Source organism: Pteropus vampyrus, unplaced genomic scaffold (genome assembly GCF_000151845.1).
Source record: "Pteropus vampyrus isolate Shadow unplaced genomic scaffold, Pvam_2.0 Scaffold16, whole genome shotgun sequence".
Lineage (NCBI taxonomy): Eukaryota > Metazoa > Chordata > Mammalia > Chiroptera > Pteropodidae > Pteropus > Pteropus vampyrus.
Genome location: NW_011888797.1, coordinates 5,716,600 through 5,772,834, shown reverse-complemented (window position 1 = coordinate 5,772,834; position 56,235 = coordinate 5,716,600). Strand labels below are relative to the sequence as shown.

Below are 56,235 nucleotides of genomic sequence, written 5' to 3'. Positions count from 1 at the left end.
AAAAAAAAAAACAATAGCTAAAATCTTTAAAATGGCTTTCAAACCTGGTCAGAAATCTGGCCCTGACAGCTTCCCCAGCATCACCTCCCAGTGCTCTCCACCCTGCCTATACCACAGAACTAAGTCAAACAAAACTCTACTCATTTTTCAGGTCTCCATTCTTTCCCTTAGCATAACGCTTTCAAGATTTATCTATGTTGTACTATGTACCAGCATTTATTTTTACCGCCAAATAATATTCCATCGTATACCATATTTTATTTCTCCATCCATCAGCTGATACTCATTTGGGTTGTTTCCACTTTGGGCTATTAGAAACAATGCTACTATGAATATCTGTGTACAAGTTTTTGCGTGGACATGGTTTCATTTCTCTTGAGTAAATACCTATGAATAGAACTGCTGGGTCATAAGGTAACTCTATGTTTAACCAAATGAGGAACTGCCAGCTGTTTTCCAAAGCGGCCGCAACTTTTCACATTCCCACCAGTACGGCATGACGGTTCCAATCTCTCCACATCTTTATCAATACTTGCTATCATCTTCCTTTTTGACAATAGCATCCTAGTGGGTACCAAGAGGTGTCTCACAGTGTTACTCCCTGCCTCTTAGCATAAGCTCTTTAAAACTGATGCCCAGCACTAACCCTATATTCAGCAGTTCCAGACGATCCAATCATCTGTTCCAGCCAAACAGGCCATTGTTTCCTGTGGACCCCATGGAGGCTGCTCTTGGGCACCTTTACCAAGCCATGCTCTCTGCACCCCACCTTTCAGCTGAGTTCAGTCCTCTCAAGATGCACTTTGTCTCACCTCATCGGGAGGCCATCTCCGACCACGTGTGGCATCACTCTTTTGCCAACAGCACTTGGTTTGTATTATTTGCGTGCCATGCTACTATGTATACTACTTTCTATCTCTAAAATTAGATTACCACTCCCCCAATCCACACCTCATAGGCAGGATTCCTTGTATTTCCAAAACCTAATTGTTCATAGTCAGAAAATGTTGGTGATAAAAATATAATCTTAAAAAAGGGCTTATTTCTTGACTTCACGGAAAAAATAACTAATGATTATTAAATGTTCATTACCTTTAAAAATGCTGGAAGTAGCCTCCATTTTTCCTGTGAATCAAAACAATAAGAGTGTCAGAACTCTGTGCTAGCAACCACAATATTTTTCTAAGTTATTTTAATGCACCAAAAATTACTCACTTTAAAACAGTTAGCAAAAGAAAGTAAATCAAAGCTAAAAGAACAATTTTTACCCGGTAACCACTTTTATAGAAATCACATAGATGAGTGTGTATGTGCATACATGCATACAAATATACATAAATCTCCCTGATTTCTTAGACTATCAATCTCTTCTTGATGACTCAAGATTCCAAGTGCTTTTTCATCTTTATTTTATTCCCATGACACTTCCTGAGTTAGCGGGTTTGCCAGTTTGAGAAAGGAGAAGTAATTTTTAGAGTCTGGTAGGGAAACCAGTTCTGTCGAGTTCTTTCGCTCCAGTTCTTTCTTGTCGACTAGCACATGGTCAGAGCTCATTTCACAGCGGCAGAGGACAGCGCACATGGTGCTCGCCCCCTACACCAAACTGTTGCGAACTGCTACACGTCTTGTGTTCCCAGGCCTGCTAATACTACTTGTACCTTCCTGAGGTTGTAAGTAGTCTACTACAATATGACTCTTGAAGAGTCTAATCTGTTCATGGGAAATCTGACAAATGGGTAGAACTAGGCCTAAAGTAAGAATATAGTTTCTGAATAAGGGCCTAAGAATCATGTAAGACCTTGCAGCAACTGTAAAATTTTTGACTTTCACTATGAGTGACGTGAGTAGCACTGGAAGGTTCTGAGCAAAAGAGTGACATGATAATTTAAAATTGAGTTTAAATTTTAAGGTTGAACTGCTGGATTGAGAACAGACAGAGTTAGAAGCAGGGAGATCACTTAGGAGTTTATTACAATACTGCAGGCTGATAACAGTACAGGTAGTAAGAAACTGTTAGCTAGGAGACACAATGTGAAGTTCAAGCCAACAGGATTTGATAACAGATTAGATAGAAACTCTGAGAGAAAGAGGAGTCAAGATGACACCTTAGAGTTACCATTTATAGAGATGAGGAAGTGGGACGCTGTCAGGTTAAGTGCGGAGGGGCTATCAGGAGTTTGGCTGGAGGTATGCTAAGTTTGAGATATCCATTAGACATTCGGGTGGAGATGTCAAATAAACAATAAACATGAGTCTTGAACTTGTGAAGAGAATGGCCTGATGATATAAGCTGGGGAGAGGTCTGCAAATAGATAGTAATTATAGCCATGGAATGGGTGAGACCACCTAAGGAATGTTGATGGAGAAGAGTTCCAAGAAGGGAGATCAAAAGCACTCTGACATTTAGAGATGAAGAGCAGAAGGCAGATCTAGCAAAAGAGACTAGGAAGGAGTGGCCAGGGCAGACAACCGAGAGAAAGTAAAAACGTTTTTCAAGAAAAAAGGGAGGTGAGGGTAAGGGATATACGAGAAATCTCTGTACCTTCCTCCATATTTTGCTGTGAACCTAAAAAGTTTTAAGGAATTATTATGTCTTAGAAAGAGAGGGAGGGAGTCAGGCAAAACTAATCTATGATGACAGAAATCAAAAGATGGGGATAGACAGAAAAGGGAACTTTCTGGAGTGATAGAAATGATTCTATATCTTATATTGGGTGGTGGTGATTTGCGAATATATCAAAACTAATGTAATGGAACTTAGTACTCTTGCATTTTATTGCACATAAATCTATCTACAGAGGGGACTGAGAGAAAGATTGGAAGGAATAGAAATATCTTGGAGGAGGCAGGTAGTGAGGGGCCAGGAGGAGAAGCTGGAATAGTTTATTAATGCCAGACTGAGGAAGACCTTGAAAACACAGTAAACACTTTAGATTTTGCCCTAAGAGCAAAGAAGTTTAACCAACGGAGTAACATGATCATACGTGTATGTTTAAACTGATGGCTCTGACTACAGAACAAAAATAGATCGGCATGAGACAACTTAGGAGCCTAGGAAGTAAGAGATGACAGTAATTCAGACTTGGGAGAACAGTGTGAATGAAGTTTCAGATCTGAGTATATTTAGTAGGTAGGCCCCTTAAGATGGGATGGTGGATTGGATGCAGATGGCCAGGAAAACTGTCATTCCTGAATCAGAAGACTGGAATTGTGGTTTTGGTTCCTTCATAACTGTGCAAATTCAGGCAAGAACGATAAATCCTTTAGGTTTATTCTTTCAGCTCTCTGGAGAAGCCATGCAGTCACCAGTTAAGGATGAAGATGAAGGCTCTGGAGTTAGCCTGCCAGAGTCTAAATTCCAGCCCTCTGACACTGAGTTAGTTAACCACGCTGGGCCTCAAAAGTCTTCACTGGCAATATGTGGTGAAAATAGTACTCATTTCAGAGAATTAAATGACATAATGCATGTTATGCTTACACAGAGCCTGGCACATAGTAAATGCTCAGTAAATGCTGGCTCTTAATATTTTAACTTTTCAAAAGTTAAAATGCAGTATTGCCTGACGATCAGCAGGCATTCACAGCCTGATTCTAATGCACTGACAACAGTATCTCGGTCTCGATCTGCCAACTGATTATAAAGAGGTTCTTACAATCCAGTAGGTTCACTGTCAGTCACTTTCCTGTTTAAACCCTTCATGAGCATCTCATTGTTCCTTCATATATTTACAAAACCTTTCATAATCAGGACCCCCACCTATTCTTCTTTCATCTCTGCTCCCTTCCTCACTCTAGTACTAAATTTTAGTTCCTCAAAAATATCAGATGGTCTTGCCTACCGGGTTTCAAGTGTCCTGCTCCCTCTACCTGAAATCTCTCCCGTGACTCTTTTCAAGCCTCATTTCTCCAGTTCTCCTTTCATGCCAATGAAGATTCTGAGGCCCAGAGAAGTGTGCATTTCTAGGAAGTAAAACTATGTCAACAACTGAAGTTCATCAGGCAGCTCACCAATAACGCAGTGATCCCTAACACCTGGTAATCGGTTGAGGCTACTTCCCAGAAAACAACCAGGCAAAAAAATGAGTAAATTTTTACGGCGTTTAAAATAAGCCTGCAGTTCAAACTTGAATTCCGGGTTAAAAGGCAAGATTAATGGTCTGCGGTTGTTGGGACGATTTGGTTTTACCACTACAGCCAGCTGTGCGACCTCACGAAAGTAGCCTAAATTCTCTGAGCCTCAGTGCCCGCTTTAAGACCGCGGAGATGCACTATGTCCCCCCAACACGAGAAAGGGTCCAAGCCCAGAGCTACTCGCGAGGCTGTTCCGCCCTCGTGGATGCTGACAGATCGCCAGAGATACGAGCTTTTCACGCGCACGCGGCTGGGGGACAGGGAAAGAACATCCCTAGCCGAGACGCGAGCATGCGCAGGAGCCGCGGCCCGCCCTTCACCGTGGCGACAGCTCGTGGGGCACCGCCTCCAGGGTACGCATCCTGGCCCCTTCCGCTCCCCGGGTGCCCAACCCTCACCTCTACCGTCGGGATCGGCGCAGCCAGCTGCTCCGCGGTCAGGTTTCCAAACTCTTCCGCCAGCACGTCCATGCTGCTCACGAAGAAGGAAGAAGCAAACCGAACTAGCACGCCCGCCTTCGCTGTCGCTGCGAAACGCAGCACCCCTAGAGAGCGATGCGCGGAGGCGTAAATGGTCCCCGCGCGCAGGTTAATTGAACGTGCGACAGAAAGGTTCCGCTTGCTCCGGACCTGAACCTGCGGTGGAACCCGGATGTGGCGGAGGCGAATCTGAGAAACTGCGCCCCCTGGTGTCTCATGGAAGTCTCGCCCGGGTAATCCTAAACCCCGGAGACGAAGTTCATTTCCAGTTATCCGGTAATTGAGACCAATAGAGCATATTGGTTGCAATTTAAAAATAATTCAAAGAAAATATTAAATGGATAATATGCGCAACTTGAGCCGCTGAGGCAGATAACTCATTCAATTTAGTCCAAAACTGCAGGTTGTATAGTATGGAAAAATAGGAAACTTACCAGATGCCTAGTAGTAGGGGATTTGGTTTAAAAAAAATTATGGTACATGCATGTGATAGAATATTATTCAAGTAGTAAAATGACTATTAAGTGAGGAGGTATTAACTCCCTACAGAGTAGAACATAACAGGACAGCAATTAAAACAGTGTTGTATTCTAAAGGGACTGGATGTTAGATCTAGGAATAAATATCAGTACGTGAAGAAATTTGATATGAAAAGGTAACATTTTAAATCAGTAGAAGATGGATTATCCAATAAATGCTGTTGGAAAAGCTGATAAGCCATTTATAAAAAAATACATTGTAACTGCTATATTTAAATGCTAATGAACTTTAGAAGATGTAAGTGAATATTTTCACAACAGTATGGTGTTGAAGGCAACACCATTCATAGATTTCATAATATAATTCTAATTGTAGTTTTATGATTCAATGAAAATTTTTAAATTTTCTGAGCAGATATTTTAAAATTACCAAGGATAGACTTTAAAAAATAAAAAAAAAGATGGCAGAAGACAAAGGCTTGGTCTCCGTAATTTAAAATGAACTCACAAAGCAATAGGAAAAAATTCCACTGGGAAAAACAAAGCAAAAGATACCAACAGTTATTTAATGGGTATGGAGTTTCAATTTGGGAAGATGCAAAAGTTCTGGAGATGGATGGTGGTGATGGTTGCACAACAGTGTGAATGTGCTTAAGACCACTGAAAGGTATCCTTAAAAATGGTGAAAATGGCAAATTTTATGTATGCATGACCACAGTAAATTATAGAAATATACATTTGCCATTTTCTCATCATGAATGTATAGGCTTTGCACCAGGTTAGCCTAATTTCGTAATTCACTACCTCAAATAAATTTCAGTGCCTGTATCTTCTAAGTATAGTGCTGATGTGTGAAAGTAGGAGATAGGAAAGAAGAATCACCTCCAGCTCTTGGAGGCCTTATAGTTTACACAGAGAGATACACTTCTGTATCATCCTTGTGAATTACCAGAGGCCAACCTATTGAGCATCTAGCCTGGATGGGGCTGTAAAGTGATTTTTTGGCAGAGATCTCAAGATTGGCTCAGATGTGTTGGCTTTCTGTTCCAAAGTCCTCCTGGCTTTCTGCTATCAAAGTGGTTCTCCAACTTTAGACTGCATCATCTAGAGAGCTTGTTAAAACAACCTCCACTTTCTGATTTGGTAGGTTTGTTATGGGGCCTGCAAGTGTGCATTTCTAATAAGTTCCCAGGTGATCACACTTTGAGAATCACTCTCTAACATAAGACTTATCTCTTAATACCATAACCTCTTTATATGTCTTAGCTCTCCATCAGACTGGAAGCTTCTAGAACAAGGACCGTCTTATCTGTCTTCAAATTCCCATGTTCTAACCCACTGTTTGTTCCTGAATGAATTTGTGTTGCAAAAATAATTTGGAAGAAAAACATGCAGTGAGTGATAATAAATTTGGTATTATATTTCACATTTTTTTAAATCCTAATTTAAAAAATTTTTTTTTTAATTTGTCTTGGAAAGAGGAGGATGTGGTAGCCATGGTGCCTGATTCCTACGTGGCAGTAGTTGGCTAATGCCAAGTGGTATTGGCCTTTAGAGCACAACTGCCACAATCCTACCTTCATTACACCTGTGGGGCCCCCAACGTATCAGCCCTTGCACCCCCAGGTCAAATCCATGAATTCTTTTCTGATCTCCTAAGGGGCTGAATTTTTAAAGCCAAAAAGCCAAAAACAGTCTCCTGGTTTCTCTGTCTTCTGCTGTCACATCCTTTTTCTGAAGTACTGGTACAAAGAGACTGATGGTTTGAATTGGCAGCTGGGCAATTAGGGCAGGGAAATCTCAGAGGGGAAAATGGTTGATATCTTGGACTGCTATCCCATCACTTATAATATGAAATGTTTTGGTAGCCAGATGAGACGGTGACTAATGCCATGGGGAGTGGGGAGAACAGGGGGCACTGGTTAAAGGAGAATAAAAGAAAGAAAAGCAGGAGTGTCTAAGCTGGGCCCTGAAATAGTAGAGCCTCAGTTTCCTGCGTGTTTACTCTTTGCCAGACTTTAGAATCCCAGTTTATATGCATTCTCTGATTTAATGATGAACCCCTGGGGGATAAGTATGATTATCCCCACTTGACAGGCAAGGAGACTAAGGCTCATAGGGGTTAAGAAATTTGCCAGGCAGCGTTGGAATTTAAATTCATAATTATCTGATGCCAGAACCCTTGCTTTTAATCACTCTTATAACACCACACTGAAAGGGGGGCGGGGGAGGGAGGGTGGCAGAAGACGTTTCAAGCAGAGGAGAATAGTCTGAGCAACGGCATGAGGGCTTTAGATGACATAATACCATGTTCTGGAGAGCGTGGTTCTCCCATAGGACTGTCAGGGGAAGTGTCTATAAATTACACTAGAAAAACCCACCGGGGCTGACCATGATTAGCCTTTATGTCATGTTAAAATTACACCTTCTTATGAGAGGCTTCAACACGAAGACACTAGAAACAAAAGAAAAAGATTATCTTCTCTTCAAAACCTTCATGCATTCAGGCTGGGCAAAAATATGTATGATCCTGTCTTCTATACTCAAATAAATTCATAATAGAACTAGGGAAGGCCAGAACAATGTTGGAGAAAGTATAAGCGCTCTTCAGTCTGAAAAGGCAAGGGCAAAGGGGCAGTCCTTGAGGTCTCTTATTTCACAGACAGCAAGGTGAGGAGGAATGTGATTGGAAATCTTTAATCAGAGAACATTCTGCATTTTGAGTAAGACTGGTCAGTCCAAAAACCTCTAGCTGCCTGCCATGCCCACAGGCCTTTCTCTGAAAAGCCTTGCTTTGTATCATGGGACATTATCATCCTGCCAAAAGCAGTAGGGCCAGCAGACTGCCAGAGACAAGTCATCTAAGGGAGCCAAGGTGGCTTGTCATGAGACCCCTACTCAGTGAGGGACAGTGGGAGATAGGCATGTCCATACTGAGTAGTGGCAGAGAGACCCAATTATATTCTCTCTCCTGGGACGTTTTTAGTTGAGATGAACCAGAAGGGAGGGCAGCAGCACAAAGCAGAAACGGAGAAGTAAACACCACATCAGCTCTTGATAGCAGCATGACAATGAGAAATACTTTTCATGGGATCACCTAGGGAAACCAGTGCAATGAATAGTTCAGAGCACACATTCCAGGGTTTGACTCCTTGGGTTCAAATGCGCTTACCAGCTCTGTGACCTTGGATGAACTAACTCCTTAGCCTGAGTCTCATTTTGCACACATGGAAAAAATGGTAGAGCCTGCCTGCCAGCGTGTCGTGCAGTTATATGATAGCATTTCTATAAAGTGTCTCGGATAGTCCTTGCCATATGGTCAGTGGTTGGTGGTTATTTGTATTTTATTATATTCTGAAAGAAAAAAATTACATCCAGGGTTTCCACCAGGTCTGTAAGTGCAGCTGCTGGAACAGATTGCTGGGTTTCATTTCTTTTTCATAAAGCCTTAACACTAAATCTCTAGGTCCCTTTCCTTTGAAATCAGAAAGAGGCTAACGCAGTAAGCTTAGAAATGAAAAGATAAAGCTTCCCTTCAAAAATAGAGAACAAGAGGGCACACGTTGATAGTACAAACATACTCTCTGAAAGGTTAGATTAAATTGTGGAGAATAAAGTTATAATTGATCAAAAGGAAATCAGAACATGTTGAGTTTTGTCACTATCCTTTGAAGTCGACATCAAGGACAATAACTGCAGCCTTCTACATAGCCTTGAGTTTCTCTGTCAATGACAATATTGGGCTTAATGAACCATGGTTCTGATGAGATATGACAATTTTTGTTCTTGTGTACTTAAATACTTAATCATCCCATCTCACAATACTAAAACCTCTTGAAGCTTGAAAGAGATTTAGGACTAATAAATTACAATTATTATAATGTATTCTGGCTCCATTATGCTTTAGAATCTGCAGACAGTTTCAAGTACATTACCTCACTTGACTCTCACAGTATTTCTGTGAGGTAGCCAGGTTAGTAGGGTAGGTAGGTAGGGTAGGAAACCTCTGGGAAATTCAGGGAGATTAAAAGACTGGCTGAGTTCATATAACTATTAAGTAGTAAAAGTGAATTCAAACTCAAGTCTTATGACTTGCAGTCCCATGTTACTTTTACTAAAAGAGTGGAATATTTTGCAACTTAACATCCTCAGAAGTACAACAGGCTGAACTTTAGTTTCAAGAAGGGGTGAAATCAGAAGTAAAAATATGTTGCACAAAAGGTGGACTCCCCAAGCCCATGGCATACTTGGCCAATCAGACACAGAATTCTCTTCTGCTAATCCTGGATCTGGCTTCAAAATCCTCTCAACACAGGGCTCTGAGGAGCTGCTACTAAAATCAGAGCAGACACATGATTTTAAACTTATTTTTATGAAAAGAAGGTTCGTGGGGGCATATTCAAGGACATTGAATGATTATCAATATTTGTGTCAGCCTCTCTCTCCTGGGTACATTCTCCTGACTTGCAGTTAGATGAAGGAAGCCACAGGATTTGCTTCTGGAATAGACCATGAGCAGAGGTGGGCAATCCTTTTCTTTCCCTATCTACTGAGCGAATGGAGAAAACTGAAGATGTAGGGGACAGCTGAGTCACAAGATAGCTGAATGGAGTAGTGCCACCCTCACTAACCCACTCCCTGCTTTGAACTGTAATTTGAGATATAAGGCTATACTGAGGCCCCTGTGACTTGGGCACTATTTGTTCAGCTGTTCATCTATACATACTAAGGAAGGTCGACTTCACGTGGCTATGCCGTTCCTTGAATCATCTTTCAGTGTCATTCTCAGGCAGGGCTTGACTTGGTTGGTCTCCTCACACATTCCCTACATTCAAATTGTAAAGCCCTCATGAAAGTACAATATAAGAGATTTGTTTTTCTGCTCCTCGGCATACCCTTCCCTTTGGGAGAAAGCCCCAGGGGAGTTTTAAGAGTCAACTACTCGTACCTCATTTTACCTCCTCCAAATTAGAGCCTGGGCACTTGACCTAGATTCTTCCAACTGAATTTTGCTATCCGGGGCTCTAAATCTTGAGCAAATGAGGCAAAGAAGCAAGGACAGTCGAGAAATCAGTCTTTGAATCCACACACTGAATCCAGCATGGCTGGAGTTGGCATTGCCTTGGCTCCTACCCATTTTTCGAGCCTGATTCCCCAGATCAAGTAGATTCTGTGAGGCACTTAATATCTACTCAATAAACTCCTTTCTGCTTCAGTTAGCCAGAGTCCATTTCTACTATTTGTGCCATATGTTCACGTGTGAGTGCCTGTATGCATATGCGCACAACACAGGAATATTCCAGCACCAACAGCAAGTGTTCTTTGCCAGGGCAATCTTTCCAAAAGGATAATTTGTTCATAACATTCTCCTATTTCAAAAAAGTCAATGATTTTTTTTTTTTCTCTCAGGACAAAAACGACACATTTTAGCATGACACCCCAGAACCGTTTTATCTTTCTGGTTTCACCTCTCATCACTTTCTTCTTGTGCCTGGGTCTGTTCTTACCGTGCACTTGGCCTGTCTCTGTCCTGGCCTCTTGGCAAGTTCCTGCCTATCCTTCAAGTTCAAGCTTAAGAATGATCTCCATGAAAGCGTTTGATGATTTTTCTTCTAGCACTATGTGTACTTGTTGTACAGCCCTTATTGCACTTTCTTGTAATTGTTCACAAATTTGTCCTTCTTACTAGGTAATAAACTTCTTGAGGACAGTGTCTGTCTAGTCATCTATCTGTCACAATACCTAAGATACTTCTCAGCACATAGTAGATGTCAAGAGGTGTTTGTTGACTGACTGAATGAACGTGACCTGATGTCTTCAAGGCTCTGACGATCAGCAGAAGAATCATTCTAGAACGAGCACAACAAAGACTGTGCAGTATCCCAGCCCCAAGCTACCTGAAGGTGGTTTAGAAGACAGAGACACTAGCTATGTTGAAATAATGTTTAATGTTTAAAATTTAACAGTGCACACAATACATGTTTAAGCAGTAGAAGAATGAAAATGTGTGTATGATGTTGAATAAAATTGGCATTACAAAACAAGACCATGTTAAGAAAACCTTAAAAGTAGAAGTAAACATTTAGGTAAAAACCAAATAAACAGCATGCTAAGGGATATGATTTTAAAATCCTAATAAATGTAGTTGCGTAAATCTAGACTTGAGACATTGAGATGTACTTTGCCACTTAAAAAAAAGCAAAAAAGCAGAATGCCCTTCATTTTAAGTGCATTTTAAAAAAGGTTTGCACATTGTTTTCCTGCTGGCAAATGCAGTATAATCAAGTATGTAAGAATACCAGCTGGATTCCAATCTGAGAATTAAAAAGTGCACCTGGTCTTCCTGTTAAGTACACAGTTCACCCCAGAAAGCGACAAAAAAAATCACACTACACATTAATGTCAGACCCTCCCTGCTGCCCATGCCCCAAAGTGAACATAGTTGAAAACTAAGAGAAAATGAAAACAAAAATCTTCAGCACCTTATGGTTTCTAAGCGTAGGAAAGCATGGGCAGCATGGGCAGCATGGAAGCACAGGAAGAGGGAAGAAATGGGTGAAGACCAATAATGTGCTCTCAGTGAGTTTCCATGTATACACAGCTACTTAAATGGACCGAATGGCTTTATGTATATGGATTTATGTATTGGTCATTGTGAGGGGGGAAAAAATTGACTTTCAAAATTTCTTCAAATTTTGGCAGAGCTCTCCAAAATGTGAAGATTGAAGATAATTTATTCACGCAATCATCTCCTAGAACTTTGTCAGATAAAGGAGTAGCGCCATAATGGTGGAGGTCGTGGTGAGGAAAAGGGGAGAGGGAGAAGGGGGAAGTCCCTCTGACTTCCTGCCCACTCTTCCCCACCAGCTTACGAAGGTTCCATGAGTCTTTAGAAAACAAAACAATCAAAACTGTTTTATGCAAAGAGAGCACTTTCTGGACTGAGTCTGCCCAAACTGTGGTGCCTCCCTTAACACTTCGGAAGTCTGTAATTCCAGATCAGGCAGATTTCTCTAAAATCCAATGACAGCTACTGCCAGCTGAGCGAGGTTTGCTTTAATGCTCAAGAATGTCAAACGGTAACGATACTTAGCAGAGCACCGTGGTCATAGAGGGATAAGGATTTAATCAGTACAGAAGGCATTTTTTAGCAAGTTAAAATATTTTTTAAAAATCCAAATTTAAACTATTTGTTTTTGATTTTCACGGAGAATGGGGATCTCCTAGGCATCTCCGTCTTATTAGCTTCCCTTCTTACAAGTAAACCAAACCATTCCTGCTTTTTGTAAAAATATTAAAATCTTATATAAACCTTACCAATGGCCTGAGAAATGCAAAGACATTCACTAAGAGATTTGTGCAAAAATTGTTTCTCTCAGAAAGCAGGATAAATTACAAGAATGGACCAATCTCCAGAATAAAATTTTAGAAGAGATTTGTTTCTACTTTCACTAAATGAACAAGGGAAGTTTTATCTAAAATTTGCATATAGCTTTAAAATAGATTTAATAAGTTTAAATTCTATGCAAATACTGACAATTGGAATTATAAAATGTGAATTGGTACATTTGTGGAATTTTAGGATTCATTATGTAAGTTCCTATTACACATTAACAAAATTTCATTGTACATTTAAAATACAATTTTACTTACTTCATATCATACATTCAGAACATCAGTCTCCTTAGTTATTCTCGTAACTTTCAACCCTTTAAGTTGTACCAAGATTGAAAATCAGTAGGTTTGAGAGTGACAAGTGAGAAAATACAACTCTTTAAGGGTTGACTAAGCCAGATATAAATGCTTAATAAAACATAAGTATTATATAGGTAATATAATTAATTACATATTACTTTCTGTTCATGAAAAACATCTCTTCTGAACTTGAAAATGATGCATGAAAAAGGTCTATAGGATGGATGTGCGTGTCTTCTGCAATGCTAATATTACTGGGTTACACAGATTCGGGTTAACACTGCATGACGGACGGGACTGAGAATGTGCCACATCTGTAATGCCTTCGATGGAAACAGACTTGGTACCTAAGTGCTGGATTTCCAATCTTTTATCCAATGTCAGTCACTTTAGTTAGCAGAAGATGAAGCCTCTGCCTTCCCTGTGGCTTCCTCACCGAAGAGCAGCTTTCGAAGTATATTTGCATAAAATGGTCCATACACTTGTTTGTTGAGATTCACGATGTTTGCATATTGACAGCCTAGCACTTCCAGCTCCTGCTGAATGACAGCAAGGCCTCCAGGCATGGGAGGCATGCATTTTTGAGGGCTAGGAAGACAAAGTAGATTCTTCATGTATAGCTGGATTCGTTTATCTGGGGGGAAAATAAGATATCTTTATCTGTCCCATTATTGAAGCCTATAATTTTTTTTTAAATGAGAACAGTAATTATGGTACATGGATTACAATAATATTCCCAATTCTTTACCCTCCCTGTATCCAAGGTAGCCCTTTACAAGGTAGCTTTGCAGCTCTTCCATCAAAGGCTGGACTCTGTTTCCCCATGTCTTGAATTGGGGCTGGCCTTATGACTTGCTTTGGCCAGTATAGAATGCAGCAGATGCACCAGTATGTTCCATGCCAAGGCCTCGAGAGGCATGGTTTGCATCTGCCCTTTCTACCTAACATGTGAACAAGCCTGGGCTTGATGAAAGACGCCCAGCCCTTCTGTCTCAGGCCATTGTATATCAACCTGTAGCCAACCGACCCCCGAACACTTGAGGGAGCCCAGCCAAGATCAGCAGCGCTACCGACCCAAGCCACGGCTGACCACAAAAGCATGTGTGAGCCCAGCAAGACCAGTTGCCCACAGACTTCTGAGTAATGCTATTTTTTTTTTGAAGCTATATGTTTGAAGGTGACTTGTTTTGCAGTAACAGCTAACTGATAAAAAATGTAGAGCATTTTGGGGGTAAGGCAGGGGATCTTTTACAAAAACACAATACTTATGTCCATAATTTTAGTTATGTACACTAAAGCTGAGTTTGTAAACTGGCACTGCCAGTTTGGCCCACACTGTGTTTTTTAAAAAATAAAACCATTTAAAATCAGGGAAATTCACACAGAAATCCAAATTTCTGGTTCCTCTTGAAAACACTAGCCATCTGGCAAACTTAGGGACCCGAATGACCACCTGGCAAGGGCGCCCACACTTCCAGGTTTTCCCAGGATGGTTGAAATTTACACCTATTGTCTTGACCTAATTCAAAGGAATGCTCTCAAAAGTGTCCTGGTTTGGACAATAAATTACATATTCACTCCACACGTGCCAACAATCTGGAGGCACTGAGGAAGGGCCATCTCGACTGGCATTTCAGTTTGCTGTCTTCTTGCCCTTACTGCTTCATTGCTTCATCGTGTTTGAGACTACTGCACGAAAGCATGCAAATGCATAAATAAATTAAGCCACAGAAGTATTACACAAATGGTATCAGACAAACCAGACCTGCTACAGCCCATACTGTTCCAAGGATTGTCTTTGGCCTTGGAAACAGAAAAATAAGAAGGTTTACTGAGGAGAATAAACTCTATCAAATACAGACAACTATGACATTAATGAAACTCTTATTTCCAAACACTTCTTCCAAAAGTCACACGTTCCTGCCAGATGTGACCTAGAACTCGAAAGTTCCCAATATTCCATGTCCATGTCTTAGCCACAATTGTTTCCTCTTACTAGAATGTTCTTCCATCTCACCACCTCTCTGCCCCAAGACAGAGCATCCTTCAATGCCAAGCCTAAAGTTTCCTCCTTCTGGGGTTTTCCCCAACATCTGTCAGACTATCGTACCACATTATTGTTACTTGAGAATGTGTCTCTCTCCTGATGTGGTGGAGCTCTCTGAGGGTGACAGCTATGTCATTTTTACCTCTATGTCCCTGGTCTAGCATGTGGCAGGCACATCACAAATGCTGACTGAATCAAAGTGAAAATGGAATGAAAAAGGTCTGTAAAGATCAATGCCAAACAGAAAACAGTGGGAGTCAGGGAGGAATGGGGGCTGGAGATGGCAATCAAAATTTATTTATCCTTCATCCATAAATTTGTCAAGAAGAAATTATTCATGTATGTAATTTCTGTACAATTAAAAATTAATTTTAAAACCGTAGATAGCTATAAGCCTGCAAATAATCTACACAGTAGGCAATCTATAAATAATTTTTACCTGGCTTTGGTATGCATTTGAAAAAAAAGGTTTGAAAGAAAACTTATCTAAGAAAGAAAGCTTGTCTTTTTAAAAGGCTAAGAACACAGTGGGCATTGTACTCACATTGTAAATAAAAAGCGCATCGACTAAGAATAAAAGAAGGCAGATCATGGGTACTGTGAACGGGAGGAAACCATGGCTAATGCTGGTTAGCACTCTAAGTGCTTAATTTATTCCAACTCCTCCGTGGACAGAGAATTAAGAATCAATCGTGTCCTAAATTTCCCGTTAGACTGGTTGCCAGACTCTCCGGAGCCCAGGTCTATTTTTCATCACAAATATGGTCCAAACAGTTTCAGGCGAGATTGTTTAAAGAATAAAACTCTTTCAAAACTGTTATTATGCCAACAAGTGGTTCTGTCTCCTCTGTGGATGAGTCAGTTTTTAGGCCAAGACTAAAAGTGACAGAAGCATTTGTCCAGTTAGGAGCAGCCAAACAGGGCCCCTGCCCAAGGCGTGCACTTGGCTTCCAGAGTCTGAGAGCCGCTCAAATGAGTCATTCAAGTTGCTAGGCAACAATAATTTGAATGAGGTTTAAAAATGCTTTCAATTTAAAAAAGGACAGGAAAGTGAGACTGGGGAAAATAGCATGGAAAAAAGTTGCTTTACCGGATTTTAAGAGGCCACCTTGGGTGGGGCATCTCCTGAACCCCAGCTTCCGTCTCCCTTCTGCCACTGAAAGTACTTCCCTTATCTAAAGCAAGGGCACAGAGGGCACCCGGATGCTCTGGCCGCCCCGCCAGCAAGCAGCGGGGCTCCAGTTCTGACTGCAGTGCCCACCAGAGCAGATAAGAATACGAGCTCCAGAGTCAGGCAGGCTCAGTAAGAACCCCTACTCTGAGACTGGCTCGTTATGTGACCTTGAGGGAGAGTCACTTAACCACTCTAAGTCTCCACACGTTCGCCCCTTCCACAAATATTCACTCAATGTCATCTTTGGGCCCCGCGTGGTACAAGGACACAGCAGCGCACGTATGCGCCCTGAGCCCGTGAGGCCCGCACACTGGTGGGGGCTAACGGTATGTGGCAGAGACAGAAGACAGTCTGCTCCTCTGCCTCCGAGGAGCACTATCCTCCAGGTATTAGCCGTTCAGCTGGAGACTGGGCTGTGAGGACAGGTACACATCACCAATGAAGGTTATGCGGCACAGGGCTCAACCACAGGCGGCTCTGGTCATGCTGTGTTTGTTACTGTTATCAGCTGTCACCTCTCACCAGCCTGCAGTGCTGCACACCAGACTGCTCTTTTCTGGGGGAAGGGTTCAAGCCTTGAGCTATTAAGTGGCCTGTGTGGTCTTGATCTCCAGCATTCCCTGTCCCCAGAGATAAGGATGAGAAAAACGACTTGAGCGCCTCAAATAACACGTATTTGTATTCTCAGGGAAGTTCAAAAACCTGCGGATTAGTCCTAGAATATTGGTACTTATGTTCTAATTCTACACTCGTCCTCCTTCTAGTCTTTATTCCTTACCCGCTGCAGTAGACACTTGCTTAGCGCCTTCTACCCCTTCTTTTGAACACAGCACTGCATTTTGTTTGCGGGAAACTTTCGCTCCCCTTCTCGGACCAGGTGTTACAGATAAAGCTGACTTGGCCTGGCTCCAGGAGCTGAACACACATCTTGGGCCCAAGTTCCTTCTCCTCCGGCCACCATGACTGATTCGAGAATGGGACATGACCTGTAGTCAGCCCAACCGGAGCAAATTAGACTCAACGCTGGGGTCATTATTTGAGCTAACAGGGAGTTTTTTTGCTTGACGTACACATGGAAAGATGTAGGCTTCAGCTAAAGCTGTCTTACTATGATGGGAAGAGACTGTGAGAAAGCCAGCCCAGAGGAAGGCACTGCTGAGGGCCGGAGGTGGGGAAACTAGTACCGGGGACACAGTTTGAGCTCTTACAAAATAGTACCTACCTGCAGCCACCCCTCCCCCTGGCTTTTTCAGTTATATGAGAAAATACATTCCCTTTTTGCTTAAGTTATTTTAGAAGTTTAGATTCTCTGTCATGGGTAACAGAAAAAGTCCTAACTGATATACTGTCCACTTTCCCAACTCATCAACACACCCTGACAACCAGATATTCACTGTCCAGCAATCAAGTACAAAAAAGCCCACCCATCATGCTTCCCAGTTCCATTGCTTTCTTTTTCACTGATTCTTTAAGCCCGACCAAGAAAGGGGCCTCAGGGGGCTTAGGCTAGCTCCCAACAGAATCGACATCTACTTTCTGTGAACATACTGCCACCTGGTTTGGATTGTATTGAATCTAGAATTCTAACATTACTGGCAGCATTTTATTTTCTTCATAAAAATTTATTGGCTGGATAGTAAGATAGAAGGCCTTGAAATCCCCTCACTCCACTATATATACACACACAGAGAAGTCGTGAGTCCCAAATCTTTGAAAATATTAATACTTTCTTCATATTTTCAATTATTTATTCTCCAAAAGAAGCAGGTAATCTGTTTAAGACTAAATTTTGACTGACACATCAGTCAAAATCAGCAAGTTAAAGCAAATTGGTTTTGAGGCAGACACCAATAAAAACATGTAGACCCACCAATCAAAGACCGGATAGGATTTTCCTCCTCTTCAATGCTTGAAAATTGACCTACAAGATTAGCTTGAACCTCAGCGTTTAAGGTGGGTAAGCCTCTCTCCATCAGGGTCTTGTTAACCTCAGCACAAGTCTGAACACCAATAGAATTCAGGACTTCCTTCAAGTTAAAAGTCCTGCAAAACATAAAACAAAATCCCATCAGGGAGAGTTTTTGTTCCTCAGTTTTGTTGCTGATGTTTTAATATATCAACTTATTTCAAATATCTATCCATTTTTTCTTATATAGACAACAATTACTTCTGTTAGAATGAACTTAGAAAATAGTAACTCCTCCCAACCACTAACCCTTATTTGTAGCAGATTTTTATATGCTTAAAACAATTAATTCTGTACATGGTGTTTATCTAGGAAAGCATACATAGAAAAATGTGGTCCTTGAAAATAAGTTTACAATGCCATTTTCATGTAGGGCTATCAGAAAGAAAAAGAAAGAGACCTATTTACTCTTAAAATAAACCCTTTAGTCTGAGTGCATTTGTTCATAGATTTCTTTTTCTTTGTAGCTTTTAAAATGAGATAAAATCAATTCTTTTATCTGTGCCTGAGCATTGAATTTATAACACCAATCAAAAACAAGAAATGAAATATTCAGAGGTCAATACCACAAAGGAAAATTACCTAAAACTTTTGAAATATCACGATCAAAAATAAGAAGCTTACTCTCATTGCTACTTTTGAGTAACTGATCAACAATGCAAATAAAAAGAATGCAGAAAATTGTAAAAAGTAATTAGCAGTGGGTTAGTAATAGGTAAGGAAAAACACATAATTGAAAAGTGCATTTGTTGGGTCTACACTATTGGGGAATAATAATTGAAAAATGCATTTCACTATCCAGAAAGGATCCTTCAGATATCTCTGTTCAAAATTGGAATTAAAGGATGAGAGAAAGGCCCAATGAGAGGAGGCGGTGTAATGCAGTGGTTACAGCATAAGCTGTGGTGTCACAAAGACCTGGGTTCAAATCCTGACTCTACCACTAAACTTGTTATGTGACTCTATTAGTTCTTGGCAGATTGTCAGGCACGTAGTAAATGCTTAATGAGAAGAAAAAGAACAACAATAAGAAACAAGTCCTTGGTGTTCTGCCTTCACTGAAATTTGTTATAAATCCACATCGGATGTGCCTTTGGTGTTATACAACCCAAAGTTAGATTCTTCATGACAAAATTTTCACCTCCTGACTTTTACCCAACCTCTTCATAGCTTTCTCCTGCTTTTAATCAGAGAGTTCTTAGGCTAAAGGAAAAATAATTTCAGCATAAGCAATGATGCCCTAGTCACAATAAAGGCAAAATTCTTGCTAGTTTTCAAAATGCACCATCAAACCAAATATAAATGACATCTGGGTCTACCAACTATTTGGAACCATCTGCTTATTTATATTATCGATGTTATTACCCCATCCATAATGAGAATAATTGAGAACTGACTATAATCATTTCCTAGCACAGGTGAAGGGGGAGAGAATTAAACAAAACAATAAAACAACCAGATGGGCAGAATAAAGAGAATGATTTAATAAAGGAATAGTTATTAAAATCTAACATTTGCTGATGACTTACTACGTGCCAGTGAACAAAGTGTTTCGCACAAATCACCTTGAGGTCTCACAGCTCCAAGGCAGGCACAAATGTTATTCCCTTTTTACAAGTGACGAAGTGAGGCTCAGGATGATTCAGAAACTCGTTCTAAAGTACGTACATATCAAGTCAATAGCAGAGCTGGGATTTAAAACCTGGATTTAGACCCAAAAGCCTGTCCTCTTAGTAATCATGTTGCTACATGGTTTATATTAATACTTAAGCAGCACTGGGGGTTCTTTAAAGGCTTAAAAAGTTTTCTGTAAAGTAATGGTTACCCAATGTGGGGAAACGCTAAGGAAAGACCAATTGCAAAACCAGAGGTTTCTTTTCATTATAGGTCTTGAGCCCTGATGAAATAAATGAGCTGGCAGGTTAGCACAACCAGCAGTAGGAAGGGCAGGGCCTTAGACAGCTGGACCAGAGCTCAGGCCTTGGTTTGCCATTTCCTTGCTGTGCAGCCCAAGGTAAATCCTCTTCTCTCAGAACTTCAGCTCAAAATTATAACTTTAGATTCTGTAACCACTCGGGCTCCTTTTGGCTCTTGATATTCTAGAATTTCATCAAGTAGTTTAGGTGCTCTCTGAGCAGTGGGCGGGAGTACGGGAGGGTAAGTGCCTCTCCCTCAGTGAGAGCAGTAAAGAGTACTGGTCCCTGAAAACACCTGAAAGAGGAACCAGCAGGAGGCAGTAACCCACAGAAAACCCCTGGAAACATCTGCTCATTGGCGAAGATTAGGAATTTTCTGACTTGGACAGGATTCCCACCCGACTAGATGGATGATCTAAATGAAAAATCCCAATAGGCTTCTAATATTCAATGAAGGTATAATACTGGGAAACGAATTTCACAAAAACAAAACCTTCACTGGATTCGTGTAACATCTCTACAGGACAGAGAGGTCTCTACTTCTAAAGACCTCATAGCAGGTCGGATCAGTAAAGTTAGTAGACATTTCATTACAAAAAAAAAAAAATGATGGTGTCAGAACAACTCCATTTGGAAAGCCTCTGGAACAGGGCATTCTAAACACTGAGCTTGGTGGATTTCTGGGTTTTATTTGTTTTTTTCCACAGCACTGTCAAAGACAAGCTTTTGCACACACCCATCCTCAGTGGAAAGACTACACTCACCCTGGCACTTGTCATGGAAAAGACCTCTCCCTTCCTATGAAAGGACATCTAAGCCGTCAGAGATATTAAAAGAAATTCTAGAAAAGAAGGTGTAAGATAAGCTTCTCTAAAGCACAGTCCTGAATATTATTACCTCCAGACGTCCAAGGTTATTCACGTTCTCTGAAATGCACGCAGAGCCTTAACACATGGGGAGCAGATGCAAACACTTGGAACTTACTCTTTGTTCATGCCTTCAAGTAGAACAGCTGAAACCCTTTTTAACCTGTTTGCAAGGTCAGGCAGGCCTTCTGTAATAGCACCCACTATGCTGTTGGTGATTAGGGACAGGCAGGCAATAAGTTTCAATTGATTCAGCTTTTCTGTCAGTTCCTGAAGACGTGCTCCATCTGTCATCAGTGTCTAGCATATTTATTTAAAATGGAAAAAGAGAAAGGGACACTCAATACCATGAAGATGGAAAGCAGTGCTATATCCAAACTCTCATTTTTGTCTGATTTCAGTAACATCATTAAACCACATGCAACATGGATAGACCAGCCGGTTCACAGTTAGAACTTAAGAATTAAAATAGCGGAAAACTTCAGGGAAGAAAAAAATCACTCACCTCTGGTAATTCTTTTTTCTGATAATCCCACTGTAACAGTTTCAAATAACTGTTATTTAGCACCAGTGTAGGCCTCAGGCTTGGCTTGGAGTTGTTTTCGGCAGTCTCAGAAAGAGAGAGTAATTCTTCATTTACAGATTCTTTTATCCATTCTGTAGTTTGATCAAGAGCACCTACAAGTGAAAAGTCCACATATTTGTCCTACAGCTGATGGACCCTTTCATTTGTGTATTCTATGTGACAGATACTATGTTAGGTGCTGGGCGTGAATGAAAAGACAGCCATATGTCAAGGAGCTTAGTCCGGAAGGGGAGACAGGCCTGTAAACTAACAGTTACAGAAGCATACAATGAATACTAGAAGGTACGGTGGAAGTGGACAGAGTAGAGGTTGTCCAGGACACCACCTAAGAGGAAGAGCTCCATAAGCGACACTTGAAGATACGAGGCAGATAGAGGAAACGGCTGTCGCCCTAGGTCAAGAGAATAGCCCATACGAAGACCCATAAACATGAGAGAATTTTCTGGCACATTCTGGATGTTACCAGGAAATCTGTATTGCTAGCTCATAAAGAACCAGGGGGAAGAGAGTGGTAGCACATGGCACTGAATACCAGATAGACAGGCTATCTCACACACGACTTTGAGTTTTGTGCAGAGAAGGTATTTAGAATAAAGGCATTGATTATTAAATATTTTTGGGTCCCGGTCCTGTCTGAGTATCTAATTAGAGCTATGCCTTTCTCAAAACACGTGTGCATGCTGGTATGCACACTTTTCTGTAGACCCAGTACTAAGGCTTCTCACTGGAAATAAATTGCTTTTTATACCACATTTCTTATAAAATTATGTATTTGGTAGAATCAGGTGGCAATTGCAAAAAAAATGCAGACTGAACACAGGTGCAGATTTTTAAAAAAGAGCCATAGAATGAAATAAAGAATGGTCACCCTGAAATTCTTCCTCGGACCCAGCACTTAAACAATAGTAATCGTGCATAGCTCTGTTTGCCCCACTAAAGCAACACCGCCCCCAAAATTTCACAATTTTATTTCTCCTCAGTTGGCAAATGTTCTTGGTTCTTCTAGTTCTGTTTATAAGATGTAAGACTTGCAGTCTTTTATTTAAAAGATATCCGACAGAGAGAGTGTGTGGAAATCATCATGGATATAATTACAATGTAGCAGTAATAAGCATTTATACTGCAAGCTTAATCATTTACAGCCGATACTTTTAGAAGCCCGTTTTGTTATCTCAAACAAAAGCAACAGTGTAGCATAGTGGTTCTCAGTCCTGGCTGAATTTAGTATCACCTGGGGAGTTTTAAAAAGAAAAAAACGATCTTGGGCACAGCTCCCAGAGATTCTGACTTAATCAGTCTGGGGTGGGGCTCAGGCGTCTGTGTTCAAATCCCCCAAGTGATCCGAATATGTAGCCAGAATGCAGCATGACTGGTAAAGCAGAAAGAGCAGAAGTTTCAAGCGAAACGTCAGCTTTTCTCTAATGGATCTGCTGAGATTTCACTTCCACAAGCTAGTTCATTGACTGCTGTACGTGGCTCCAAAAGCAAGGTCAACCCCGTGAGGCACCTGCACCCTCAGTTTTTCACATGGACAGTAATAGGAGCCATTCTATTCACTCATTTATTCAATGGTAACTGAGCGCCTACTATACTCCAGGTACTGCACCAAGTGCTGGGGAATCACAGACGAGGAAATATCCCTGTGCTCAAGAAGCTCCTTGCCTACATAAGACAGAAACACGAGAACAGGCAATGGCTTTACAGGTGTGTTTACCTAAGAATTTCCCAGCGCAGTGGAGGGCCCAAGAGGGCTGCACCTGACTTTATTCTCCACCAGTACACGCTCCTGCCAAGGAGGGTTGGTCTAACCCACTCTGAAATGATCTCTGGTTCCCTAAATCCAAATCCTGTCAGTCGTTAGTGGCCCTGCCCAAGTCCTTCTCCCTGTGGGAAGCCTTTCTTGATTGTCTGGATCCATCCTTCTCTCTCCCTTCTTAGAGCACCTGCCTTTGAATTTTGGATTGATCTGGCTGTCATTTCTTGTAAACAGCTCAACTGAAAAACAGCTCTGTTTTAAAAAAATAATCGTTAAACATTTCACATGCCTTTATCTCATTTTCATCTCACTAGCGAGATCTCTGAGAGTCCAATCTATTTCTCTTTCCTTTGACTTAGCTCATAGCATAACTTAATAGATGTGTGAAATGTTTGGCTTTGTCTTGGCAGACCCATTTGCTTTGGAAACTAATCAGATATTTATTTTTTCAGTAGTATTTGTCACATAGTAGGTGTTCGGAAAGCCTCTGCCCTCTATATGTAGCATGAGAGACTTGGTAGCTTTCCAATTTAATTCACCATCTCTGGAGGCAACCATGGGCTTAAGGGTTGGCTCAAATAGTCTCCTTCAGACTGACAAATTGATTTGGTCCTATATGCCTGTATTTATCCTTCCTTTCCCACTCTCATCCAGTAAAATATTTACTAATGTACATAGTCCATGCAAATTGAACCAAAAGACACAGGGAGCTCTTTGCAGACTCGTTCAGAAAGCAGAGGAGGGAACCCTTCCCAATTCATTTGAAGAGGCCAGCTTTGCCCTGATACCAAAATCAAGCAAAGACATAAGAAAATTACAGAGCAATATCTTTCATAAATACAGATACAAAAATCCTTAAGAAAGCATTAGCAAGGTAATAAGGTAAAAATAATACACCAGGACCAAGGGGTGGGACAAGCACCTAGGACTGCAAGGTTGGTTTAACATTAGAAAAAAATCGATCACTATAATTCACTATAACATAGTAAAGGGGAAAAAAAACCAAAACATGATCACTTCAGTATATGCAGAAAAAACATGTGACCAAATTTAACATGTGACCCATTTAGAGAAAAACTCTCAGCAAACTAGATGAAAATGTCCTCAACCCTCCACCCCAAAAAAAGACATCTGTGAAAAGCTGCAGATAATATACCCAATGGTTAAACAGTGAACGTTCTTCCCCTAGAAAGGCAAGGATGGCCTCTTGCAGCAAGGCAAGAAAAAGAAATAAAAGGCATACAGATTTTTCCGAAAAGAAATAAAACTGTCTCATGGGCAACGTAATTGTACATATAAAAAAGCCTAAGGAATACTCCAGAAAGCTACGAGAATTAATAATTTAGCAAGGTCTCAGGATGCAGTCATTATTCAAAAATTAATATTCCCATATACTGAAAAATAAAAATTTCACAAAAATACCATTTATAATAGTATCAAAAACATAAAATAAATAAAATTAAATTTAACAAAATAAATACAAGACTGGTATACCAAAACTAAAATATATTGCTGAAATAAAGAATATTTAAGTGGAGATATCTAGCTCATAGAGTAATAGACTCAATATTATTAAGTTATAAATGCAACAGAATTCCAATCACCATCCCAGCTGGCTTTTTTGCAAACACTGATAAGCTTATTAAAAATGCATATGGAAATTCAAAAGACCTAAAATAGGAAAAACAAATGTGAAAAAATAGAACAAAGTTGGAGGACTGACAAGCCTGATTTCAGGACAGTGTGGTAATGGCTAAGAGCAGATACACAGATCAATGGAAAGGAATAGATAATCCAATAAAAAGGAATGAAGTACTGATATGTGCTACAACATGGGTAAATCTTAAAATCATTTTACTTAGTGAAAGAAGCCAGACACAAAAAGTCACATATTGTATAATTCCATTGATACAAAATGTCCCAAACTGGCAAATCCACTGAGATAGAAAGATCAGTGGTTGTCAAGGGCTAAGGGAAGGGAAGAACGGGGAGATATTACTAAAGGGCATGGATGGGATTTCTTTTTGGGGTGATGAAAATCTTCTGGAATTAAATACCAGTGATAGTTGCATAACTTTGTATACTAAAAACCACTGAATTATATACTTTTAAAAATTAATTTCGTGGCATGTAAATTATCTCAATAAAAAAAAAAAACTTCAGACAGAATAGACCCACAAATGTAGGGTCAACTGATTTTCAATGAAGGTGCCAAAGCAATTCAATGAAGAAAAAGATAACTCTTTATCAACAAATGGTTCTAGAATTAGAGATATGTTAGGAAAAATATGAACCTTGAAATATGTTACCTTGAAATAGTTCATAAGCCTAAAACTATAAAACTTCTGGAAGAAAACATCCGAAAAATTCTTTATGACCTTAGGATGTGCAAATATTTTGTAGATAGTTTACTAAATGCAAAAACCATAAAAGGAAAATTTGATAATTTAGACTTCATAAGAATTAAAAACTTTTTCTCTACAAAGGATAGTGCTAAGAAAATGAAAAAGGCAAACCACAGAGGGAGAGAAATCTTCATACACTTGTTTCCAGAATGTATAAAGAGCTCTTCAATTCAATAGCAAGGCAACTCAATTTAAAAATGGGGAAAAGGTCTACAGCCATGCTACCCTGAACATGCCTGATCTCGTCTGATCTCAGAAGCTAAGCAGGGTCAGGCCTGGTTAGTACTTGGATGGGAGACCACCTAGGATACCAGATGCTGTAGGCATTAAAAAAAAAAATGGGGAAAAGATTTGAATAAGACACTCCATGTAAGAAGGTAAATAGATGGCCATTTGGCATATGAAAATATGCTTAGTATCACTATTCATTAGGAAAATGTATATTAAAACCACAATGAGATACTACTTTCATACCCTCTATAAAAGATAAAATTAAATAAACTGATAATATCTAGTGTTGGTGAAAATGTAAAGCAATTGGAACTCTCATACTTTGATGGTGAGTATAAAATGGCACAACTATGTTGGAAAATCATTGGCAGTTTCTCATAAAGTTAACCATAAATTTACCACATGTCCTAGCTATTCCACTCCTAGATGTTTACCCAAGAGAAATGAAAACACATGCACACACAAAGACCGGCACACAAATGTTCTCAGCAGCTTTATTCATTGTAACCTAAAACCAGAAACGATGCAAATATCCATCAACAGGTAAATGGATAAACAAAGTGTGGTATAATCACCGTATGTGGCTTAATAGGATACTTCTCAGTAATACAAACAGTTAATATGTACAACAATGTGGATGAATCTCAAATACCATATGTTGACTGAAAGAAGCTAGAGAGAAAAGTGAACACGAAGTATGATCTCATTTAATAAGAACCTCTAAAAGAGGCAAAACTAAACTACAGTGACAAAAACTGTATTAGTGTTTAATTTTGATGGGGGCAGGTTAATTGCAAAGGGCATGAAGATTCTCCTTGGGGTGACAGAAATGCTTTATATCTTGTTTGTAGTAGTGGTTACATGGGCACTCTCTTTTGTCAAAACTCACAGAACCATACACCTTAAGTTGGAACATTTTATTTCATGCATAGCATACTTCAATAAAGTGTAAAAGAAAAAGATATGGGCTATGGATTGACAAACTCAGTCACTTACTCTAAAACAAAGACCTAGTAAACTCAAGCTGAAGTCACATAAAGCTTTATCAACATTAAACACATATGTAAATTTTTACATATGTAAAAGCCTTTCATTGTGCTATTTAGTGCTACAAGAGTTCGGTCACAGGAGTGTTCTGTAAACTCTGCCAGTTTAGTATTTGAGCTTTCTGAGATGCATGCATCAAGGGTATCCCCATATGGATTCACCAAGGAATACAATTCCTATCTCTGCTGACTTCTAATATGGTACCTAAGTATGAAATCTGAGTGACCCCTAAAAAGGCAAGACTCCCCTGGATTTGTGGGATGGCCAAGCTCACTCTTGACCTGTGTAATTCTGAGCAGGCACCATTCACGTAAACTGGGAGAAGGATGCAGAATACATCACTGGGAGCCCCTATTGTTGTGCAAGGCTTTAGATGGCCCCTATGTTCAATATTCTGGAAAATATACAGGCCAAGTACCCCACTTTTCAGTTAGAAGAATATAGTTCCCTTGTCCATGACATCTGTTCTTTTATGCGTAGCAACACCTCCCTTTCCCTTCTTTTGGTACTGCTTTTCTTTGAGAAAACCATTTTCCCTCATTCATGATTTCTTTCATGAATATCAATGAAGAGGCCCTTGACCAGGGGTTGGACTGAGTCCTATGCCCATCAGACTCCTTCCTGGGACTCTGTATGGTGACTACACTGTTCAAGGATGGCCAATTTTTAAGTACACATAGACCATCCTGACTCTGAAGCCCAGGAGCTTTCCTTCATTTTCCTGACACTCTCCTGGTTTCTGGCCTTGCTCTCGGTGGGTATTTTAGCTTTCTGCGAACTGCCTCCATGCTTCCATTCTCTTCCTTTCTGGCTAAGTCAGCCACATTTGGTTTTTGTTGGTTGCAATATATCCCAGCTGATATAACACAAAACTGAAAAATACGAAGAAAGTTGTCAACACAGCCACTTCGTTGAATCTTGGCTTGGCTGTGGGGACCTGGCTTACAGTCCTGGCTCCACTACTTATTAGCTGTGTGACTCTGTCTTTGGGGAAGGTCATGGTTGAGCATCAGTTTGCTCATCTTGAAAATGTTCCATAAATATATTCCAAATGCCTTGTGTGACAAGCAAAGACCATCATAATGTAGTTTGATGTATTTTTTGAAACTATGTCCCATACGAGTTTTGAAAGAAACACATGAAATAAAGTTCATGAGAACATTTTATCAGATATAAGATATCTAAATAAATAAAACCTTTTTTCTTTCTGTGTATCTTAAAAATTCCTTGTGGTATGGCTCCCTAGGAATAAGCTGTTCCTCTTTCCACAGGTAAATTAGTTGTTGGATCTAATGTGATTACCTTTTTGCTCCTTAATACATGCACCCAATCATTGCCTAAGGCTTTCTTGGGTGTATTTTAAATAAGGCGAATGTGTATACACAATATGTTAGCAAAGTAAAATCCTTCTTGGAGCCAATTCAGAAATCCAGAGTATTTCTCTATATTAATTTTCTAATAATTATTTTATAAAAATCATGTACACACAAAATTCCAACACTTTTTCTTTCTGTGCGATACTGTGAGACTCTTATTTTGATAGTAGGGTACAGTGGCTGACTTCTGGCAGAGTGACTTAGGATATAATTAACAATTGACATACACTCTGCTTCCTGGACTCTTGATTTCTCTGGGAACATATTTAGAGATGGACAATCATGACCTCTATGCACAGCTGGATTATTCTATTCTTAAATCTCTGGAAATATTCAAGTCAATGTGAAAGGTACAAATGAATTACAGGTCACTAAGCCTGGGTTTTAAGGAGAGAAACAAATCATTTGGGATAAATAAAACCCTAATTCAAACCTACATTAAGGAATTTACTCAAGATTCCAAGCTATCTTAATTCAAAACATGGAATCATTTGCGCATGTGTGTACATATACACATAGGCAGACAAGAGAAACCAATTACTAAGTCTCAGGAAAATGCTAAGAAAAAAGTTACCATAGTTTAGGTTTCAGACTTGAGTTCTATGTAGGGCTTCACTTCTTAATCCTTCTTTCCTGTTGGCACTAAAACAATATAGCCCTGAAATCATAGCCTTTTTGTTGTAGAAGGATCCTGAGAAGTCATCTAGTCTTATATGCCACCCGATGCCTGTGCTCCCTCTGCCAATCCCCCAAAGCAGTCAACATCTTGTTAGAAGACAGGCAGTGTTGCACAGTGCTTGAATGCACGCGCTTTGGCGCAGAGACGTATCTGGGTTATCCAGGCTTTACTACTTTCTAGCAGTCACCTAGGGTAAGTACCTTAACTTTAATGTCTTCATTTATAAAATAGTGGGTGATAACAGTACCAGCCTCACAGGGCTGAATGCACTAATAAATTTAGTGTCTGGCACACAGTTAAGAACCTGGCACTTAGTAAGTGCTCAAATAAAATGTAGCTAGCGCTGACTACTATTATAAAAGAGAGGCCCATTCTAAAGTTTAAAGAGCTCCAGCTGTTAGGACAGTGGGATCTGGCTGGCTGCTACTTCCCTCCCAGGGATCCTCGGATCCTCATCTGCCCTACAGAGCTTAACCAAAGCTCCTGAATCACCATCAACTTCTTTTTTCTGTCGTCCAACTATCAAAAAACCTTATTCCACTTTAAAACTACATCCGGAATACGACCTCTTCTTACCACTTTCACCACTATCACTTGACCAAACTGCCAACATTTCTTGCCTAAGCAACTGCAATCCCACGGGCTTCCCTCTTTGTTCCACATAATCTATTCTCTTAACCAAAAGCCATAGTCTTTAAAAATGAAAATCAGATTTTGCTCCCCTGCTCAAAACTCTCCAATGACTTCCCATCACATTTGGAATGAACTTTGAATTCCTCTCATTTCCTAACGAGGCTCTACATGACCTGTTTACCTCTTGACCTCATCTCCAACCATCTCTCCTTGCCTAGTCTATCCCAGCCACACTGTCTGCCTCGTGTTTGTCCAACTTCAGAAGTAAGTTTCTGTTTCAAGGCCTTTGTGTTTGCAGCTACTTCACAAGCCCTTTCCTCTTTCCTTTGCAAACTCTGCTCAAATGTTACTTCTTAGAGAGGCCTTCCCAGACAACCTCATCTAAAAATCACACTTTCCGCCCTTACTCCTGTCCCATTACTGTCTGTCCCTTTATCTTACTTTTTTCATAGCACTTAATAACACAGCTGACAACATATGTTTATTTGTTTGTCTACTAGAATGTCAGCTCCTTGGGGGGTCACAATTTTATTGTTTTGTTTACTGCAGTATCCACAGCATCTAAGTAGTGTCTGGGACACAGGACGTGCTCAATAAATATTGCATTGTTTTTAATGCATGAAGAAATGAATATTGCTGAGCACAGTTCCTGGGATATAGTAAATGGCTATGAGTTTGTGATGTCAATCTTAGAAATTAAAAAAATATTCAATGGAAAGGCCAAAATTCTTTAGTGACACTATGTAAAATGTCAAAAATAAAAATATCATATATTCACCTAATTTCAATATAAATACACAACATATCATACTTACTTGGAGTTTCTTCTAAAATTTCCTGAAACTTGGTTCTCTCATAATCGACCAACTGGCGTTGAAGATGTGGTCTAAGACTTCTAATTGTAAAATTGACCATGTCCATTTTCATGAGGTCCAGGACATGAAATATTTGTCTAAAAATTTTAGTTAAAACAGAGAAATGATTAAGAAATTAAGCTGAAATTCATTAACTTTTACCTATTTTTCAGGTTGAAAAAAAAACCAAACATCCCAAAATGGTTCTAAAATTCCAATTGCCATGTGGCAAGGTCACTTTTCAGAGAAGACATTATACGTGCATTCCAAATGTATTCCTCCACAGATCTCAAAAAAGTATTTGCTTTAGCAAATATAATGCCTCCAGCTGAGCCATTACACCCTGTCAGGAACTGATAGACACCACGAAGTATACACAATAAGTCTTAACAAAAAAGATTCGAGAAGAAATTTTCATTTAAAGCCCCTGAAATTTTAAGGAGTCTGAACATAGTGTATATGGTTTCTATTCCTAAGGGAATAAGAAAGAAGAAAACAAAAAAATGGATGAGGCAGTGAGGCACAGGGGAAAAATACTTCCTTTAAGAGATGGGCAGCCGTGTGCTCAAATTCAGCTTTGCAACCGACCAGCTCTGTGGCCAGGCACAAGTTATTCAATCTCTCTAAGCCTCAGTCCTCTCACCTGTCTAAGGAGAAGACAAGGTCAACCTTGGAGGGATGTTGTGAAGAGTCAATGAGTGTAAAATGTAGGGGACTGTGGTACCCAGTAGGTGCTCAATAAAAAACCAAGATGGACACCACGTATTTGGTATCTCGCATGGGTAGTAAGACAACTAGAAGTGAGGATTCTGCAACAGAGGAGCTGCAATCTGCCAGAGCTGAGCACAATTCTCTAAGGATACATAAGGCCCTTTTTATAGATGGGGAAAAGTGGCTGAGACATTATCAATGTGCCCAAGGTCATAAAGTAAGTTACTTGCTACATGCAGCTTCTTTCCCCTACCTTTCCAATACTATTATATAAAACTTAATTCTCAAAGTGGCCGTATTCCCCACCCCACCCACCTGCCTCCCGCAACCCCAGCAAAAAAAGAAGAAAAGTTCCCTTCAATGGCAAAAAGTGTTGCAGGCTCCTCCTTCTGGGATTGTCATGATTAGATTGGCATGATTTCAATGTACACCTCACTTCGTCAGGGAAGCTGTGGCAGAGATGGCTGGCTGACGAGCAAAGGTCCACACTCCCTTTCCACTTCGCAGATTTGTGGCTGAGAAATGTGGGACAGCAACCACATTTCCCAGGCCCCCTTCAATCTAGGTGGGACCATGGGACTAGTTATAATCAGTGAAATGTGTCATTTTGGGGCTAAGGTGGTTAAACATTGCATATGCCTTCCCCATCCACCAGCTGGATTTAAAGAACTGTGAGGACCTGGGCAAAGGTGGAGCTAAGGAGAGAAGGAGCCTGAGTCCTTGAATGACGTGTAGAAGGTTGTCTGACCAAGAACCCCTGACTTGAACTGTGATATGAATTGAGAAGCAAACTTTTTTGGTTAAATCACCAAGAAATCGAAGTTGTGTGTTATAGCAGCTAGCATTACCATAATAAAGAAGTCTTTCTAGATCCTTGACTTGGTTTCCCTGTTGGAGGCTCTATTCATCCCTTCCACTTCCCCTTCCACAGTACTTACCATGATTCTAATTCCTTGTTCCAGGTCTGTCTCCCCACTACTGTAAACTCCCTAGAGTCAGGAACTGTCTCTTTTTCATCACTGCATCCCCCATACCCAGCACATGCCAACTAACAACTCTGTTAGATCGCTCTATCTGAAAACCCTACGTGTACAGTAAATGATTGACTGACTCCTTGCTTATTTGGTTTTCTTCTAGGGCCAAGGATTCCTTTGAGAGACCAGTTATTATTCTATGTTCCTCAATCTCCACATTTCCCTTCTGAGTGAACTCAGAGATATTCTAGAAAATATAAGCAGCAAAAGTGCTAACCTCAGCACCTCCACGATGTTGCCAGTGGACTTTAACTCTCTGATATCGTCATCTCGCACGGGAGCACACAGCTTTCCCATCGTACTGATGACATAGTTGGCCAGGCCTTGGATGTCCACAGCACTGTGCTCAGCCTGCTGCCTAATGAGGTCTGTATCCAAAACTTCACAGATCTGGTTGCGAAGCCGGTTACCACCAGGAGTCAGAAAAGAGAGAAGAATCTGCACAGGGAAAGGAAGGAAAAATTAACAGCAATATTACATGAATAAAGGTTGTCATTTTTATTTCAATGTCTAGATGACCAAGCTCTCTGTTTATATTTTAATACCCTAGATGCCACAGTTTACACTGACTGGGTGGTGGATCAGAGCACTCTGGTGTCTCAATCCTAAAAAGGAAGATCTAGCTTCTGAATTAAAGTCCCACCCTCTTCACGGAAAATTATTGATACTGTTGGAATGAATGCAATTGGCAAGGAAACAATATTACTGAAAGAACTTCAAAAAGTTTACAGACAAACCGTGCAAAGAAAGAACAAATTGCAGATCATGGCTTCAAAAGAAGCCTTTAAAGAAGAGCAAACATATTATCCTTTAGTATAATATGTTTTACATATAAAGTATTTATTATATATTCTATAAGCAACCTATATTGAGTATTCAGTAAGTAACAGACATTGTACTTATACACATAGCGCATAGTCAGGAGCACAGGCTCTGAGCCAGAGTGCCTCAGGTCAAATCCCTCTCCATCCCTCAAAGCTGTGTGACCCTGGGTGAGTCAGGGAACTCAGTTTCTTTATGTAAAATAACAGGTGTAACTACCTCCCAGCATTATAGTAAGGATAAATGAATAATCCATGCTTGGCCCAGAGCAAGTGTCTTGTAAAGGTTAGCTACAACTATCACTGTCATCTTGTTTAATTCTTACACCTACCCTGTAAGTACTCAGGAAAATGAGACTTAAAGAGGGAGAGGCCATCGTCAAGCCAGGCCTATCTAATGCCAGTCTGTGCTCCTGACCTCTACAACCAGTACTCCATGTGGTAAACATCACCCTGAGTTCTCTCCACTGCCCTATTTTCCCAGCCTCTGCCCCACTCCAGCAGGGGCAGGAAAAATCCCTCCCTGTGACTGAACTAGCTCAGTTTTTCAAAAAGGGTCTCTAATACTCTTTGGAGGACATGAAAACAGTCTTTGGGGGAAAACAATTACTAATTCATACAGACAAGGTCAACTCACCTCTCTGATTTCTTCAAATAGTTTGATGGCATGTTCATACTCTGGAGGCTCAGCATTCAGTTCTGATTCCAAGACATCCCAGAAGGCCTGGTGGACGATGTGCTTCACGCGGCGGGCCAAGCTATAGGAGCGAAATGGATTGTTTTTCCAAATAAACATTATTTTCATTACTTCATTATTTTCATAATAAACATTATGTTCATGGTAGAAATCTTAGAAACTACAGAAAGACAGAATACAAATTGCCCATAATCCCATGATTTCCCTTGTTTAATGTATTGTTCTAACATAGAATATCTAGTATGTACAATATTATATATTTGTTTCATTTAATATTCTGTCCTAAGCATTTCTCCTAGATTTTTAAATGCTTCCTTCCTATAGCTTTCAATAAGTGCATAAAATTCTGTCCTAAGGAGATACCATAATTTACCTAGCTACTCTTCTACACACATTCTTAGACTTGTTACAGATTTTTGAGATGAGGTGGCCAAGTTGCTCTTTCCTCAACAGCTGAAATTTCATGGCACAGAAAAGAACAGATTGGCCCCAAGGAGACACGTATCTGAAAGCCTGCCAAGTTCAGCTTGGATGCCCCATTTAAAATGAGCCAGATCAAACTGCGGAAATAGAAGCCTTCCTAGGAAGAGCTCAATAGAATAGGTGCCACCTTGCTTCACCCCTTATGTCAATGCCCTAAAATAAGTGGACATTAAAATAAACATCCCTACTGATCTCCTATACCATTTTGCAACAGCTTTGAGAAAAGCACATGTTTCTCTGCACTGGGATTACTTACCATTCTTGATCTCCCCACAGGGCTATCGGCCTTTCCCAGGTAGAGGCCACAACTTCTACTAGGTACCTGCCACTGCACCTAGCACAGCACCTGGCATATACTGAGTGCTCAACAAATGCATGGTGTGTGAGTTAATAATGTGATAGTTAGGCATATCTCCTCATTTTCCTTTTTAAAGTACAAATAGCTAAATATACAATAATGCTATGAGAAATGAAAATTAGCTTTCTGAAGAATGTATTGAAACTGTTTCTACAACTGCAAATACTATATTCTACTCAGCAATTTTAAATGCTTATACTTGTTCAGCGTAAATGCCATTTCCAATGTTTGAGACTCTCTTGAGCAACTACAGAACAAATGAATTACAAAGGCAAACATTGCTGGGATGGACTTTTGCTCTTGACTTTACAAGCCTCATGTACTTGGCTTGAATGGACCAATCAGGAATGAGCTAAAACAACTGTATAGCTCCCGTAGGGACATCTGAATTTAAATTTAAGTTTTCCTAAAGGCCGAAAGATACTTTTGAAGCCTTTAATTTTCTGGGGGTGGAGTGGAGGGATGAGATCAATTATATCATTTATAAGCATTCCGACTGGGTATTAGAAATCTGACTTATTTTTATAAGTTTTTTCCCCCAAAGAAAGTATTTGGTAAAATATGAGTCATCCATATTTTAAAAAGTAATGACTTGGCTATTGTAGAGAGTCATCTAAAAATCACCAGCTCATAATAGGCTATTTCATTTTCAAACATAGGTAATAACTCTGCGTGTCCTAACTCTCCATGTTGCGCCCCTTGCTTGCATTTTCTAGCCATGAGAGAAAATAAACAGAACAGAATCCATATTTTTCATAGTATCAAAGTACTTCTGTGCAAGGCACTTGCATGCCAATGCACGTGCATTTGAAGTGAGTACTGTAGTCCCCATCCCATCACTGGGGAATGTGAGGCTCAGATATGGTCTCAGCAGAGTCAGGATTCAAACCCCAGGGTCTGTCTGATCCTAAAGTAGCTTCACTAGGGTCTATATTCGCAACTTTTAAATTTAAAGTACAATTACTCGCCAGTTGTCCTTTGCTATACTTCATAAAACACACTAATTTTAACTTCAAACATCCATTTTTATTAGCCAGTCAATAAATGTTTATTTAACATTCAATATGTGGTGGACCCTGTCTTAGGCTCTTGGGATATTATAGTGAAAAGAAAGTCTCTGCTCTCAGAAAGCGTATATGTTAGCAGGGACAGAAAGGCCAAAAAACAAAAAACAAAAAACCAAAAACCAAAACATTAAAAATGAATAAGACAACTGCAGAGCTACGAGGAAGACAGAGTCACACAATGTGGTAGACAGTGAAGGAGAGGGTAACAATTTAGCTGAGTGGCTGAAGAACGCTTCTCTGAGACAGTGACCTTTGAACTGAGACTTGAACGGGCAAAAGAAAGCTGCCAGTGAGGATCTTGGGGAAGAATACTAAAAAGAAAAAGAATGACAAAGTCTCTGGGACAGGGTCCAGCTGGTAGACCCCGAGATGAGCAAGGAAGCACAACAAGAGGGAGAGAAAGGAGTAAGCGACAGGCTGGCGAAGGAGGGTCTTGCAGGCCACACTAAAGAGCTTATATTTTCATTCTAAGTGTACTAAAAAACCATTGAAGGATTTTAAGCAAAGAAATGATCTAATCTGATTTACCCTTTAGAAAGAGCTCTATGGCTACTGTGTGGATGTGGAAAAACTTAAGAATAGAGAAGGGGCAACTAGTTAGGACTGGGAGATGGTGGCCTGGCCTAAGGGTGTAGCAGCAGAGTTGGTATAAATGAGCATGATGAAATGCAGTTACCATGGACAACCAGATACACCTACTTCGGCCAGTAAGCTCAAAAAAGATCAAGGATTATTACAAACAACATCCCCAGGAGCAGAAGGATTATGATCCCCATTTAAATTAAACGAATTTTTTATATTTACTATTTTCCTGTTTTCAAACAAACAAAAAAGTTCTGAATGAAATCAAATATTGTAAGTTCTCTTAACTGATAGAGAGAATGCCTCTGGGTTTATAAATGGCACTGTGAGGTTGAAGAGTCAGTGCCATCATCCATGAGCCAACTTTACCTCTAAAGATGATTTACCTGTAGTAATGGCCACAAACCTTTTCTCTTCTTTGTCCCACCCACTGAAGCAAGAGAGAGTGAAGTAGGACATAAGGCTGTGACTGTAACTAGAGGTCCCCTGGGAATAAGGTTAACTAGGGGTGCCTATGCAGCTGATTCCTACCTCCAGAGGCTTCTGGATCACCTATTCTTAGCACTTTGGCAACTCAGCTGCATTTCTTTATCTTTTACAACTTGAATATTAGTCTTTAATAAGTCAATGTACAAATATTTCTTGAGTCTGTACTATATGTCAGGTACCCTGCTAGGCAATAGGATGGAGCAAACAATATAGAACTAGTTCCTCCCTTAATGGTGCTTTTGGTCAAGTGAGAAAGACAGACATTGAACATAAAATTCCAATGTGTCTTAACAAAGGAGAGGTAAGGGGTCTTTAGCAAGGGGATATAATGTAGTGGAGTGGGCTCAAGAGTGTCAGGAAAAGCTTCCCTCAGGGAGTGACAGATAAGCGACTTCTAAAGATCATGGGTAACATGTACCCTAGAGGAATTGTTTCAAGAACAAGTATAAGACTTGTTAGGGAACCAAAAATGTTTACTTCTAGTGGCTATTATATGAGAACTTCCAGGAATCAGTGTGAATATGTGTGTGTGCGCACATGTGCGCACATACATGTGCGTGCACACACACAACCTGCAGCACAGTTTATGTACAACGAACACCTCAAGGTTACCTGTTCTCAGGAAGGGCATCTTGTTTCAACTGGAAGTTCTCATTCACAGCAATTTCATGAGCGAGAGTCATGTCTGCTAAGTTCCTTGCTGCAGCCATCACTTCATCGAATGTTACAGTTCTGGGAGGGCTAGCGGCTGAAAGAAAAACGAAGCAGTTAATGGAGAAAGAAGTTGTCATTCAGCGAAGCCTCCTGATGCACACTGAGTGTAAGTTATTTCAACATATATTTTCAGGGTTTTACGAGTAAGAAGGATATATATGAAAATAGGTGAATTCTTCTGTCTTGATACTTAAGTCTTCAAAACTTTTAAGAACTCTTTGGATAGCTTTGGTTACTGTATTGATAATAAATTTTCAAATGTTTTTGACATAATCTTATTCATATAGGCTATCACAAATTAATTTTAAAAAATTAAATCACCTCAATTTTTCAGTGCCTATTATATTTGTACTTATTACATATCGTATACTGAAAATTAATAAGACTACTTTTTATTCTGTAATTCATAACATTAATTTGAGCAGATTTGATATGAAATGACTGATTTTTTAAAACCATAATTTCTAAAAGCATAGGCAGTATAGTATAATGCTTAAGTGCGGTCCTAAGTTTTTCCAGTCTGTAGTTATCATTTGACTTGACTGAGGCATAACTGACCTCTTTACAGGGCTGTCCTGAGGTGATTAATAAGATAATTTAGGAAAAGAACACAGTAAGACTCAATAAATGTAGCTAATTAAAATAAAATAACCTGTACAATCTACTTTTCAGTAGGTAGTAAATAATTATTCTGCTTATTTCTAAAGATTCTTCTAAAAAATTATTCAAATAAATCATATCCTTTTGAAATCACTGTTGGAACTCTTAACTTCTATTAATTAAAAATCATTACTTCAAACAACAGTACTCACTAGCAATACTTTGCTACCTAAAATAATTTTAAGGTGGAGGAGGTGGTGGTAGAGGGAATGATGTGATACGCAGAATCAGTAAAACCCTTCTTCAGGATTCTTAGGTACCCTTTTAGAGGCATCAGCCCTGTATATAGTATAAAGAGTAAGAAAAAGCAACAGAAAGCGAGGGGGCTGCTAGTAAATTCTTTTGCCATTCCCTTTCCCATTAAGAACCCCCTTAAAAAAAAAAAAAGGAACCTCCTTAAAAATGTCCATACCCTTTGGTTCTATAATCCAATTTCATCTAAGGAATTCCTGGAAAGGCTTTATGCAACAAGATGTTCATAAAGCACTATTTGTAACAGTAAAAAAATGGAAACAAAGTAAATGTCCAATGACAAATAAATGGTTAAACAGATTTACGGTGTTGTCACTTGAAGTAGTAAGTAGTCGTAAAAACAATATTTTAAAAATACATTATGTAAATGTTTTAGTTATAATACTAAGTGAAAAGAGTCCACACACATATACACACATATGTCTATGTGAAGAATGAAGATATGACAAAGTGCTGCCATCTGTCATCTTTGGGTGATGTTATAGGCAATATTGTCTTTTCTCTATACTTACCAACTTTTCGATTTTTAAAAATGAGAACATACAAATTTAAAATAAATACAAATAAACTTTTCTGAAGTGAGCTTCTGATCTTATTAAACATTAGTTATTTTTTTCTGCATTTGCTTTGTCAGTTTAAGTGTTATATTTTCTATACAACATGCCAATTGAAAAGCTTAAAAAAAAAAATGACAAACACGCCCGCTATACACATCACTAGTTCCACACACAAAAAAAGGGAAAAAGGTGTCTCCCTTCACTGGGGCCACTCTTTTAACTCTTTCTCATACCTTGAATGTAGTAATTCTTATGAGACCTTTTCTGGGGAGATTTACACAACAGTTTTTGAAATCGGCAGGAAATTCTTAAGATTATTTCACTTCCCGCCTGACCCTTGAATTGAGGCAAGTTTCCTTTCATGTAAATCAGAAATAATCAGAACAGACCAATTTGAATTTATCCTTGAATGTGGCCCAAGAAATGATCTCAAGAAGGAGTGGCTTTCCACTACTCGAGAGAGACAGGTAGGGTTGATTTATAGTCAAACCAAAGCAGGTCAGAGACAGTGATAAAAATAAAAATGGGCAGGTTGTAAACGTTAGTGGCTATTTACTCCTGAGAATGTGTACAGGACAGTGGCAGTGCCTCTGCAGTGCTATTCCGGTCCATCTAGAGAGGAGAGGAAGTTTGTACTCTAATCTCAGTCATTTCTGAGTTTTAAAACCAAAACACATATCTAGAACCACGCATAGCCCCCCAGCTCTGCTCCCGTCAGCTTACAAGCAGGAGAGCTGGATTTGCTGGAGGAGTCACTTGTAAAGCTCTGCCTGGAGCACTCGTAGTCACTGAGCGAAGCCATGCTTTCGGAAAACCGGGAAGAGTCTGAGTCACTTGGCTGGTCCTCACCCACACACTGCTTCTCACCGTTGAAGGGCATTTTCTGTCACTTGAGTGTGGGTAAAGAGATAGTACCTGCACAGACAAACAGACCCTGCATCAACATTCTGTGGTACTTCCATCAGTGGGGCTGATGCTTCCTCCAGTGTAGACAGCCATGCCACATGTGTCACAGCACTGGAGAGGTCCCCAGATTACCTCATGCTTCCCATAGCATCCAAGCCAGGCTATCACTAGGCCCTCAAGACTGCCTTCCGGAAAAGAGATTCCACAGCTTACTCGGGACATACTAAGTGTGAATGTCGACCTTGGGAAATAACAGATCCTAAAAAAACAATGTGTAGGACACACTGTCCTCCTCATGGGAAGCTAAGAGTGTTGGGCTCTGTGGTCAGACTGCCTAGGTTAGAAGCTCATTTGGTCTTTTGTCATGTGACCTTGAGGAAGTCACTGAAATACCTATCTCATCGGTAAAGCTGGGGTGAAAGACTAATCTCATAGGGTTGCTTGAAGATGAAATAGAATTCATCTTACTAAAGTGCTTAGTACAGTGCTCAAATGTTAGCTATTATTATTATTGTTCCTATATCTATTTTAAATAAAGTATTTTTGAAATCAGCCTCGTTAGTTGTCTGTGAGCCTCTTGGGGAAAGGAGAAGGCCAATTAAAATCTCTGGCTGGCAAGTCTGTAGGTTCTCCATTTTCAGGTGAACTGCCATGATAATGAAGATCCTGATATTTGCTTTGTACTTGACAATTTACAAAGTACCCACTACCACCAATAAACGGACAGGCACAAAAGATCCCAATTCATAGGTGGTGAGGGAAACAGTCTCCAAGGGACAAGGGGACTTACTATGCCATAAGACTAGCCCTGTGACTCTACATTCGCTGTCGTTTCTGGGACACCAGATTGCTTCCCAGGGCAGGGCGGGGCAGTTGGAACCAATTACCCCCTAGAAAGGCCATCCTGCACACAGGTCTGATGAGCCCAGGAGCCTCAGCCAGGCCCATGAGAAAGCTGGCCTTGATAGGAGTATGGTGTTAGCTAACACTGAGGGGAAACCTGGGACCGAGGAGAAAGGCATCTCGAATACTGAATGGAGAGTAATGATAGCAAGAGTTCACTGAGTCTCTTTGAACCTGAACCAGCCAATGCAATGAGGTTCTCAGAGCTTTGAAAGCTGCCAGAATGAGAAACCACAACAGTATGCCTGGAAATACCTGCAGTTTCTTCAATGATTCCTTTTGTATTTATTGAGTGCCTACTGTGTACCAGGCACTGGGAAGAGTAACAGTAAACAAAACAAACAGGGCCCTAATCTCACAGTTCTTAACTCCAGTAACCAAAAACAGTGTGTGCCAGATGCTGGAAGACAAGAAAAGGGAAAACAAGGCATTGCTGAGGAAGTATGAGAAAGGAGAGGCAGGCAGGGTTGGGACTAAGGGGGAATCCAGCCTTTTGAGACATACGGTGCCACTTTTTATCCTTTGGGTAGCAGAGACAAAGATGGCTCTGGAAGGGACCTATAAGCAGTTGAAAACCCAAGGGCACCTGTACCTGGCCTTATCTAAACAAACTTCTTCAGTCCTGCCACTCATAAAATGCGCCCTTGCTTAGCCCACCACTTTTTCAAACAGAAAACCACTAACTTGAAGGCTGCTTCTACAGACTGAAGGACAAGAAGTTGAGTGTAGCTGCCAGAAAGCTACCAGGTAGGGACATTCACCTTATTCTAGAGTTCAAAGGCCAACCACCATGAACACAGGCTATAAAATAGCCCTGAACCCTTTGCATCCTCAGTGGTGAAATAACCTACTTTACCCCATACGAACTAGATTCTATTTGCGCTTTAACTCCCATCTGCTGGGGGGCAACAGGGAGGATGTAGAGGACCAAAGAAAAGGGTCTGTTCTAATCCTTTCACTTCCACCAAACCCGAAATCCTAAATAGAATGCTTGCCCTTCCTTCTCGCTTTCTTTCTTTGCCAACGTTTTACTCCTCACTGATGGCATTTCATGCAAATGCGACCTTCTCCAGGAAGCCCTCCCTCTACTCTCTGGCCAGAGCTAAGGACACTCTTCTTTGTACATGTGTGGCATATCTCCTGTGTCTCCGCGACACTGTTTAGTCCCTTGTGCAGAGATTTTCCTCCCGCAGCTACTTCCAACACTCCTTAATAAGGCAGGGACTGTGTCTCATCCACCGCTAGTGTCAAGAATGTGACAAGTATTCATTCGGTGTCAGCTGAATCGGCATCATTGACTCTCATTTGGTACAGCTTCAACCAGAACATTTGCAAACTGATATCACTACACATTTACAGGTCCAAAGTTCAAACCCTGGAGCAGAGAACCTACCACCTAAACCTACCTTATTAGGTTTAAGACTCACTATTCCCTGGTCTTTATCACACTCTGATTTGAATATCTTAAATTTTGTTTCCACTCTATTATCTTTTTCAGTTACTCCACTGTAACAACTGTGCTATGCATGTTCTGCTCTTAATTTCTCTTCACTTGGCTGTTTTTCCAAGTAAAGCTGAATAAAGGCTTTCCACCCATTGAAATTTATGAACTAGATTAATTCATACATTAATCCATTGGATTTATTTAACCATAAAGTCATCCATTAGAATTTATGAACTATCCATTTAGTTTCCTACTCCAGCTGTACAGCATCCCTCATAGGTTTTTAAATTGTTTAACAAGGCAGCAAAGTACAATGATTTAAAAAAGAAAAGATTTAGGTTAGAAGTTAGAAGTCCAGAGTCTGAAGCCTGAGTCTGTCATTAATGTGCATATCGCATCTGTTCCCTTCACCTCATTTTTCAGCAGGTGGGACCAGTTATAAGGTCCCTTTCTGCTAGGAACTGCTAAAATGCTATAAACTCAGAGTTCCATGAGGCATCACTAGATGTTCTGAAAAACGAAATGGCAGGAATGGTTAATAATGTGCAACTACATTTTTTTCCCCCAACAATTCACTGAAGGTAGAGTTTCTGGCCCAGGGATGCTACAGAAAACGTAAAAGCTTAAAATGGTTTAGAAATTCTTGTTTAGTTGGCAGAAGCCTCCATAGCAAACTGGGCTTTAATGCATGTGAGCAGAAAGTTTTCTTTGAAGCCAAAATGCCCATTATTACTTTATTAGGAAATTGCTTATTTCTTTATATTGGCATACGAATAATACCTAATCCATAGTGTTGGAGTGAGATTTCATTTAGTCAATGTATATAGTCTTGGAACAGTGTCTGACACAGTAAACAAGATATAGATGTTCACTAGTATTAGCATTATTTGCTTTTCTTGTTATCATCATTTCAGGCATTAAAAACTAGAGAGAAGAACAGTTTTATCCTGTGATGATAAAAGCATGTTTCCCTACAGATAAACATGGCTGGCAGTTAACCTAGGACAGAACTCTTGCACTTGTTTGAAATACAAAAGCTGAAAGCAAATGGCCCATCCTGGTGTAAATGGTCTTCTGCAAGTTCCTTCACATCTGTTCTTACTTTTCTTGGTCTTGGGTTTGTTTCCATGTAAGTCATTTGGGGACAGAGCTACTTGACTCGAAAGACAGTGAATGCAATTAAACTGCTTTTAAAACTATTTTGGATTCTCTCTTAGAACAATGATAATGAAACCAGGCTGATTCTTTAAGAAACGCAATGCTTCTCAAATTGACAAACTTAGATCTACTTAACCTTTACCGCTGTGACTCGCAAGCAAACCATACAACTTTTCAGGAAGACCACATCTCATCCCACCTGGAGGATTTACTAACTGGCCAAAGGTAAAATCAAAGGTGAAGACAGAGGATAACACAAAGCGAAGCCTCCAACACCAGAGTGGGTCACTGTTCAAAAAGAGTAATCACATTTTCATCGCAGTGTTCCACATTTAATAATAAATGCAATATTATATGATTACTTCCAAGACCAATGATGGGGATACAACAGACACTTAAATACTTATTGTTGAATGAATAACTGGATGAATGAATGGCAGTATGACCACTGACATTTTAGAGAGGAGAGAATGGATATAGGGACCCGAAGGGACTAGTCCTCTGTTCCACCGCAGATGGAGGGGAGATAGGTTTTTAATTTGCTAGTTGATTCTTCAATCTGTGTTCAGACTGCCGATTTTATTTCCTTTCTACAGCAAACTCTTTTCTGTAAATGATTCTACACTGGTTCAGGATCGCAAAGATCCACTAGCGACAATGTACACGTCACTGAAGCAGTAAGAACACTGGCTCTGGAACCAGCTGGACTGGGTTCCTGATCCTGATTCTTGCTATGTAATGGCTGGAGACAGGGAATTTATCATTTTAAAATGGAGATAATAATAGTATCTACCTAGTAGAATTCTCATGAAGATTAATTAAAATAATCTATGTCAATTATTATTTTATTCTCACTAAAAGAAGTTATGAATTCCAAAAATGTCAATCTGTCAATTATTATTTTATTCTCACTAAAAGAAGATATGAATTCCAAAAATGTCAATGTCATAAAAACAAAGAAAGGCTAGGATATGTTCCAGATGACAAGAGACTTGACAACTAAGTGCAATATATGATCCTAGACTGGATCCTGTGCTGGAGGGGAAAACGGACATTATTGGGTCAATTGAGAACATTGTAGCAATACTTGAATCTACTTCTGTATTACATATTTAATTTCCTGAAGTTGATAAGTGTACTGAGATTATGTATTTAGGACTAAAGGGCCATGATGTATGCAACTTTCTCACAAATGATTCAAATGAAAGAGAAAACAATAAAGCATACTGAACAAACTGTTAATAGGAGACTAAGAGTAAAAGGTAGACAATAGGGAGTTTTTTGTACTGTGCTTGAAACTTTTTCTGTAGGTTTGAAATTATTTCTGAGCAAAAGGTTAAAAGAGATTAAGTACTGAACTGAAATTTCAAGTCTAATTTGGAGTAGTGTAGTCTCCTGCAGTTTTTAGATTTTGATTGTTCCCATCACTGTGATAGCTTAGATGCCACTCTATTACAAAAGTTCTTCTAGACAGTCAAACTTGTCTCAATGTCTTTGAATAGTGCCTAGAAAATAAGAGGAAATAGTCCAGAGCCCTTCCGAAGAGGAAAAATCTATCCCTTTTAAGAGTTCTTCTCCTGGTGGTTTCCCTTGTCCTAAGAAGTCTCCTGGCAGTGGTTGACAGTCCCTCTGATCTGGACTCTGCCCACCTCATCCTGTACCACTCCCCTTAACCTTTCCTGCTCCAGACATACCAGCCTTCTTTGGGTTCCTCAGACGTGAAAAATTGCCTACTTTGGAGTACTTGTACCTTGTTATTCTCTCTTCTTAGGATGTTCTCCCTGATTACATGATTGGCCCCTTATTGTTCAGATTCGAAATGTTACAACTTCAAAGTCATCTTCTCTGATATTCCCCACTCACTCCACCTGTATTAGCCATCTAGAGCTCAGAATCCTTCCTGGAATAGAGCTCAATGGTTATCATTGATGAACAAAATAAGCAACACACCTATTCATAAGACAACTTAGGTTTTCCTTCTCTTCTGCCTCATTCACATTACTCATATTCTCATTATGCAGTCATTCAAAGTACTATGATTGTTTCTGCATATTAGTCTCCCCACTAAATTTTAAGGTGCTTGCAGGAAGGAGCTCTGTCTCCATTCTTTAATTCTCTGTGCCTACCTCAACCTATTTCTAAGGCACCAATAATTCAAACTAGCAAAGATACACAGTTCCTGCGCTTAAAGAAACAGTTACATTGTATCTTTCTAACCTCTTAAAGCCCACTGATAGCAAATAACAACTAAAGCTAATGGTTACTAAGTGTTTATTACGACCCAGACCCCCATAAGTGCTTTAAATATTTTAACTCCTTGAATCTTCATTTTATAACCTTGCTAGCTAAGGTATCATTATTATCTATATTACCATTTTATAGATAAGAAGTTGAGACTCAGAGAAGTTAAATTACTTGCCCAAGGATTCACAGCAGCAGCAGAGGCACGACTCAAATCCAGGTAGTGGATCCCTAAAGCCCATGCTTTCTACCACTCTAGGATAGCTTGAGAAAATGTGGTACTCATTCTTTCCATTCCCACCCTGACAAATTGATCAACCCATCGCCACCATGTGAACATTTGCACATGTGGTAGCAAGCTGACCTTACCTCGGGGTGGCTGCTGCTCAAGTGCTATACCGTGAAGGGCATTGCTTAAAGAGTCTATTGTCCAAAATAACTCCCAATCGCTCCACAAGAGTGACTGAAAATCCTCCATCAGGAAGCATTGCAAAATCCCTAGTTTTAAAACCCAAATATCAAAAGGGTTAACTGCTTATAACTAGTGCAAGTCAAAAAAAATTCTGAAGTGAATTGTTCAGATTATCCAGCAGTGCTCTGAGGGATGGAACCCATCCAGCTAAAGTTATGTCATGGAAAATATAAATTTCAAGAAACATGTAGGAATCATCTTTGAAGACCCAATCAAGGTCAGGTGCCAGGACAAGGATTCACATTTGTGTAGTAAAGGGAAAGGAGTCATAGGAGTAAGACTGGGGCTCTGAAAAAAAAAAAAATGCAGTGGTGTGGAAAATCCGCATCATTTTCAAAATGCTGCTTTATAACCAGTTCCAAAAGGCAGCGCTAAAAAGTTATTTATCTGCTGCAAAGCAAAAACCACAGAGCAGAGAGATAGGTGCCTGCTCCATTCAGCTAGAGAATACTGGTCTTCATCAAGTTAGAGCCAACAAAGAGCTAGATAAAAGTCAACAAACCAGTCATTGTTTTAAAAAGCAGATGTTCGCACTACACATGACAGAATCAAGGAGAAACATTTCTAGGCACTTTTCACACTTGAAAACACATCTCCTCCTACCCCTAACTGGCCTATTTTAGTACCTGTGCTTCCCCCTCTGGAGTCCTCAACCCCTCACAAAATGGCATTGAAGCTGCTTCCACACATGACTGGGTATCTTTAGCTCTGGGCCACTTCAAGTCAGGCCACCTCTCGGGGTGCCAGGGTGATGTATGAAATCCCTGGAGGCAAGAGGGAAAGGCATAGCAGGGAGCTTCCTAAAGCGAGAACCACTATCCTAACCTCATTATGGATGGTAGGTAACAAAAAGCAATGTCTCTGGGCAGGACAAGATCATGAGACCGCGGGATCTTGGGGACTGATGAGCCCACTGGGGACAAGGACAATTTTTCTAGTTTCTTCAAGGTTAAAGTAACAAGACAACCATCCTAGTCAACGTTTCCCAAACTGGTCATTTGAGTACCACTCTTCACACCTCTTTCCAAATTGCCATCCTGAGCCATACATTAGTTTATCAATCACTTCTCTTTATCTTTACCAGATTTTTGCATTTAAATACATTTATTTTTTTAAAGGAAACTTTTATCATTGTGAAATCTCTCGTTTAATGGAAGCTTTTCCTAACACTAACGAAAACACATAACCCTGTTCGTCCACGTGCCACCTCAAATCAGCGCTGTTAACCCCAGTGGTGCCACCCAGAGGGGCAGCTTTGGAAAACACAAGCCACCCCTGAGAGGCCAGGGGTTGGATCTGGGCCTGACTGGCACCTCCCGCCTCTTTCCCCTGAGGGTAACGTCGAGGGAACGCACAGGAGTCTGCACCTCCCACCCCCGCCCACGTCCTCCCGCAGCCTCTCCCCTCCAGCAGCACGTTTCCTGTCAAAACAAACCCTTGGGGGAGGGGACGGCGGAGGTCCAGCCGAGTGCCGAGGAAACCCAGGCAACAAACCCAAACACACGCTTCGGGCCCCGCCCGGCCCTCACCGCGGTTCGCTTCGCCCACTCCAGCGGGGCCGGGGGTCGCAGGCGAGGAGGTGACCGTCCCGGAGCCCGGATGGTGGGAAGCCGCTCGCAGAGCGGTCGCTGGCACGGGCCCAGCGGGATGTAAACAGCGGCCCAGCGGCCGCGACCCCGCCGCCTCCGGGGCCCCAAGCCCGCGGCCACCCCGACACCCGCCGTGGCAACTCGGCGCCCGCGCCCTGCTCCCACGCGGGACGGCGGTTCGATGTCAAGCAAGGGGATTGGGGGAGCAGGAAACGGGGCCCTCTCGCCGCTGGCCCCGGCGTCCCAGTGCAGAGTTTTGCGGTGAGGCAGGGGAGGGAGGCCCCTGGGCTGCCCAGAGGCGACGTGTCCCGGTCCGCCGACCCTGGCCCATCACCTCAGAGCCGGCCACCCCCTCCCCCGGGATAGATACGCACCGGACCCGGCGCGGAGACGACCGGAGGAGAAAGGCGACTGAGTGAGCCTGGGTCAAGGGTCCCTGCGTGTCCCCTCACCCAGCACAGCACAAGAACCTCCAAAACTCCCCAGTCCAACCACCCCCAGCCTCCCCGGCTCCCCACGCGGTATTTAAAGGGCCGGGGAGGGACTCAAAGGTAGCAGCCACGACGTGACCATCGCATAACCAGCGAGTGGGGGGAAGACAGCACGGGGCAGAGGGGAATCCAAGGCGCTTCAGGCTCCTTTAGCAGATCTGACAGATTTGACCTACTACAGAACACGTTGCCTCATGTTAGGATGAAAGAGGCCGGAGAGAGCTTGGATCGAAGGTGTTTTGAGTGCGAGAGGGAAAGCTCCCCCCCGCGGGCTGAGAGTGGTGCGGCCCGAGGACGGCTAGGGGAGGGGAGAGAAGTGTTTACGGAACTGGGGCAGCCTTGCGGCCAGGAGCGCCCAGCGTTGGAGGCGGGGCCGTCGGGGCGCTGGGGGCGGGGCCTGATAGGGGCGGAGCCGGCGGAGAGGAGCAGGAGGGGCGGAGCCGGGGTGCTGGGGACCCGACCCAGCCGCCTGTGGGTCCGCTTGTGAAGTGCTGGACTAACCCCCATGGGCTGCCCCGGGCGCACTAGGGTGGACATTGCTGTAAGCTCCCCTGCCGCGAGTGGAACTTTTACTACCCGAAAACCCCTCATTTAGACGGGGCGATTCAAATTGGACGGGTGCTCCATCAAGAGAGACGACCCAACCGACAACGTGGCAAGTGCGTTCCCATGCACGTCAGCAACCAGCCGTGTCACCCACGTTTCTGTCTGCACTTCCACATCAACACGGGTCCAGATTTGCATATGGCTGGACCAGAAGATTAACTCCTGCGAGTCACACCTATCCAGGCTCTCTGACAAATAACCTCATGTGCATGCAATAGATAAAACATCTTACTTCCTCTAGGGTTCTTGGCAGCACCTAACTTTATGTCCGGCAGAAGTTTCGACATTGGTTAATGTAAATAAGCAGTGCAAGGATGGGCTCTGTGCGGTCAGGCCTCCTGCTCAGCTCTTGCTGTGGATGTGCTTCAGGGTGTGCAGAAATACCCTGGCCAACTCTCACACATAAAGACACTCTATATCATTGGTGTTATTTAGGAGATAGTTTGATGCGGGGATGTAAGTGAATTTTTTATAGGCTGAAGTATTTCTATTCAGCGCTGAAATGACGTCTAGATTGTGGTGGCAAAATTGCTTCTGGAAATGAAACCAGACAAACAACATTTTAAAGGAGGGTAGAAAGCCAGTTGTCCTAGGTGTAATAATTCAATGTTACAACATGGACTCGTCTTGGGTTCAAACCCTAGCTCTGACATTTACTACTCATGATATCTTGGTCAATGAGATAACAGTGATAACTCTCTCATTGGGTTATTGTGAGGATGAAATGAGATAAAGCATGTGAAGTGTTTAGAGCTGCACCCAGTAAGCACTCAATTAGTGTTAGTTATCGAAACAATTTGGCAAACTACTCTGAACAACTTAGCTGGCGATCTGTATAAATTTGTATTTATGTTTCCTTATGCCGCTCTCTTCTCCCTTCTCCCAAAATTTACAGCTTGATACAAATCAAGAGATTAAAGAGAAAATGCTGTTGCCACCAGGTTCTTTCCAGGTACTTTCATGCCCTTGTTTATACAGTATGTTGGAATAAGCAGTCAGGGTGACAGATGCCTCCAACTTCGATTCTTGCCAAATAACAACCACCTCACAACTGCCATCAACACTCTAAAATCTCCACAATAGAAAGATTAACCAAAAATATCTTTCAAACTTCTGGACACTGTGACAATGACACATGTAGCTTTGTTTCCTTTGTTAGCTTTGTAGGAGCTTGTTAAGTATTATTTTGCTCTATTACATAACTTGGCGCTCAGGTGAGCGTGAGTCAAGAGAGTTGTCCAGTCTGCCCGGGTGACCAGCTCTTTGACCCTGGGCATGGCACTTATTTTAAAAGCTCAAATATGCAACTCTCAAAGCCACAAGGAAGCAATTTTTGTCAAAGCAGGTGAGTCAAGTTTCAACGTGTGCCAGTTTAAGAACCTTGAGGAGGAAGAGGTAGGGTAACATCAGAGACCCAAGCCAGGGACAGATAATATCCTGGAAACACAATCTTCTGTCACTTTGACATTAAATAACTTGCTATCTGGAAACCTTTTGGTCAGTTACCTGACCAACTGCTTTCAGCCTGGCTTGGATATAAAAGCACTTTGAAGAAATATAGTGCTGTATAATATTACTGCTGTATAATATTAGGCAGTTCCCTTAAAAAATGAGCTTTGTATCATGTTCTTGCTCAGAGAGCTCAGGCAGCCATAGAATAAAATCCTCCTTACTCCTCAGATTATGTTCATGACCTCCCCTCCCCCAAAAAAGGTCTGAAAAGGTAACCTCTTTAGTAAGTAAACTAATTAGCTTTTTATTATCATACCTAATTTTCCTAAATTTTTTTTTTTTTGGAAACAGAGAATTCATGGTAATGCAGTTTGTTTTCCCTGCATAAATTACACAACAAACTAAATCCGATCTATTGCTTTTGACAAATAACTAAGGGCAGAACAAAATTTTAACTCAGTAAAGAAATATAAATACTAATTTTCTTTTTACATATGAGTTTTAGATTACAATGAATCCTTGAAAAAAAATCAGAAATTCCAAACTGTGATTTTAATATGGGTTTGCAACCTCTCAACCATTTAACTTGTGTAGTGGAGCTGCATCTCGTGCATAATGCAAATTCAACTATAGTACTCAGATGGGACAGGGTGTGGGGAACACAAAGAATAATTTAAACCCTGGCAGTGATTTTGCACCCCATCATCTCTATGAGACCGGTGAGGTTTCTTTTCCTAAGTTGAATTTAGTTTCCAAGTTTCTAATAATATTCCAAGCTTCTTACCCAGGACTGGCGTCATGCACGTGCAACATGTGCAGTAACACAAGGTCCTAAACTTGAAAGAGCCCCACACTTGGTTTAATGCTCTGCTGCTGCCATTTTGAAATTCCTAATAATTTTTAACAAAGAGTCCTGCATTTTTATTTTGCACTGGACCTCACCAATTATGTAGCTGGTCCTGAGCTCGCCACACAGATTATGACTCTAGTGTTTAAAGGTACTTATTTTCCCCTAACTTCTTCCCCAAATGCAAAACAATTATTTTATCTAGTGTTCAGTTGAAGAAATGTATATCTGTTTCAATGCAGTAAGCAAAAACAAATGAAAAAATAAAAAGCGAAAACAAACAAAAACACTGGGTATATCCCAAGTCTTGTGGCCTATTGAAAGAACTTTGAAGGATAATTTGATTACACATGATTTTGGCCTTATGCCCTCCCATTAGAACCTAACCCCTCACATAAGATATGACGCTACTGTAAGCAGAAAAATTGATTAAATGGAATCCTATATGTTTTTCTCTCCCCTGTCCATCTTAAGGTGCAAGGAAGGGTTAAAATTCAGTAAGGGGAGAAAAGACAATAGAAAGTAGAAGAAAGAAAAATAATTTGGATAATAAACCAAATAATTAGTCACTGAATGTTCAAAATTTAACCACACCTTCTTGGAAGATTTTATCATTTTTTTTCTTTTAGTCTTATATAGAAGACAGATTTAGATTATTGACCAGTTTTGACAGTTAATCAATATGTTGAAGCTTGATCAAGTTTCCCAAGCACCAAAACCATTTTTTCCCTTGACTCCACTGAACTGAATTAGTATAAAATTGGTTATTTTTCATTCCAATTGCTTGTACCCTCACAATAGGACACATCCCCAGACCCTGACTCCTCACACACTAAGAGGAAAAGCATTCTTAGTGCCTTCCCTTCAGCCTCCATGGGCCCTCTTCACTTACCTGGAAACCACTGTTGTCCCCTGGGAAGCAAAATAGAGTGAGGAAAGCAAAATAGAGTGAAGACAACTCTGGGCAGGAAGTGGGAGGAGCCAAGGAGAATTGACAATCAAAGGGGAGCACCTAGGAGAAGCCAAAGAGGTGACAGCTCAGAGCCCTGGCCAAGACAGTCATGCTCTTTACTTCACCTCTGGGCCATCAGGTAGTCTTTTGCTAAATGCCTTCAGAGTCTTTTTCAACTATGGTTGAACATTTAGATCTTCACTAATAATCAGTGGGGGAAGAGCTTCTAAAATAAGAGGTGAAATTTAGAAGACATAAATAAAAAGCAAAAATTTAAACGTGAGTCTTCAGATAGCATGTTCAACATAGAAACATGAGTTGTAGAACAATGATTATGTGGTGATACCATCTATATTTGAGAGAGAATTTTCACTTGAGAGCACACATATGCATTCTGTATATATGAAATGCATAGAAAAGGATTAAAAAGTTACCCTTCAAATTGTTTAGGAGGCAAGTTGGAAGATGTTTCACAGTGAGAATTTTCCATTCAGATGTCACTAATACCACTCATCATTGTGTGTCCTCCTAATACACCTTAGTGATGGTGGGCTGTTAAACTGCACAACAAATAATTTTCCCATCTCTCTTTTATTCGTCTTTTTGAAAGTCATGATAACAAATAGAGCTCTTCATATAAATTATAGAAAGAAATAGATTTGCAAAGGCTCTTATTCTTTTAAAAATATAATTTAAAATTCTATGGTATGTCAAAATTATTTACCCTGGGTAAGGGTGATGCAGAATAGGGCAAATGTCCCCGAGTCGGGGCGGTGGTGGTAGGGGGGTGGGGGGCGGTGCGTAGACTCAGGCCCTGCACTGAGAGAGAAGATGGCTCTTGGCAAAGCATAAGAAAGCATTCAAACATACACCAAAGTTAGAGTCAAAGGGAAGTTTATTAGAGGAGAGGGTCACAGACAGAGAATGGTCTCTTCTCAAAGGCAGAAAGTGAGAAAGCCTTAGAGAGACTCAGAGGGACAGAGACAACAGAGAGACAAGGACAGTGAGAGAGACAGTAAAGACACTGAGAGGGACCCTGAGTGTTAGGGGAATCCAGTTTATATATCATTCTTTAATTACTATGAGTTATAGTTTAAAGACTTTGTTTACCCATTTTCCTTTGATATGGACTTACAGTGAGTAAGGATAAGAGTATGCTGCGTGAGAAGGTAAGAATATGTAGCATGAAAGGCTTGCTGGCAATTCCCAGCCTGTGATCCATAGGTTCCCCATGGTTTTAGCTATAGAGAGTGAACGACTTTATTTTGTGTAGGGTGCCACTTAAAGACTGTTTTTGTTTGTTTGTTTGTTTGTTTGTTTTGTTTTGTTTTCCCTTCACAGTGTAGGGAAATGGGTTGTTGGCAATCCCAGCAGAAATCATCTTTTGTTCTGCAGGTGTCCCAAGGTCTGGCTGCCAGGGCTGATCAGCATATTGCAGTCTCTGAATATAGCTTGACTTAATATTTAGTTCTTTTGCCTCCTCTCTACATTAGGGAAATAATAATCTTTACTTTTTCCATAGTTCCCTTCAAGCCCGATTCTTAGTTGAAGTGCACGGCATTTATTTTCACTTAAAAAACACGCTTTGCCCCAACCTGTGACTTCTAAAGGTTTCTTTCCTTTGGTGATAAACTGAACAGGCACTTTCCCAACATGGTGTGGGACTTAAATCAGTATAATACCTTTTGAGGAAGAAAAATTGAGAGCCCTGAGCATTCAGATGCCCACACCGTAACTTTCGGCTGAGTTCCTGAGGGTTCAAGTGGAAGGCATTGAAGGGAACCAAAGTTTTGTCACCCTGAAGCTGCCTCTTTGAGATATTGATTTTAAGCTGTTATATTAAGAAACAAGACTCAGAAAGAAACTTTGACCCTTCCTCCTTTCCTGCCCAAGAGATTCAAACAAAAAAAAATCTGCTTCCGGAAGGAAATCTTAGGATGCTCGCCTTAGCCTAATTTGAATTAAGTGTGGTAAATAGGAGGGCTCATGGGCAGGGGGCCTGTTAGCTAGATGCCCACTGTGTCCCATTGTTTCTGAGTTGCCTAGCAAAAATTTGCCTGCCGTGTGTGTGTGTGTGTGTGTGTGTGTGTGTGTGTGTGTGTGCGCGCGCGCGTGCGTGTATGTGCGTGCCACTCTTCCTCAATTACCTGCAAATTGCCCATTCTCGTTTCTGATATCTATTACCCTATGCCCATCCCCCTTTTCTTCTTTGTCCAAAGTGTCATGTATATCCAACGTTTATCTCGTTGTCTTTGGAATTTTCATGCTTATGTGAAATTCCCATGCGCATGTATTAAAATTTTGATTTTCTCCTGTTAATTGGTCTCTGTTAATTTGATTATTAACCCAGCTAGAAGAACTTAGAAGGTGGAAGGAAAATATTATTATTTTTTTAGCCCCTACAGTTTATTAGGGCACTGAGAATTTATGAGTGACCAAAGGGATATTGAGTGACTCAGTGAATTGGCAGGTTAAAAATAGGTACCAGCACTTATTTCATGGCTTTTACACACACACACACACACACACACACACACACACACACACACACACACAGAGTCACATGCAAAGTATTACCTATTGGCATAATTATCTAATTTCCATAACAACATGTCAACAAACATACCAGCACTATATCAACTAAGTGCCTAAAGTATTTATAATCACATTCCATTACTCTGGACGGGTGCTTAGATCAGGCACGGGGGTGGCTGTGCCTTCCAGAAAGTAAGGAGAATGAAATGCTGTTGATGTTCTCCTCATGTATATATGAAGCAGTCAGAGAAAAGGAAAAGAAGGAAATTCTGCTATGAGAAAATCTGGAGTCAAAAGCAACAACGAGGCATTTGCGGCCGACTTCCTGAGAGGGATTCCTGGCCGTGGCCATGGCACTGTTCATGCCACAAGCACACCTGTGTGTGTGCATGCTCAGCAAATCCTAAAAAGCTGGGTAAAGCATCATGGTGCACAAGCGAATTGTAACACTTAAGCTGAATTCCTTATTTAAAGGAAGGCAACCTGGATTATACTTGTAAATTTATAAAATTTTTTTTTAATTTTCAAGTTTATGTAGATCAAAGTTTTCAAAGAACAAATCAATGAAGGAACAAACTAACTGTATATAAAGAGCAAATGTGGTATAGTGGAAAGAGCTGTTTCTTTGGATTCGTACAGACCAGAGGGCTCATAGCCAGGTTCTATCACTCATTATACATAAGCCCTTATCTTTACAGGTATAAAATGGAGATAATGGTGTTGCAGAGGCCATGTGTCATTTGGGTGGTCCAGCTTCTCAAATGGTAGTTTCATTATTACCATTTAATATACAAGACAAAGTCGGGGATGACATGATAATCCTATCAATGCTTTACTATCGAAGCTGAAAATGGGGCGGACATACTCTCTTCCCAGACCCTGACAACAGGGCCATGGACATGGGACCTAAGCATGTCCTAGTAGAGGCTGCCCGCCAGCAGCACGTAGAGATGACTCACAGACCTGCAGTGGCGGTGTCTAGTACATGGTGTCCTTAGCGGATCATCCTTATGGCGTGGTCTTAGCTCTGCCTGGCTTCCTGTAGTCCTTTCTGGAACCTGGGTCTTCAGCCTTCCTCTCAATTCTGTGAACTGTACCCAGGAATATGCTAGTATGTCTATTTAAAGTGAGTGTCTATTATTTGCCACTAAGAATCATGACTAGAACAAATACTCCAGAGTTTGTTGGTGAATTAAAGGAGAAAATATACATAAGGAATTGAGAAGAGTGCTGGGAACATCGTATAGACCAATAAACTATAGCTACTAGTATTATACTCTTCTTATGTATTGATTTAATATTTACAGTTTCGACTGGTCCTGAGCAACTTAAAGGTCTGTGACATGTGACAATTTAAAATTCTGCCAAGGAACAAGTTTTAATCCAACAAGTCGGTGATACAGGAGCCACTTGCTTAGCTAATGATTGAGCCCCACAGACCATCCGGTACTGACATACTAATATGAATATTACCGTTCTCTACTCATTAGGCTGGTAAATCTGGGTCCATTCAGAAAAACAAGATTTTGTTCCACATAGTTCAATAGAGGGAATTCAATAGGGAGAAGAAATTATACACAGGTAGGAAGAGCTAGAAGTCCTATTACAGGATGGTGAAACAACCCAGATAATAGAATCAATGGGAAGCTACTCCCATCTCTAGAGATAAAGGAACAAAAGGACAAAGCAGCACTGCCCAGAGGGCTCTGAGACCATGGAAGGAGGGTCTGGTAAGTAGGAGAAGAAATAAGCCACCACTGGAGAGGTTTTCTCAAGGATAAAAGATGGGAGGAGAAGGAGAGATGGGAGAGTGGAGCTTCTCCCTTCTTCCCACCATCCTGTCTACCTCCAGGGCCACCCATTAACTAAACCGTGAAGCCAGTTAGCAAGAAAG

The 56,235-nt window shown here is 40.8% G+C and overlaps 2 protein-coding genes and 1 pseudogene across 5 annotated transcripts in view; 1 reads left to right on the top strand and 2 right to left on the bottom strand.

Annotated features, from left to right (window-relative positions):
- The window catches only part of POLR3B (RNA polymerase III subunit B), a 115,241-nt gene extending 110,461 nt beyond the window's left edge, over window positions 1–4,780 (bottom strand). The window contains exons 1-2 of one of the 4 annotated variants that reach the window (XM_023527341.1): window positions 4,530–4,777; window positions 1,093–1,125 (exon numbers count right to left, since the gene is read on the bottom strand). In XM_023527341.1, coding sequence (XP_023383109.1) covers window positions 1,093–1,125; window positions 4,530–4,601 — 105 coding nt within the window. In that variant the 5' untranslated portion in view covers window positions 4,602–4,777. Of the gene's footprint in view, window positions 1–1,092; window positions 1,126–4,529 lie in introns of all 4 variants that reach the window. The other 3 variants (XM_011386997.2, XM_011387003.2, XM_023527339.1) reach the window with 3 other exon arrangements.
- Window positions 4,781–11,018: 6,238 nt separating this feature from the next.
- TCP11L2 (t-complex 11 like 2) lies at window positions 11,019–47,961 on the bottom strand. Its single transcript, XM_011386990.2, has 10 exons — window positions 47,833–47,961; window positions 39,469–39,660; window positions 37,175–37,310; window positions 33,524–33,644; window positions 32,283–32,503; window positions 30,282–30,418; window positions 21,259–21,431; window positions 20,872–21,053; window positions 17,876–18,048; window positions 11,019–13,418 (listed from the first exon to the last, which is right to left on the bottom strand). Exons 2-10 carry the CDS (start codon window positions 39,623–39,625, stop codon window positions 13,174–13,176), a joined length of 1,545 nt encoding a protein of 514 aa, XP_011385292.1. The 5' UTR covers window positions 39,626–39,660; window positions 47,833–47,961; the 3' UTR covers window positions 11,019–13,173.
- On the top strand, window positions 25,709–25,826 carry LOC111736012 (annotated as a pseudogene).
- Window positions 47,962–56,235: the final 8,274 nt, after the last annotated feature.

Bases quoted from the DNA above. Each gene is read 5' to 3' on its own strand.
- TCP11L2 (XM_011386990.2), bottom strand. From the start codon at position 39,625: ATGCCCTTCAACGGTGAGAAGCAGTGTGTGGGTGAGGACCAGCCAAGT. The intron at 32,504-33,523 runs GTGAGTTGACCT...TTCCCTGTGCAG, and splicing joins TATTTGAAGAAATCAGAGAG to ATTCTTCTCTCTTTTCTGAC. The intron at 21,054-21,258 runs GTGAGTGATTTT...TAAATATGCTAG, and splicing joins AGAAAAAAGAATTACCAGAG to ACACTGATGACAGATGGAGC.